At 45.6% G+C, this 72,089-nt stretch overlaps 1 protein-coding gene across 3 annotated transcripts; it reads right to left on the bottom strand.

The window, feature by feature from the left end:
• Window positions 1-20,967: 20,967 nt before the first annotated feature.
• Window positions 20,968-43,509, bottom strand: LOC119383657 (uncharacterized). 3 transcript variants are annotated; one of them, XM_049412605.1, is made up of 3 exons: window positions 42,293-43,509; window positions 25,995-26,157; window positions 20,968-21,805 (listed from the first exon to the last, which is right to left on the bottom strand). In XM_049412605.1, the coding sequence occupies exons 1-3, from the start codon at window positions 43,507-43,509 to the stop codon at window positions 21,491-21,493; spliced, it is 1,695 nt and encodes a 564-aa protein (XP_049268562.1). In that variant the 3' UTR covers window positions 20,968-21,490. The 3 variants fall into 3 exon arrangements, 2 of the variants coding, with proteins under 2 accessions (XP_049268562.1, XP_049268563.1); XM_049412606.1 differs by lacking the exon at window positions 25,995-26,157 and adding an exon at window positions 36,629-36,748 and having other exon boundaries at window positions 20,968-21,685; window positions 42,130-43,509; XR_007415151.1 differs by lacking the exon at window positions 25,995-26,157 and adding an exon at window positions 36,026-36,748 and having other exon boundaries at window positions 20,985-21,102; window positions 42,130-43,509.
• Between the last annotated feature and the right edge of the window lie 28,580 nt (window positions 43,510-72,089).

The following is a 72,089-nucleotide window of genomic DNA, read 5'->3' on the forward strand; positions in this document are numbered from 1 at the left end:
TTCGTAACTCGGTTTCGTGAGTGCACTTGCTCAGGACAAAGAGAGTCAGTAAACTAGTTTTAAAAAACGCAGAGAAAAAACAGACAAAATATTTGGGCATTGCGTTCGTCCTTAATTTTGGCTCCCGAAATCCCACGGCATCCAAAATTTTTTGCAACCAGAATCATGGTAATGGTGAAAAGGAAATAAAAAAAAATTAAGATAAGTTGTTTCGGTGAATTCTTTTCATTGTCAGCGTATTTTATTTTATTGCTTTTTCATCTATCATCTGCTTAGGAAGCAGAAGACGTGCGCAAACACCACGCGCGCGCTGGCACTGATGGAATATAAATATGGGTTCAAGTTTCAGTTTAGTGGAGAAGTCTATGAAAAAAAAAAATGAGCAAGGATGTGTAACATTTTTCCTCTCCATAACCGCGCACGTGCTGTATCACTGAGCGCAGCGACGCATGCAGGCGGGATATTAGGAGCGCATCACAAAACTCGTTGAATAAATGAATTGGGAATCCGAGAAAGACTACAGGCCAGCTCAGATGTTGAGCGCGGCATGCGAATGTTTCCACGTATAACGGAGGATACGTCTCCTAATGGTTCCGGCTGTAAGACCGAGGAAAGCATTCCTCGCAGATATGTTACTACGTATCTCCAAGTATATGTACAGTAACATACTTGCGCCGATCAGCTCATTTTCTTTATAAGTATCTTAAAGGAAAGCCCCTCCTCTATTCACATTGTAAGGCACAATGAAGGCATACAGAAAAAACAGGCTATTTTCGTTATACGAAATGACGGTTTTCTGAGGCCGTGCCGCTTTGAGACTGATGGATGTCTTCTGCGAGCGCTTACCGTCTCTCCTCGCTCAGTGGGACGTCAACGAAATATGTGCTTTCTGAGAACACATGGAGGCGAAGTGCTTATGCGTGAAGGAACTCTGTTTCCCGATGATAGAATGGCGTGCCAGGAATCTCCGCACGCTAATCTATCTCTGTATCTGATCTGTGCTTGTATGCTATTACTTCTTTAACTCTAACCTAAACCGGTCAATACGCTGCTGTATGAATACTCGGCCCGCGTACACAAAATTTCTATTCCTGCACCTGCTGCCTAGCCCTGTATTTGGCAAACCCTGTACAAGAACACCTCAAGTGAGCACGTATGTTATATGTGTACACAGCTCGTGTAAAACTCTTGACAATGCCTGAGGAAACGTTTGAGTAAGGGCCAGTCACAGATATAGTGGAGCATTCTAAAATGACGTGCAAAATGCCCTAACAATATGACTTGCGCTAGATATCATACTGAAATGTAGTTTATGCAGTTCGATATAAGCCCTTTGATTGAGCCTTTTTCGTTTGAAAAAATATGTACAGTTAATTTCACGTCTTTATTGTTTACTTCATTTGCTCACACAGTTGATATAACTTTATATTTTGGCTTTTTTTTCAACGTCGCAATAGTTTTGTAAGAAAACTACTCTCTGAATGCAGAAAATTTCTTTTACTACAATACGTATGTATTGCGTATTTTAAAATGAACGAACTTTATCGAACTAGATGCTGTATACACCAAGTATTACTATTCATCCACGCCGACATATTAAGATTTCATGTCTGTGCACTAGGTCTTTAGGCGAAAGACGTAGTGCATGCTTACTCTTAACTACTCACCTGTCTTGCTCGAACTTGTTTGCTTTCGTCAGTAAGCCTTGTCGCATTACGTATGAACGACGTAAGATAGCCGTAGCGTTTCCTTCCTGCGTAGGCTGCATGTTTTGCACCTGTGACAAGGAAAGCAAGGAGTATCCTACTGCTGTAATAAACTCGTCCTTCGCGTCTAAAATATGGAAGCTGACTTGCGTCTAAGAATAAAAAAAAAACAACTCATGAACATTTTAGTCGACTGTCGCATGGACAATGTATGAGACAGCGGACAGCCCTCTTTTCCAGACGATGCTGCTTACAGAGGCTGGCGAACAAAACCTCTGATTAATGCAGCCCTTTCTCCTCGGTTTCACCTGTGCACTACCTGAGTAGCTGAAGCAGGCGTAATGCATAATAAAGTATTTCATGTAAATCACCTTTATCTGCATTCGTTGGAGCTCGCGTTTGCTTTCCAGAATGCGGCCTCAAACGTGACCTGCTTTCTTCGTTATGGTCCTTTAATACTTCACCGCTGTTGATCCCCGGTGTGCCTGAACAGTACCATGTCATCCTCAAACCGTAGGCTGTGGAGACATTCGCCATTTACATTCGTTCCTTATCTTTTCCTGTCTACGATACCCTGAATACGTTTTTCATGCATGTAGGAATAACTTAAGAGCATTAGAAGAATTATGTGTTTTTGTCTGGTCGCTTTCTACAGTGGTGGAAACTTGAGGTATCGGTGAAACCTTCACACATAACTAGATATTCACGCAAGCTCTCGTGCTTGCTTAGAATGCAATGCCTCCGTGCCAACTTCTACTGGCTGAAATGCCATTTCACAGTCTATGAGAACTAATACGAGACGTGTGGCTACAGCCTCATTTCGCGACTACGTGAATGACGACGTGGATGGAATAGTACAATGTCTCTTCCTAAGACAACCCGTCCTATTGGTTTACTGAATATAGTGATTCTCTCAATCTATTAGAAGTTAATTTCATCAATGTTTTGCGCAACACTGGCAGCATGACAGCAAGCTTCAGTTGCTCAGGGCTTCAGTGTCTTTGTTATAATAGATTAGTAGTATTTCGGTATTCGTCCGTCCCTCTGGTAGACCTGTAACTTTGAGACATTGTCTATTGAGGTATATGTACCATGTTTTTTTCAATAAATCGGATTTTTATTTGCTTTATCATGCCGCTTTAGGTCACGTCTTTCAAAGCCATTTCGAGATATACGCTTATTACCCAACGGAGCTTCAGCATTCTGCTTGTGGCTGTTTGCAGTCAAGGTTGCAGGGATAATCTGAGAACCGTGTACTTCAGTATAAAATCCTCTTCTTCCATTAAAATGCCATTGCAAAATTGATGGCACTATTTTGTTTACCTTTCTCAGTACGCATCTTGCTGTTTTCAGTGTCAAACACTTCATCACAGATCTGTTGCTTCCGTTTTTAGATGCGAAGTATCTTAAGGCGGAGCTCAATCCGGTGGTGGTGGTGTGCGGCGTGACCATCCTTACTGCGCATGCGCATACCCTCTCCACTCACCCTCTCCCCTCTCCACTTTCCCTCTCCACTTTCCCTCTCCCTTCCCCCTTTCCACTCTTCCTTTGAAACGCGGGCTAGACATGCCGAAATTCTCTCCTGCGCAACGCCGCGATGAGCTCGAGTTCATGCACGTCCCCTCCGCTTCTCTCTCCTCTCCCTCGCCCTGTGAGAATTAACGGCCAGGCTAGATGGAAGATACGACGCGCGTAGCGTCCCTCTTCGCGTTCCACGACGCGAGGTCGGTAGCATGCCCAACGAACGCCAACGGAACGCGATCGTGCAAGTGCTCCGACTTCGCATCGCCTCATGGTCCCCTTTAGCGGGAGATAGTGTAATTTTTTTAAATGCTTTCTCAATCACTTTGAGGTTATATTTTCGAATGTCACTTACTTTCTTTTCGCTTATTAACTTTGTTAGCTTAGACAGCTTATAAAATTTTATCTGATATTTTGAGGTAGGTGCTCATTGGTCAATTACTCATTAAGGCAAAAGCCTTATATGTTTCATGCGAAGGTGAACTTCAAGGAAAAGCCGGCGTGAGCGCAAAAACCTATAAAAATCACGTGACCCCTCAATCGTGGCTCGAGCCTCGCGAGCTGCGCGTTCATTTCAACTTTTTCGAAACCGCGAAGCCGAGGCGATGAAGAACAAGATGGATAAGGCAATCTGCTGTTGTGCAGCAGACGTTATGGAGTGGTTCACAAGGGCCTCAGTGTAGAGTGGTCGAGATGAGGGGGTCGCGCTGCTTTGAAACTTCGCTCCCACTAACGCAGAACCTTGCCCGCGCCCATGCTATAACCGACACGAATTTTTATTTCGCTTTGATGCAGGTACATCGCAAGCACCTATCAGGTTGACTTCGAAAAGAAAAAAAAAAGTGCTTCGTCCCTGTTGTAGCCTATACGCTCGATCGTTAGCGGCCTTATCTGAGGGAGATGTGGCGAAAAAAGAAAAAAAAAAGGAGACGAAGTCTTTTCATGAAGGAACAACGCTGGAAAGTAGAACAGACCCAAAAGAACAAGAAAAAGCTCAAGAAATAGCGACAATAACTCGCCCCTCGAGCAAACAACCTGGCCGCATTTGTTAAAGGGCCCCTCACCAGGCCACATAGCAAATTTTAGTTAGACGCTGGAAGTTGTTGTGTGCCGAATGAAGAGCAGCATGCCGCAAGAATTTTTCAAATCGGTTCATTACGAGCTGAGAAAAAAAATAATTTGTAGCGGCGCGAAACCATGATGCGAGGAGGCGAGTTTCAAACCCTTGCCACTCGCCCCGTGTAGCCTTAGCAAGCCAAATCCCTTCCCTGTCCTCTTCACTTGACACGTACGCAAGAACACGTCATGCGCATGCATGGTCACGTGCGCATGACGTGCCCGAGCCAGCCCGTCCAGCCCGAGCACGCGAGGGGCGTTGCACGGCCGCTACCTTTTTTTTTTATGTAGCGGCCGTGGGCGTTTTGTCGGCGTTCTCTGTGGTGTACTGCCTGTTTCTGCGGGACGGGCATGAAAGTTGAGACATTTGTACGGGCACGAGAGTGGCGGTATCATGAGCCAGTGCCTCATTAACGTTTACTTGGACGCGGTGGAATAAACGAGCATAATGAGTGCTCGAACGCGCCAGAACATTACTTTCGTTTCCAGGGCTGGCGTCTGCTCGATGCGCTAACCGCGGGGACACGAACGCACGGGAAAGGGAGGCACATAAGCCCCGCATCTCGCTGCAATTCACTAAAAAAAATGAAAAAGACGCACACATTCCCTTTGTGTGTCTCATTATTTCTCTCAAGTTTTATTAATCTATTCAAGCAACAAATTACACAAACTACACATGTCGTGTCAAATAATCATCGCAGTGTCACGTGCTACTGTTGGCGACGTCAGAGCACAGTCGTCTACGTAGAGGAGCGACGTCACAGCACTACCATCTACGTAGGGCCATTTTCTCATGTACGTCATACCCTCATTCTCTAAAGCGCGCGCCCGCGAGAGGAAGGGCAATCAGCGTTCACCTTGAAATTTGACCCACTTCCGCGGCGCGTAGCGTTGCAAATTTTGGCAGACGTGATCGTGAACGCCCAGTGTATGCATTGCGCTCGTTAGCTCAAAATTGTCAAACCTGGTGAGGCGCCCTTTAAGCGCGGGTTGCGGTGCACTTGAATAGAGTTATGCCGCTGTGTCGTCGTCTCATTGCTCGCCAGAACAAAATCTTATAGGACCACATGTAATCACCTGATACTCGTACAGCTTTCCTGGCGCGATGTCGCAAGAATGCGTTGACCGTAAAAATAAATCACAATAAAAGGATGACAAAGCGCCGAAAAGAAGGACAGTGTATCCGTGAAGGAGGGAAGGAAGCACGGTATGTACACGACAACCTCTAACAAAAAAAAGTTGAAAAAACAACAACAACAACAACAACGACAATCGACCTTCCTAAATGGTTTTGTAGGTCACGCATATTCAATATAGGGATTACGTTAAGCGACAGAATATTAGGCGTTCATTCGCATCAGCAACTTCGTCTGTCGTTGTTGAGTCTCGTAGCGTGCACCACGCATGAAATTATGCTGAAGAACAGATGAGAGGAATTAGACTGCAAGTAAAAGAGCAAGGGTGCGTGTGAAGGCACGTTGTGCAATATGCAGAGAACGAGATAGTGAGGAAGGAGAGGGAGAGAGAAAGATAAAGAACGCCAATTACGATGTAATTAGCGAAGTCGTTAGCTGCATGAGCGCATCTTCGAACTGTTTATCGTGCAGCGCGCCCCTGTAATAAACGCCAGCCTCTCCGCTTCGCTCAGCCTGTTTATCTTTTGCAGCTCAAGCGACTCATTATCTGAGTTTCTCGTTGCTCTTCTGGTATTATCGCGTAAAACAAGAAAAAAAAAGCTTAGAAAACCTCAGTGAGCGCCTTCCAAACTTCCACCTCAGACGTCGTTGTGCGTCTCCCAACCTCTAACACGACCACCCATACAGCCAACTTTCCGTCCCTTCCCCAATTTCTTTCCTTCCACCCACAATGCAGGCCTAATCTAGAGCAATTTGATTGTTTTACCCTCTTAAAGGTTCACCGCGCGGGGGCTCTTGGCGTACGCGTAGCGCTGTTTACCGGGCAGCGGTTCTCAACGGGTGTCGCAATTTCGGAGACACGAAAATTGAAAATATAAAAGCATAAAAGTAAAGGAACATGATTATTTTCGACCGGCCACAGCGTGAACCCACGCTTACTGTAAGTGCTTTGTTGAAGCAGAAAGGCGTGGTCGAGATGCTAATTACTCGCCTCACAGCTTCCCGCGCCGGCGAAGCTTTCAGCTCACGCGTCTTTAGATGTTGCTCGGCAACGGCTTCACTTTTCGAACTTCCTGTCCTCGTGACAACCAAAAATCCGGAATAAGTGCGCTAATGATAATTACGCTATCATGAGTAAGAATGAGCTTAGTGTTTATAATAATAAAGGAAGGATTTTTTTGTTTACACAAAACAAGGTTCCCAGCGGAAACACGAAACACGCGTGGTCGACTGCTCCACAAAACTCAGCTGTGATGGGCCTAGAATAAAGCTTGGGAACCAGGGAGCGGAAAAGCTTAAAAAGCGTTCGGGCCACTCGTTGTACGACAACTAAACAGAAGGAAAGGACCACAGAGCCCGACATTAAAAGAATGAAAGATGAATCAAACTGAACGGGAGTAGTAAAAAAAAAAACAATAACAACTGGCTATGTGACTTCAGGCGAGGCTTTCGAAAGGAGGCGGACATTCTAGTGACGTAAACGAAAGAGCAAGAACCACCGCAAGCGCGGGTTGCGACCCGGGCTACAGGATAAAAGAAGAAAGAATACTTGAGTAAATGACAGTATGGGTGAGACCGGACAAATAATGGCGTGTCCGCCGGGAAGGCGCGGGTAGCTCCCTCTTGCGGTGAAGCGGATAGCCGACTCCACATCCGAGGTCGCGGGCACGGTGGGCGTACGAGGAAGCCGGGGCGGACAGCGACAGATAACCGGGCCGTTCGCGGTCAACAGAGCTTGCTCCGACCTCGCGCGGAGCGGCGACGGTTGCCGGCGGGAATCAAGCGGCCAGCTAGGCGACGCTTATAGCCAGCGGCTCCATCGCTGTTACCGCTGCGGTAAACTGAATTAGTCCTCGGCTAGAGCTTCCTCCATGGCTACAGCACTGCCGTTCCGTACATGACAGGCGGCCCACACCCGCCAGCCAATATACACGTGAAGAACGCGGCCACGACCTTGTTTTCTCTTCGACTGCAGTGAGTCTTCCTTGACGCTTGTGGATCGATGGAGCGTCGCTCGCTTCGGCTGTTGACCTAGCGGACACGGTAGCTGTCCTCTGAGACCCCCCGAATTAGTTCCGCGCGCATTGTGTTGGTCATTCGCCTAGCCCCTCGTTGAAGTCGCGATACGATGAAGTGCGAGTCGTGAAGTAGGTCATTGGGCGGGGTTACTAAGGAAGAAACTGTGTGGTTTGACGATGCGTGCTGGGACGCATAACTTTTACTTCAAACCACGCAAAAATTGTTGAGGATCACAGCGCTCCGTTATTCAGACACGATGTGCGGCTAAAAATTCTTTCTTTGTTTTTACCAATACATGAGGCGGTTCTTCTCCTTTATGTACTTTTAGAATTGGGCATATGATGTAGAGGTCGCATTTATCCCCTACTGAGCATCTCCATTTTTACGTAACGAATGTGCTAAATTACACAAATCTTGAAACTCGATTACTACACCATGTGACTAGAAGCATTACTGGTATCTGCGCATTTTGATATGTACGTGCCCTCGTCCCATTCAACACCTTTCCTGGTGAGATTATTACTATAATTCGCTCAAGTAGTCTCCCCGCACGGTCCATAAGAAGTGGAAGGCGAGGGGATAATGTGCAGTGACACATATAAAATGGCAAGAAAATGCATGAAAGAAGCTGGTATTTACAAATCACAGCACACTTACTTTTCAGCAAGAATGATTAGGATTTAACGTTAAGTTCAACAAAAATTCTGTCCGAGCCCTGTGAAGGCTGCTTTGCCACTAAAATATCCTTTGTGAGGTGAAGCCACTGCACTGCCCTGTGGAGTTTCGGGGATGGTAAAGCGCGTTCTACCACACAGCACATAGGGGCAAGTGGAAGCCACAGTGCTTCATGTTGCTTTGTTATGATTGAAAATTGCCGTATAAGCTTGTAAAAAACGAAAGCGCGATGCGGTAAAACTTAGCCTGTTTTATTTAATATAAGTTTGCGTGATGTAGAGGCAAAAGTACTTTTCCTAAAATATCCCTTCATGTAAAATCAGTCACACAATGGAAGCCCGAACCAATTAAAACTGATTACCTGTACTCTGGAGCATTAAGAACAGGAATCAATTAAGGTTTACCTAGTGCTTAGGAAGTTCTTTACGTGCACATTTTTGTCACTATAGGCGTTTACACCGGAAAGATGACGTCATCTTGAGCAGCGTGCCTAAACCTCCATGTCCGCACCAAACATTGCATGAGCGGTTTGCTCAACAGTTTCGGTGAGTAATCTGAGAAAAGTGTGATGCCTAACTAGCCTCACTGCTAGAGGAGAGTTCCTGCAAATGATAGATTAATTCTATGTAGCTCGCGTATCGATTAGTGCCACCAGTTAAAGAGTGCCAGCCATGTAACCATAGCGTAATTCGGAAGAGCGTTCTTATAACGTTCGCCAGGGAGAAAAATAATACGTCTTAACGCTGCGTTCGCTGCATGTAAGTGGCTTTGTGGCGCTAGCCGAGGATGCCTAGAGTTTTGAGGTGAATGAGTTTTATCACGTGTATATTCATAAGAAATAAAGTTTCGCATCTTCATCCGCCTCTGTGGTACAGTGGTTACGGTGCTCGGCTGCTGACTGGAAAGTCGCGGGTTCGACCCCGGCCGCTGCGGTCGGATTTACAAGGAGGCGAAATGCCAGAGGGTGTGGGTACTGGGCTTGCTGCGTCCCGTCCGCAGTCAAAGCAAGGAAGACGGAGGCTTCAACTCGCAACAAACAACAACAAATTTAACTCTACGCTGCATACGGCGGGGTCGATCCAGGCACACGAGACGACGAGGCGACGACCATGATCGGCGGGAGCAGCAATCGGCCAGCGCGGGTGGCCCCATCCGTCCTTCCTGGCGTCCCAGGCACGTCTCCCCTGGGCAGCGCGCAGGCTGCTTCTTTTAAGCCGCGCAGCTGGGCCACGCGCACCGCCTCTGCGCAGCACGTGGCGCTGTCTCGCGTTAGCCGGTGGGCGTGGTTCCCACAAGGGCTAGAGGCCCGTGTATTACGCGATGTCACTGCACGTGAAATAACACCAGATTGTTGCCGAAGCCCTTCGCTACGGCGTGACTTAAAATCATACCGTGCTTTTGGCACGTAAAACTTCAGATACCACGATAAGTTTTGCATGTTCGCTATAGGGGCGCTTTCGTTTTGTCCAGTTTGGTTTATTCTGGTCCGGTTGTACAGCCCACTGGGCGGAGTTGCAAGGGGGTGATTCCACGAGAGATCGAACATGCCTGTCCGGTCGCATTTTTTGTTTTGCCTGGGTTTTTTATATGTTGTGTGGGCACATTCAAAGTGCACGGAACTGAAAATTTTATTTCCAAGAAACGCTCCCAGCGCGCAAAAAAAATATTTGAAGGTGGCGGCGCGTGCCTCCTGTTTTTGCTCACTGCAATGTTTTCGGATTTCACGGCCGAATTTAGCGCGAACTATAAATGATGTGTCTAAAATTTCTTTTGCTGGTTTTAATACGCATTACTGTGAATTACATCCATGCTTTTTTTATGCCGTCCTCAAAAAGAAGAAAATGTGAAAAAATGGCAAACACGGCCGAAATCAAAAAAGGGTCCTAAGTTTGAGGCGCCTTGGCGCCTTTACTATTTCAAACAGAAACTTGAAAACAGTGTCACCTATAGAAAAGAGCCTCTGCAACATTTATACGGAAGATCATTTTCCTACAGGCAGCGCAAAAAAAGAAAAAAATAGTTAAAGAACCGAGTTTTTTAAAAAAAGTACATTTTCAAAAAATAAAATAAAAAAAACCCCGGTCTCAATTTGACGGCAATTTTTTATCGAAGAGCGCTTATGTCAATTAACACACGGTTTTAATATCATATGTCCTCATTTGCTTTGTTTACGAGATATACCTGGCCAAAATGACCCTTGCTGTGAGTGCTCACTTCAGTGCGACTGATGGTTGTTAATAGCTTGCATTGTGCGTAAATCGCAGTTTTATTTATTCTGCTGCAGCAAAACCTTGCTCTGGTGGCTTTTCGTCAAGAAAAATGTGTTCTCAGATTTTATTTGGTTCTACCGTGTGCGAAAGTGGGCTGCTGCCGCCCTAAAGCGTGATTCCACGAGAGATCGAACATGCCTGTCCGGTCGATATTTTTGTTTTGCCTGGGTTTTTTATATGTTATGTGGGCACATTCAAAGTGCACGGAACCCAAAATTATATTTCCAAGAAATGCTCCCAGCGTGCCAAAAAAGTATTTGAAGGTGGCGGCGCAGACCTCCTGTTTTTGTTCACTGCAATGTTTTGGGATTTCAAGGCCGAATTGAACGCGAACTATAAACGATGTGTCGAAAATTTTCTTGTTGGTTTTAATACGCATTACTGTGAATTACATCCATGCTTTTTTCCAAGTATTTCAAGGAGCCTTTGCAACATTTATGCGGAAGATCGTTTTACTACAGGCAGCGCGAAATAAGAAGAAAATAGTTAAAGAAGCGAGTTTTTTTCAAAAAAGTACATTTTCAAAAAATAAAACAACTCAGGCCTCAATTTTGACATCTTTTTGTCGAAAAGTGCTTATGTCAGTGAAAACACCGTGTTAATATGTATGTCCTCATTTGCTTTGTTCACGAGATTTAACGGGCCAAAATTACCCTTGCTGTGTGTGCTCACTTCAGTGCGATCGATAGTTGTCATCAGCTTGCATTGCACTTAAGTCTAGTTTTAAATACTTTGCTGCAGTAAACCCTTGCTCTGGTGTGTTGTCGTCAAGAAAAATGCCTTCTCAAACTTTAATAGTGTCTAGCGTGTGTGGGGGTGGGCTGCTGTCGCTCTCTAAATGCCGAACGCGTACGCAGTTTGCAGCTTACAACCTCAACTTACCCCGCCAGTATTCGTTAATCAGAAGCACGCGAGACACCGCGAACACGTGGTTTAGGTCACTTTGTCAAAACTCTCCTTGCACACAGAATAAAGCATCTGTATGCAGCGAAGGCCAACTTAATCTGTAACTAAATGCCACAATCAGCAGGCGCTCTGTTATGCAGTTGTTTTCTCACTGCCTGCTTGCTTCCCTTCCATTACATGCATTGTACGCTCTAACCATCTTCCCCATTCGACGCACACTGTGCCAAAACAACATTTGTAAAAAAGTTAGCTTAATGATTTCCGAGCCGTTTATTTCACTTCCCGCTATCACATGTTTTCGGCGTCGCAGATAATGTCTTCCTGTATCATCTCGACCTTTACCTCAGCGTTTCAGCAGCCAGAAAACGTGCGGTGCGGCATGATTAAGCCATGAGAGTCCGAAGCTGCCCAATTTATGATGTTTTGTTGCCACTTTACTAAAGTGCTTTCCCACGTCGAGGACAGCAGATGTCATTGGTGGCACCAGACGGACATTACCCTTAATTTTGACAAGGAGTGCGGCCTACAAATTAAATATTACAGCCCAAAGCGCTTAGAAACCCTTAGTCATAAAATTTTAAACCGTAAGCAGTTCTGGAAAGGCATTCATGACAGCTGCGCAGGTGTGAGATAATTTGTGCGGCGCCGTTCAGTATAAACGTTTCGGCTTGCTCTAGGTCTAGCTGTTCACTATACGCGATGCGCGCGGCCCATGGCTACGTCCAATTGTTCTGTGCCGATTATTTACGCGTTCACAAAAAGAAGATTGCTGAGGAAAACGTTTTCGTTGCACAAATTTTTCTTCTGTGCTCTTTTTGTTGTTGCCTACCTCTAGAAGCTACTGTCATAGGCTGAGGATCTTCGCGACACCTGCGAGGTCTGCTTGCATTGCTTTAGGCTCCTTAAGGAAAACCTGTCTACATCTAACCGCGATGAGGTAGACCAGGCATTCCTTCAGGAAGAAGAAGCGGTTGATATCTTGAACAGGCGCGCCCATCTTTCCTCTGATGATTGTAGGCGAGGTTGTAGGCTGCAAACTGTTTACACGTGAGCCATTTAGAGGGCGGCAGCCGCCCACTTTTTCGCACGCTAGACACAAATAAAATCTGAGAACACATTTTTCTTGACGAAAAGCCACCAAAGCAAGGTTTTGCTGCAGCAGAATAAATAAAACTGCGATTTACGCACAAAGCAAGCTATTAACAACCATCAGTCGCACTGAAGTGAGCACTCACAGCAAGGGTCATTTTGGCCAGTTATATCTCGTAAACAAAGCAAATGAGGACATATGATATTAAAACCGTGTGTTCATTGACATAAGCGGTCTTCGATAAAAAATTGCCGTCAAAATTGAGACCGGAGTTTTTTTATTTTGTTTTTTGAAAATGTACTTTTTTGAAAAAACTCGGTTCTTTAACTATTTTTTTCTTTTTTCGCGCTGCCTGTAGGAAAATGATCTTCCGTATAAATGTTGCAAAGGCTCTTTTCTATAGGTGACACTGTTTTCAAGTTTCTGTTTGAAATAGTAAAGGCGCCAAGGCGCCTCAAACTTAGGACCCTTTTCTGATTTCGGCCGTGTTTGCCATTTTTTCATATTTTCTTCTTTTTGAGGACGGCATAAAAAAGCATGGATGTAATTCACAGTAATGCGTATTAAAACCAACAAAAGAAATTTTCGACACATCATTTATAGTTCGCGCTAAATTCGGCCGTGAAATCCGAAAACATTGCAGTGAGCAAAAACAGGAGGCACGCGCCGCCACCTTCAAATATTTTTTTGGCGCGCTGGGAGCGTTTCTTGGAAATAAAATTTTCAGTTCCGTGCACTTTGAATGTGCCCACACAACATATAAAAAACCCAGGCAAAACAAAAAATGCGACCGGACAGGCATGTTCGATCTCTCGTGGAATCACCCAAGGGACAGTAATCTTTCGCGCAGTCGGCAGCAAAACCTCCTGTTGCTCAAGGGCGCTGCCGACTTCAATCGCCTCTCTCTATATACATTACTTGGACTACGGTCATGACTTTGCTTTGTTGTTGTTGTTGTTGTATTTTGTCGCGTGCTGTCGACACAGCTCTTCCTCTTCTTCTTATTTTTTATTCTTTTACACCCCCTTTCCCCTTCCCACGTGCAGGGTAGCAAACCGGAGAATTCTTCTCGTTAACCTCCCTGTGTTTCCTTTCTCACTGTTCTCTCTCTCTCTCCCCCTTTCCTTCAAATATTCCCGTGTTTTGCCGAGTGCACAGAAAGGGTCTTATCTTCAATTTATGTGATCTATAAACGCGTGGAGGAACGCGCACGGGATTGCGCGCTGTGTTGAGAAAGTGCTTACGTCGATACTACTGAGCCGGCCCACGTGGCTTGGCTCTCGATAATTTAAGCTGGTCGTTTCGAAGGCTCACGAGATGCGCGAGATTTATGAATTGGCCCGCCTATATGGGAAGCTCAAACTGCGGAGCAGTGTCATAGTTCATAGTTATGCGCTTCGAAGTGTTTTTTTTCCTCTCAACAAAGCATGAAACGACATGACGCAGTGCGGGACCGTAGTAATGGCGCTTATTGGACACAGTGGCGTAAGGGCACAGTGTCCTGGAGGCAGCGAAATGGGATATGTAGGGAAAAAAAATTGAAAAATATCAGTGAAAGTTGCTAGTCCAGAAGCGTGGAAAGAAAGAAACGGGAAGAAAAGGGAATGTTCTTAAAAAAAGTTTTGAAACCTCAACCTCAAAGGCTAATCACTGTCACAGCAAGCTTTCTTCTACTGCCTATTTAAATACAGATTGCCGACATCATGGAATAGTCAATATTTTAAATAAATGTGGCGGACTGCAGCTGACTCAAAAGAACAAAAAAAAAAGCTACACCAGCGTGTTTTTTTTTCTTTCTTCGTTTGGCTAAGTGAAGGTCGCCACAGTTTTTAGATTGGCCTTTCCCGTTTGTTTAAGGGCGTGCCATTTAACGGTTGTAGCAGTGTAAATGACGGGGTGGTGGTGGTGGTGGTAGAAAACATTTTTATTTCAGAAAATTAGCCAAAGAGTAGCTCTGTAATACACACGCATGCATTCTTGAGTGGCAAGATCCTATTGCGGGACGCCAATGGAGCTGGCCGCTGCCCGTGCGCACGTCACCAAGGGGGCATCCAAGGTAGGGCAGCTAAGCAGGTTTAGTCTCTTTCAAAAAATAAATCAGTTGTGAGTAAGCGCTTGTTTGTACCTTCTTTCTGTGTCCTCGTCTTTTGTGCGCGCTAAAAAAATTTCAAACATGAATTCATACCAACTCGCCTAACTATCAGTTTTACTACTTTTACTCCTCCTAAGCCTGTCTAGTTGGGAAGGGGGATGAAAAAGGAAAGGGAAAACTGAACGCGAGAGCTCGCGAGCTCCATACCACTCCTTGAGAAACAAGAAGACGCTAATATGTGAAAGCAGAAAACAAGGAAAAGCAAACGCGTCAAACCCCTAACGATCTTCACAAAGAACTCAGTGAAACAGGGAAAGACCACATCCTCTTTATATTCATTCCTGCTTACTTCAAAATGATTCCGTAGAAATCGGGAAAGAGATAAATGCAAGAGGTACCAAGGTTAAATGAAGAGGCGCACAGTGAGGCAGAATGGGAGATTCAATATCTGGCAGCGCGGCGTGATGGCGAGAATGTTAGCAGAGTGCAGTGCACGCAATGAGCAGGGTTAGCTGTAATGCAGCGTGGCTTTAGATGACTCATCCCCTGGTCCGAGATAAGGACCGACCGATTATTCTTCTGTGTAGTCACGCAAGAAAGTGCTCGGACAGGCTGGCTACAGCCATGGCTTGTCTGTCAGCAGGAATGATAAGCGGCTGCTTTCAAGGAGTCGGCGCTGGTGTTTTCGAGACTACTATCAAGGGTGCGTCTGGTCTAGACGAATAGATTGATGGAAAGACTTTATGCCTTCGATTTTAAGAAAAGCTTTCAGGTTGTAGTTGAGGCGCTTTATAGGGTTAGGTTATTAACCTAAAGGGATGAGGACAGGTTATTTTCTGCCTACATGCGTTCCTCATTAATCTTGAGCCCCTGGAGTTCTTTGACGTGCACCGATATCATTGCGATAGCAGTTATATGAGCACTCTAGGCGGGTTTTCGCTGTCACCGTCATGTCCCGTATATGTAGATTCATGTATATATAAGCCAAAAATAAAAAGAAAAAAAGAATAAAAAAATATATGTTTCACATGTTCTCTTTTTAAAAGTGACCTTTTTGGCCTGGGGCGGTGCCGCCGTCTTGGAGAGGTGAAATTAAGTACTCCATCATTACCATGGCCTCCGCGATCGGCAGTGGCAGCGCGCCTCGCTGTCGGCGCCGATTGCGGAGGCCATGGTCATGACATTAGCAAGCGCCGACAGGACGCGCTTCAGTAGTCTCAGCTCTTGGGCGCATCGACGCCAGCCTTCCATCGAAGCACCCTACTCAGCGCAGCGGAGGCTGGTCTTCCATATTTCTACTGTATTTCATTCGAATACAGTTTGAGCGAGTACTTTGTTGGAGTGAGACGCGCCAGTGGCAGTAGGACACATTCGCGCGTTCAAGGCTCAAACTACGAGCTCTGCCTCTCGCATTTCTGTAGCGCTATCCAATAAGCAGGCTACCCAATCACTGGAGAGCGCACACCTTGCCGTTCCTCTCCTCAAATCGCGACACTTTCCATGAGTGCAAATCGAGTACTAGTGATTATGCGCTTGTTCCTGCCATCTATATAAATGCGGGTTTCACCGTACGATGTGGCCGTGTTTATGTTACCTACTTCAGCTACCACAAAGTTTTAATCTCAATCATTAACGCTAGTCGTCGTGATGGAGATATGCCACCAGGCGTCAACGTAGGTGCGTCCACATCAAACGGTGCTACAGCCGTGAAACACCGACAGTCTTTGTGAAATCTCTCATTGATCAATGTACAATTACCATTGGCCCACTTTTATAAAGACAAGTTTCACTTTCGTGTTGTACCGATTCCTATGACGGAAGGAGCAACCATGTTTTTTTTTTATTTTGTGGTGCGCCCGCGGCGCGTAGCGCTGCCGCGATTGGCACTGTTGGTCGTGGCGGCATTCTGCGTGTGTGTACTTCAAACGTTAACAAAACTTCGGAGGTGGTCTAAGGCTGTTTAAGTCGGAGTAAAACGTTTTTTGAATCAAACAACACCTGTGGACCAAATGAATACTTAACAAGGTTGTGTAATAAAAAGACTAACAATCTATAGGAAAGCGATGTCATATTAGGACGTCAGCAAAGTTAGAAATTGGGCTAGTTGGTTGTGCATGTTGGGAGGGAATTGCGCTACAGTTAACTGGGACTTAACAAAGCTAGAGGACGGACGAACGGAATGGACACGACAAGCGCAATCGATTGCGCTTGTCGTGTCCATTCAATCCGTCTCTCTCTCTGTCTATACTTATGCTCCTATGACATATATATCTTATTCAACCCCTAACTCTCCCTTTTTTACGGCAATTTATTTTTGTTTAGGGTATTTTCGAACTTACGCACAAACCGACTCCGTGGTGAGTCAGGTGTGCTCCTCAAAGAACTTAATGTCGCAAGGTGCTAGCGCCAGGAAATGAGGAAGGTATTTCTCACGCACAAGTCCGACAATTCGTAACCTGCACTGCTTGCAACAAACATCATCACGGCATGTGACAATGCCTAAGCGGATGTGTAACGCGCAGCGTCATTACTGGAACTGCGCCGCGAATCAACACATCCGAAACTGACACAAAAAAATTCAGGAGCCCTTCCCCAGTGAGGGAGACGGGGGCAAGCGAAGCTTGGCGTTGGCGTGCCCGATGTATATTGCCTTTCTTTCTTTCTTTCTTTCTTTCTTTCTTTCTTTCTTTCTTTCTTTCTTTCTTTCTTTCTTTCTTTCTTTCTTTCTTTCTTTCTTTCTTTCTTTCTTTCTTTCTTTCTTTCTTTCTTTCTTTCTTTCTTTCTTTCTTTCTTTCTTTCTTTCTTTCTTTCTTTCTTTCTTTCTTTCTTTCTTTCTTTCTTTGTAGGTAGCGGCCGTCCCCGGAACGCAGTTTTAGGCGGAATCGGTGTGGTTTCTTTCATGTTCTGTCCAGCGTTCGTCAGTCTGTAGAGTGCTTAGGCGTACTCCTCTGCGCCTTTAGCTGTTCCCGTTTCTGACGTAGTCAGTGCTCCCGCTGCCTTGTAGTGTTCCTACACCACCGGTATTCAATTATGGGAAGCTTTCGCTCGGTTGGAATTGTGGTAAAGCAGGCACATGTTCACTCTTTGTTTTATATGCTGCGTTGTCTCAGCGAGCCTCTCCGTCAAGTGAACAGATGAACTTGCCACGTGTACACCGCCTTCAACATGTCAATTAGATCAGAGGTGTACGTACACTTCCAGCATGCATGTTCAGCCAAGATATTCGGCTTCCTAACGTGAGGTCGCAGGTTCGAAACTCACCAAGGTTTTTTTTTTTTAAATGTCTGATTGCTTATAAAGCGCATCGTGTTATGTGTTACGGACAAGTTTCCTGAGTGACCCGTCTAAGACCCGTATTCACAAACGTTCCTCGACTCGAAATACGACTTCAAGGGTTCCTTGAAGACTGTTTCGCGTTGCATAAATCGTCCTCGACTCGAAACGCTCCTCGAATGGAGAGGATCCTCGGTGTGCTTCTCGAGAATCTCGAGGTAGCCGAGACGCTCTCTCGAGTACTCCTCTAAATTTTTGTTGTATAGATTAACGAGGCGAACGTAGCATCATAAATCTTTTTTTCTTTTTTTGAGCCACACTCGTTCATACCCTTCATTGTAGCATTTTCTAATTGCGGCGCATTTTTACTGCGCATGGAAATTGTAAACAGTGACTGGAGACAAGATGTGTCGCATATTAGTGAGCGAATCTCGCGGCTGGTAGAAAGCTCCCTTTCCCTGCTGTAGTGAGGGCTCATTTAACTGTCGCAAAATATTCTTCAAAGTACAGTGATGTGATAAGAACATGCGCATTGGGTTTGTACAAAATAATCGACAAGTGAGCCATAACACTAATAAGTATAACATGAAAGAAAGCTGAGCCAGTTGGTTGAGATTTATTATTAAAAAAGGTAGGGCGTGCGAACACAGACACAAGAGAATAGACCGAAGCAACACAAACGCTGACTATTAAAAAACAACCGGAAATATCACATGTTGTAACTGAAGGCCATGAGAGAGGCGGTGGTCTCGCATGCAAAACACTGTCACATGCGCCCAAAAACTGAGTGAAATGTTTTACAGCTGTTCTAAGAACGAGATGAGCAATCAATTTCAGGTGATCGGCAAAACTGCACGTTAAACGTTTACGGTCGAAGGACTACCGTGCGAGAAAGCTACCTTGTGATGCAACGGCTTAAAAATGGTATACTGCGCACAAGTGGCCTTGCTTATTTATGTCTTAACGATTCCTTTCCCCAGATTGCTTCTTTTGTGCCGCTCGAAGCCTACTAACAATTTGAGGATACTTACAAGCACCTCTGAAGTGGGATACACTAGGCACAGTGAGTGCCACACTGAAACATACAAAGATTCCCAGCTAACTATAGCCAAAGTTTAAAAATATGCCAATGCACTTTGTGACGACGCGACCAAATGTATGTTGCTCACTAATGCATGCAGTGCGTCACGCTATCTTTTTGCGTTCTGCTTAACTGCTTTATTGGGTAAGATTTATTATTTAACTCCTAAGGCAACGAACAGTGCAAGAAGTTTCAATTGTAAAGTTGTTTATCGCTTTGCAAAACGCCCGGTTTGTCAGTTTCTAACTTTTTATCTATGCAGTATTCGTGTATTTCCACTTACTTCAAATGCCCGCAAAATACAAAAAGATAATGCGTGACACGGCCGCTTAGGCACTATATTGCAGTGCCCTCTAACCTTCCGCACGCAAGCAATATGCTTTGCTCGCCGTAGTTCGTGACAGCGAAAATCAGACGCAGCGGTTATCGCTTGTGCTGCCGCTAGCTACAGGTTCGTCATTGCACAGGCATCGCCGCTGTCCTGTCGCACTTTAAAGGGCCCCTCACCAGCCTCTGAAAATGCGAAAAAGGAGCGCAATAATCTCTCCTGGCGTTTCTCGTCTTTCTAGCGCACTTCGTGACGCAGAACAGTGATTCCCGTGACGTCTATATAGTACATATTCTCAATTGGTTCATATACGCGAAATATCAGATGTGAATGGTCTCCTGTACTGCTTCGCCATGCAGCCGCCCATCCGTTCTTCCTTGCCTCGCATGACTATCGTGCGCGATGAACTGATTTCACTTCATTTTCTGTGTTTGCGACTTCGCAGAGATAACACCGAGTAGCCGACAAGAGCGAAATCTTGATAGGGTCAGCACTTAGTGCTGACATGGTGCACGTACTTTTAAGAAATCAATGGCGAGAGGGAGATATGGCCTGTATGAAGAGTATAGTGAAGGCAAGGAGGAACCCACTCCCTCGTCTTTGAACGCTGGGTGGCGAGGGGCCCTTTAAGCCCCAGCACGCGTGGCCGAATGCTGTGGTCGTCTGCAGGCGGAACGGATGGAGCATTGCAATTACGGCACGCAAAGGGTACGTCACGTGGCATTTATTATTTTTTTTTAATTCGCGGGCATCTATAGTAAGCAGAAAAACACTAACACTTAATAGATAGAAAGTCAGACACTGCCAAATCGGACGTTTTGGAAGCCGGCCTCAGACATTCTAATAGGCTTTTTTCGACCGGCTTCGTTGCTTTAACGTACTCTACGCAATAGTCAGCAACATGCATTTGATCACGCCGTTGTAAAGTGCGCCGGCATACCTTTAAACTCTCTCGAAAGTTAGCTGGGGCACCCTCTAAACGCGCAATCACGCATAAATGTGCTTGACCAAAGATTCATATTCAATTGTTACATTCACGGGAACAGTAAAATATATACTAAACTCTATTATGGAAGTGGTTGTAATATCTACATATCTAATCTAAAAAGAACTTCACGTTTGTAGAATTCTCTTGAAAGTAATTGACCCTATCTACTGTCCGACTGCGCAGTCAGTATTTGAATTTTTGTGGCAATGAACACATAGATCCGTGCAATACGCGAATTTTATTGTAAACCATTATTCGTTCGTGGTCGCGTAATGTAGGCTCACTAAGAACAAGCAGTAAGGCTGATCGGTAACTTCATTCATACGCTTTATTCAGAGGTAAGTGAATGTTAAAGACACAACACGTCAGGCAAAAAGCACTTCTTCACGTCATCGTGCAGTTGCTCGATGTGACTACTCTGCCCTCGTAATATACTAAAATTTTTCAGGCGTGGTGGAGAAATAAATACGTGCCGTCGTCAATGTTGCCAGCTGGTTTGAACAATAGTGAAAAACAAAAAGGAAATGAGTGGCATGCCAATATAAATCGTCAGAGTCGTGAATCCATTATCATGATAAAGTCTGTTTGACAAGCTAAGGTAAAAGGTGTGCAACAACGATACAAAGTGGTTCCGCAGTTGTTCGGGAGCTGTTCGATACAAAGTCGTTCGGGAGCTGTTCTAGAGCGGGGCCTCACGACAGATCAGGGTCCGCGTCGCATGTCACGCTGCGGTTTGGAGGACACTCATGCATAGATGGCTGTAACTGCCTCTGTCGTGGGCACAGGGGTAATTACACAATGAAACGGCGAAGGAGGACATGAGCGTAAATAGGGCCTAAAGTAACACTAGAAGTCGTGGGTGTGGCATGGGCTGCCACAGGTCCCTTTCCTGCATCTCTACCTTACAAACAGCGTAAGCACAGACACCTACACAAAATCACAACAAATCACAAGGGAAAGAAGACAACCGCGGCTCCGCAGGTTCTGCAGATTTCGCACAAAGTGCAACTGGGGTAAGATTTTGCAACAGCAATCCGCACAAGAAGTTTTACTGGACCTTGAATGTTTGTCGACTCAGATATCATGTTAGTGCGGAGATATTTGTGCTAGCAGCACTACGTCAATTTATAAAGAGTCCCAGCTGATTGGTTCATTATCGTCACAGGCTAAAATGCTATACTAAAACACAATGCTTTTGAAAAGTTTCAATGACAGCACGACACAGTACCCTTCATAAGCCAAACGCAAGAAGCTTGGAATTCTAGAGCTGATCGCATAAATGGCGTGCACTACGGGGCAACATTGATTTCAGTGGTTGGTGGCTTCGCGAGGCCTATGAACGTTGCTGTGGAGCATAGAACGCAAGGCTGGTCCCGAAGCACATGTCCATGTCCTCTTTCCAGGCGTGGCCAGCTGGCGTTTCTCATCCACGTGACCCGTTGCTGGGCGCCTTCTGGTGGCCGGCGGTAGTGGACGTGCGCTACCTTAAGGTTCCGCATGACGATGTCCAAGCCGTGCAGGAAGCTATTTACAAACTCATCCGATGCATAGGCGCCCGTCAAAAGGCACACGTATTGAAGGCTCTGCAGGCAGGTCAGGTTAGTCTGTAATGGAAAGAATGCGTCTCATTCAGTTAACGCAGCCAGTCTCTTAAAGAAGCAATCAGCGCGAACCATTTGCTCAGACTGGGAAAGTATAGGTCAAGTAAACAAAGAAACTAAAGTGCTTGTTCTGTTCCGCGTAAGCTTTCAGCCGTTCTAGTCTAATATATGTAAAAGCTAGAGTACAGTCCAATCTCTGTAGACATCCGAGTGCAGTTGATGAAAGCTGGGTGAGTTCTTTGTGCGAAACGTTGTTTACAGCGCTAAGGAAAACGCAACGCAAATGCGAACTGCCTGAGAAAAATGCCAAAGGCGTATGTCACTGCTAGCTATGGCTTGTATACCACTTCAAGAAACCACTCACTATAAACTAAAATTGATAAAAAAACGAGTAAATGAATGTTACTTAGTTCGCATGAGCGTGAAATGCAGCGAAAGAGCATGAATTATGAGCGCGGTTAAAAAGCTGTTTACTAAGGGATATGTATTCAATAAAAATTGGAGTAAAAATGCGTAGGCCATTGTTATGCTATCACCAATTGCCGTGTTTGTGAAACTCTGTAAACGAAAAAGACACTTTAATTTGCATTTGGGTTCAAGTTTGTTATCGCCGTAAATATAGACTTCACAACTATGGTTAAGAAATGTAGCTAAAAAATAAGCAGCCATTGTTTATAAAGGTAACATTGCAATCATTTTCCTTTAGGTTGTGGTAAAAGTTATATACTAAGCTTATATGACTGACACTAGCGACGTGACTACAGCATTCAGCCTGTAGTGTGATTTTTCTTGAAAATCATGTAATACTACTCTACTACATTAATTCGGCGAGCTCAAAATAGGCGACGTGCCGATGGCATCCCTCGTCTGAATGTATTCTGGAAGAACAGAAATAGAATTTCGCGTCTGAATGCATTCTGGAAGAACAGTAATAGAATGTCTGTGCATGTACACTATTATCTGTACATAGCATGCCAGAGTTCTGGATATCTAACCCCCTTCACGAAACACCAAGATCGCTGACATTTAAGGGCGCGAAGTTTTTCAAGGGCCGCGATTAAGCTAAACTTATGTTCTAAATTGGTTTCAGTAACTTACGAACTTGTGCTTAACCGCTGTTACATGTAGGTCAGGTAGATGTATGCAGACTTCTAAAGCTGCATGGCATACTAGGCAGAAATCTGTCGTAAAAGAGTGGCCAAACCGGGTCCGAAAAAAATTCAAGAGCTGCTGTAAATTTCAATATATGCATCACAAAAAACGCCAGGCCTGTGCGGAAAGCGCAGCACAGTCACAGCGAAAGCTGGAAGAGCGGCATTTCTAGAGCCCGTTATAAACTCTCTTAGGGCTACTAATACAAGTACACTAGCAAGGTGCCCACCACGCCATAAATCATAATTTTTGTGAAGTTGGGAAGCACCCACCACGACATTATTCTTCATTCTGCGGAGAAGCGATGTACCATCTGTAAGCCAGTATGTATACTTTGTTGATGCGACGGTTGATAATGAAGAATTACGGCTGAGCCGTTTGTAAGGGGTTGGAAGCTTTAAACGACCCACTAGTTAGGTAATTCGCATTGTGTCACGCCCGGTCGTTATTTCACTCTCCGACCACGCTTTGTAACATACGGTAACGTGAGAAAGAGAGAGAGGGAAATAACTTTATTGTGACCCCGAGGAAATGGATCATGGGGGCCTTATGGGCTTCCTTGGCAACCAATAGAAGTGCACTTGCGACGAACCCACTACGCCATAAATCATCATAATTTTTGTGAAGTAGGGAAGCAGTCACTATACCATTTTCCGTCATTCTGCGGAGAACTGTGGTGCCCGCTAAACATCTGTAAGGTATTTTGTGCACTTTGTTGATGCTGTTGCTGATGACGATGAAGAATTATGGCAGAGCCCTTAGTAATGGGTTGGAAGCATTCAACAGCCCACGCTTTGCGCAATTCGCCTTGTGTGACGTCTGGTTACAGAATTCGCTTTGTGTGACGCCTGGTTGTCATTTTACTCTTCCACCACACTACATTACATATGTTAATGTGGTTCCTTCTCGGTGTGACAACTGTATAGGGTTTTTATGCAAAGCAGTTTCAAGCACCGGCATGGCTCAGAGGTCGAATACTGGGCTCCACGCAGAGGGCCCAGGTTCGAACCTCGTTCCATCCTGGATATTTTTTTTCTAATTTTGTTTTTTTTCCTCATTTCGTGCGATAGTGGTTAGGGACACCGGCGGCGGCGGACAACTACGGCGCCAAAAACGCCCCTTGTTGTAATCTCGCAAGAGCTTTCGCTGTAAAACGGAAGCAGAAGCAGTACGCGCAAGCGCGAAAGAATGAAATTGGCACACTTGAATTCTTATCGCAATATTATGCAACTTAACCCAGGAGCTTAGGGCGGCTAACGCGTAGCGATAGCAAGTTGCAATCCGCTCCTCCGGTCACAAGCCACAGCGGTCGCATTTCTCTGTAGGCGCAATGCAGAAACACCCGAGTACTTCCTCCCTAAGTTGAAATTGAAGGACGCGTGATACTTCAAATAAATCCGGAGACACAGTACGACGTGGCTTATATTCATATAGCGATTTCAACTCGTAACACAAGAGCTGCAGTAAATTGGCGCCGTAAACATGTTGCGCATCTGTACTGCGGCTATGACGCGCCCAAGAACGGTAAACTGGCTTAGTGGTGACGTCTCTATTGTAAGAACGTAGCGAAAAAAATACACGGAAAAGAAAACTCGAGCGCTGGCTCAGCGCTAAATACTAAATACAAGGTCAAAGTTGTTCAAGGATAAAATCGCTCGAAGAAAATAAAACCCCGAGAAAGTTACGTACACGTCTGACAGATTATGTACCAGTAATTAAGAATGACCAAACTTATATATTATAGGTAAAGCTGTTTAAGGTTGTCCTAGAGAAGTGTTCTTGGTTGCAGGCGCGGCTCATTTACAGAAAAAGCGATCAACTCACACTTGAAAACGAAGCTCCACTTTCGAAACTTGAACGACGCGCGCAAGCTAAGCCACAGCTGCATTGTGGAAACAAGTCATTTCACTGTTCCGTAACTTGAACACCTTTTTGTTTAGATGTGGGCTCCTCTAAATGACACTAAAATAAACGTCATGTTGATCCCACGTGCTAAGCGAAAATACCGTACACTGCTTAGAGGCCAGAGAGTACGTACTTACAACCATACGTCGTTTGCCTGGGCGAGCGTGCCACCTGTGGCATACGATCATTTTAAGAGACATTTCAAGGCGTTTAAGGCGAGCTCTTAGTACATGACAGCTTCAGTAACGAAAATGACCGATAACTCCGGCCTTACCACGCTTTTAACACTGTCACGTAATCTTCGTTTTAGTATGTTCTTTCTATTCCTTTCTAAACTTACAAAATTATTGTCGCAGACGCTAACTCACTAATTACGTTGAGCACAAGAACAACCAGCGCATGATGAAAAAGAATCTCGAAATACTGCGCAGGCTACACGGCGCACCATTATGCATGTTGAATTTGAAATTTTAGCGATTCGCAATTTTGGGCCAGTCACTGAGTGTATAAGTTGTGTGGCTAACACGATAGTGCACGAAGACGTCATGCAATAGTATGATTTTATCATGTTGCCCGCACGTCCTAAAATTGACAGCTAAGAACATGTATTGCCCGAAGTGAGGGGGGGGGGACATAACATCACAATTTCACCGAAGACGCGAAAACATTTGGCCCCTTACCACATGAGAAGATTACCGGTCATATTAGTATAAGTAATAATCAGAACTGCTGGGGTTGGGGGGGATACATGAGAAAACAAAGATATGGTTATCAGGAACCCCGGGTACTCTTTGCATTTCGCCGCTATTCAAACCCTTGAGCTAGAGATTCGCAGTGCGACAACCTACGCGCTAATCTGCATCGGCGGGAATAGTTCACATAAGTAGACGTAAAGGCTTAAATTTTTACACGAAGAGTAGGCACTGTATACTCAGCGCATGAGCATGATCTTCCCTGTCTCTGTCTTTTTAGCTGAGCATGCAAAAACAACGTTTCCTAAGTCATGTGTTGTCAGCAAGCTGTTCGATAGTACAGGGTGGTTGATCCACACAATTTCCCTCCAGCAATAGGAGCCCTTCCACAGTGAGCCCCGACGACACACACTTGATTCAAAGGTACTGAAAAGAAAACTTACTATGATGGACTGATCGCAGAGTGGCAACCATTCCTGCTGGAGCTGGAGGCACCGGAGATTATTGTTGCCAGCAAGCAGCACTCCCAGCGACGCATACTCTTCGCGGACCGTCTCGGGGCAGTTGAAGAGCCGCAGCTCTGTCACACTGCAGCGTTGAAGAAACCTCAAAGACTCCAGTCTAGGCAAGTCGCATAGGGTGAGCCGGAACTGCTTGCTAGGGGAGTTGCCGTTCAGCAAGGCCACGTCGTCGGCGTGCAGGGCAAACGGGCTTTCGCAAACAACGCAGCGGACCAAGCTACCTCGGTGGTACACACGCACGTCCAGTTCCTCGAGTGCCGGGCAGCTGCTGATAAGACGCTGAAGCGCGGACGGATGGCAAAGTCCGCAAGGCGAAGCGGAGAGCGCCTTCAGAGTGTTCGTACTGGCGTCTCGTATGAGCTTTGTAAGGTCAAGGTCTCGACCGAAGTGGAAGGAGTTGACGTTCAGCTCTAGCAGGTTGCTCACAGCGGTAGTGAAGAATTCGCGAAGACAGGGAACGAACTCGACACCCACTGCCGGATAGTCGGTGCCCTCAGGCTCTTGCGGAACTAGGACGAGACAGAGACGACTCACCGATGTCCAGCGGCGTATGCGGCAGGCGAGGTGGATGCGTTGGGCCAGGAGCTCGGGTACGTAAACGGCTAGCAATACAAGCTGCGGTGGCATGTCAGCACTGCCGTCTCCGGACGCAAGGTGATTGAGTTGAGCGCAACTGTAGTCACGGAAGCGCGACTTGACATAAACAACGTTTGAGCATATTTGTAAGCAAGTCTTCATGTCCAACGCCGCGGGTATTTCCAGCTGTAGACAGGCCTGAACATCTGAAGAGAAGGTGAAATTTTTAACCGTTGAGAGGGCGTCGATGATTTCCTCGCAGTACAGAACCGCGTACGACAACTGCCCGCGCATGAAGTGCACATGCAGATCGGACAGATTCGGGCAGCAAGACACGAAAGCCTCGAGAAGTGCGAAATTGCTGTCGTCCCTCACCTCGGCATACATGCTGCGAAGACTGGAAGTGCCACCCTGTTGCACTGGAAGCTGTGTGACCCTGCGCGTATTGCGCGAGAATGCTGGTCATATCACCGGCTATATCGTGCTCCGCTACAAGGGAGAAGTGCAGACTCGTTAGGAATGGCAACTGAAGCAGCAAAGACAACATATCGCTCGCCTTGAACGGGCACGCAACGCAGTGTAGCTTGCGTAACATAGTGCACCGTCGTAGACATTGAAGCAATCGGTCCGGATTGGCTACGATGCAGCAAGAGACGTCCAGTTCCCACACGGCTAGTGACTTGTCTTCTTCTTCAACTAATGTCAATAAAGTCTCCTCAGTCTGATTGGCAAGCAAGTGAAACGACATCGTGAAGGTCCTCCGGTGTATCGGCAATACCTGTCAGTGTTGTAGATACAGCGATGCAATGAGCGGTTTGTTCCTTAAAAGTAAGGCAGGGTGGCTGTTACACCAGGACTTTACTCTAGACACATCACCAGAGCATGTCTTCTTAATACGAAGGTTACTAGATTAAAATGCGCATCACGGGGTGTACTACGTGATAATAAGTAAGTTATCAGTGCGGATGATGTACAAGGGGCGTACTGGGACAGCAGTTAGGTACATACACAAAGGTCTTTGCTACAGCGGATTAGAACCTTCCATGACGGAATATCCCGCTGGCTGTTTGACGTAGATGCGCAAGAATTTTACAGCGAAAGCTGTTATGAGATCATTTCACCGGCCGCTTTTGGTGCCGTAGTTGTCCGCCGCCGCCGCCGCCGCCGGTCTCCGTAACCAGTATCGCTCGAAATAAGAAAAAAAACTAAATAAGAAAAAATTCCAGGATGGAACGAGGTTCGAACCTGGGCCCTCTGCGTGGGAGCCCAGTATTCAACCTCTGAGCCATGCCGGTGCTTGAAACTGCTTTGTAAAAAGGTCCTATACAGGCTTCATGTCGGGAAGGAACCACATTAGCATATGCAATATAGCGTGGTAAAAGAGTAGAATAAGCACCAAGCGTCGCACAACGCGAATTCTGTAACCAGGCATCACACAATGCGAATTGCGCAACGAGTAGGTTGTTGAATGCTTCCAACCCATTACAAAGAGCTCTTCCATAATTCTTCATCGTCATCACGCACAGCATCAACAAAGTGCGCATAATGCCTTACATGCGTTTAGCAGGTACCACGGCTGTCTGTAGAATGACGAAAAATGGCACAGTGCCTACTGCCCTACTTCTCAAAAATTACAATGATTTATAGCGTAGTGGGTTCCTCGCAAGTGCACTTCTGTTGGTTGCCAAGGAAGCCCATAAGGCTCCCATGATCCATTTCCTCAGGGTCTCAATAAAGTCAATTCTCTCTCTCTCTCTCTCTCTCTCGTTCTACGTTTCTCTGGTTAAAGTGTGTTATAAAGCGTGGTGGGACAGTTAAATAACGACCGGGCGTCACACAATATGCATTACGTAACTAGTGGGTCGTTTAAAGCTTCCAACCCATTACAAAGGGCGCAACCATAATTATTCATCGTCATCAACCGCCGCATCAACAAACTGCACATAATCGCTTACATATGGTACCTCGCTTCTCCGCAGAACAACGAATAATGTCGTGCTGGGTGCTTCCCAACTTCTCAAAAATTACGCTTTGTTGCGTAGTGGGTACGTTGCTAATGTACCTGTATTAGTAGCCACAGGAGAGTTTATAACAGGCTCTAGAAATGCCGCTCTTCCAGCTTTCGCTGTGACTGTGCTGCGCTTTTCGCGCAGGCCTGGCGTTTTTTGAGCGCAGCTCTTAAGAGACGCCTGTTCGTGCGTTTTGCGTTGTCGCTACAACTGCACAAACAATGTTCACGCGGAACGTTGAAAGAGCCAATGCGGAGGCGCAGCCTAGTATGAGTGACGGTGTGATAGTGACGGCGAAGAGAGTGAGATAAGAGAAGCGAAGGAAGGTATAATCGAAGCATGAGCAGGAACGGGACGAAATGGGTTTGCAGCCGAGAAAACTTAGCGCTACAAAATCGGTCGCTCGTCTGCTTCTGTTAGGAGGTGACGTCGCGTTAGCGCATCATCGTTAGTTCACCGATGATTTGATCAGGATTGTGGGAGGTGAGCGCGTCCGCCGTTGTCGTACTTGGAAACAGTGGTTCATGAGCCGAGGTCTGCCTGTGGCGACTACTGTCGAACGCACCCATGAATCGATGTGGTGCGCCGCCAATATATTGTTCGCGCCAGGCAGACTGTTCATAGCAACCTCTTAACCGTAATACAAAGCAGCATCAGTCAGTTATTCCTGGACGAACAGCGTAGTAACTACTGGTATTCCAACTGCCACCTCTGCTAAATGAACTCCCTGAGCTGAGCGATACCAACACCGGAGTCCAGGGCTTCCCGCCGCCCAAGCTGTACCTGCACAGTGAGGAATTCATAGATCGCGCCATCAATGAAAAAAAAAAAAAGATGAAGCAGCTTCGCTGAATTAACGTCGTGAAGACTCGCTGAAGAGCGGAGCTGATGGAACGATATTGCTATTTCATGGCTTGAATTGCTCTAGAGTAGTATTGACACTATATGCACCGTTTAACAACTTTCGCTATCGTGCCCTTCCATTCCTTTCAATGCAGGTAATAACCATCACACTACATTTAAAAACAACAAATAATGTCCCTTATGCTTTCCTTGGCTTCATTGTCTGTTCGTTTTATTGGCTTTGTCTAACAAAGAAACGAGCCCCTGGAACAAATCTTTTTGTCCGCTTGGCACATACGCGCTAGGCTTGTTGTAGACAGCTTCTTAATTTTTATTGCACCGGAGCGGCTTTCCCAGTTTTATTGGCCCATACCCACTGGAGCTGCGTTACGCTCTGCAGGGATTAACTTCGACGTTAAACTGCTTAGCTGTTAAATCTCGATGCTGCCTTAGCTATAAACAGACGTTTCTGTCTAAAATTACTTTCCACTTATATCGTATAATCGGGACACTCGCTCAAACTCCCTGCCAAGGATTATCTTCGTCATCGGTGAAATTTTTCTATTGGCATGGCCGCGACTCAAACCAATAGACCGACCGATATGGGTCCGCTCGATACTCGCCAACCCAGTAGTCACACGCAATGCTTTGTGCCCTTGCGTTTTTGGACGGGTTGTCAGGAGGAGGCGTTCGTGGTCCTAATGTGTCATACGAGCAGATTACGCCCTGTGGAAATTAATGCGGGAATATACCTGGGTAGTCTAGATGCACAGGCGTCATGTGCCCGCGTGTCAAAGAATAACGGCTATGTCTATCAAAAAACTTTCTAAAGGAAATAATATTGTTAACGGGAACGGCTGCGTTCAAAGATAACATTAGTTCATTGAAGCCTAAAATAGTGCAGCGCAAGACGGAGAGAGAGAGAGAGATAATAAAACGAGAGAAAGGCAGGGAGGTTAACCAGAATTGTAGCATCCGGTTTGCTACCCTACAATAAGGGGAGGGGGAAAGGGAAAGAAAGATGGAAAGGACAGCGGATACAAGAGCAGGCGCGCGATAAAAGAAAAGATATAAACAAAAGGAAGCTCTAGAGCGGGAGTACTAAAGCCTATTCAATAGGCCACTGGCACGCAAAAAAATCACAGCATATCCACGGAGTGAATGATGATGAGTGGGCGAAGCTGCGGAGGTTCATCGGTAAACCGTGAATCTTCCTTGAATTCTGCCCAGTACATCATCACCGACGTGAGATCGGGCGCGTTTATACTAAAGGTTCGATGAGAGTTATGACGACTTGCAGCCCACTTTAATTTTACATGTACGCTGTGAATTTTCATTGTTTAGAAAACCATTGCTTTAGAAAACACCTGGCGTCTTTCGTTAAGCAGCTGGCGTCTTTTCGTTTTGCTTTTAGAAAACATGTGGCGTCTCTCGTTGGTTTATTTCATCAATCAACGGCGTTTTGAACAAAATTTTCATTGTTTAATCACGCACAGGAGAAATCTCACCAGGCACTACCTTGGAGGTAAACAATGGCTGCTAATGGGAATGAGAGACAGAAGAAGTCGGCTTTTAGCTAACACTTACACTTCTACTTCTACTAACGTTTCCTACTGGAACATGCCAATGGCTGCTAAAGGGGAATGAGAGACAGAAGAATTCGGCTTTTAGTTAACGCGCACGCTGCGAATTTTTTATTGTTCAACAACGCACAGGAGAAATCTCCCACCGGCACCACCTTGGAGGTCAAGATCTGGTACTAGCGTTAAGACTGGTTGCGCACTACGAGGGACGCACGGGTGCCGCTTTAAGGAGCTTCGCCCCTAAAAGTTGAGGCCTTAAAGGATTTTCGCTGTGCAGACAGTTCGGGTCGGCATTCCAGCACTGACTGTTCCGACAGGGGTCTGTCGTCAAGGCGGGCTAACACAGCAGCTAGCGACAGTCTGTGCGAGCTGTAGCGAGGGCAGCAACAAAGAACGTGGTCTATCGTTTCTTCGCTGTCACACTGGCTGCAAGCAGCAGTCTCTGCCATGCCGACTCGGAAGGCAAACGATTTGGTGAAAGCAACACCAAGCCACAGTCGTCAAAGCACCGTTGCCTCGAGTCGAGAGAGTAAATGTAAAAAAAAAAAATGAAACGTGATGGAGCTGGTACATGGCCTGCTTGGCTGTTTCTTTCCTTTCCTTAGTGCGATGTATAAGTTGAAGGATGACAAACCAACCAGCCCAATCCACGTAATAACTGGACATTATTTTGGTAACCAATGATATTACTTTTGATAGCAATGCTAATGCAGTGCAGTAAGGTAGCAGCTCAAATTGCCGAAAGTTGCCACGATTCTCGCGCATAAGCGATATGTCTCAAGAATAATTGTTAAAATACAGCGCAACCAATTTCGTCCTGCATGCTACCACGCCACGACGAACGCATGCGCTTCTGCTAGGTCTTTCGTCAGCTGAGGCTTGGGCTTGGGCAGTTCGAAGCCGTCATGACATTACCGTGCAACTCATTTCCTGGCACGCCTTCTCAGTCATAATTAATATTAAAAAAAAAGTCTGGTTTAGCGCTCGACTTCTTAGCTGGATGGGATGTGTTGAAGGGAACTTGTGTTGTTTGTTCTTTTGCCCCGCCATTTCTCTCTCCTCATGAAAGATGTTGGGTTGATGTCCTTTCGAGTCGACGATTGTTAGGGTAACCTAGCCTAAATTAGCTACACCACGAACATTAAGCCAGAAGAGAACGAAGCCTCTCGCAGCTCAGGATGTATCTGCCAGGCTTGTGCGAACACGTCATCATTAGCATTGTATACATATTGTGCACCGTCGTCAGCCGATGGCAATTGCGCAATTTAGTCGAGAATGCGGCTACAGGTAAGCCGAAGAAGGAGAGTGCGCCAAAATATTTAACAGGAGTATTTCAAGCACTCGTATACGCGAGCAGGTCAATCATTTGCGGAGATTGCCCACTTTTATGCAAGTTGTATACTAATGCATTATTTTCTTGCCTTGTTCACATGTCCCTCTGCTCCCGTAGCATTAGTCACCTTGAAATGCTCTGCAATCGGTATTTCCCTGAATGTTGTTTTATAGATCAAAGCAACTTGGCCAGACGCCTTCACGAGTGCAACGCGATACCGTTATGACGTCCTGTTCGGATCGCCTCCTCATACGCTTGCCACGCTTCACTTCTCACTAATCACTTCAACGGGAGTTATACTGCCGGAGTCTTTCGCCGGAGTTATACACGCCTCCGCCCGGCGCCGTTCTTTGACCTACAGGGCGTTGCCGCCTGGGCTTGGGGCGCTTATAGATATCTTCAAGGGGGTCTTGATAGCTGGCTCATAACTTTGTACGTGCTGTGCCTTCATCGCAAAGTTTGCGTTGAAACCATAGCCCTGTGCTTGCTGCGGCTACCTTATCCCCGCAAACTTCTTAATTTCATCTACCCTCCCCCTCCTCACCGTCTCGCACGTTTGCCTCTTCTTGAAACTCAGTGTGTTACAGGAGGATCGAAAGGTGGGCCAGTTGGTAATTCATTTTCTTCGTTCAGCGAACTGGGAGCGCGGAAAAAACACAAAGGACGAAGCGAGGAACCACATAAGACGAGCGCTTAATGACCAGTGGTTATCTTGCCTTCGTGCTGCATGCCCGGCCCACGCCCATTTCTTCTTGATTTCTACTAAGATGACTTTAAAACCCGTGCGTACTGACCCGCTCTGCCCAAGTCTTTTTGTCCCTTGAGAATAAACCCAGAATTTTTCTTTCCGTGGCTCGCTGCGTCGCCCTCAGTTTAAGTCAGGTGTCTGAAACACTCGGCCCGCTTGCTCTATTTCTGCTTACTGCAAATGCCCGTGAAATACAAAAAGGTAACACGTGACTACCACTTGCGCGACCATATTGCGGTGCTTCCTAACATTCCGTGTACAAACGATATGCTTCTCTCGCCGCCGTTCATGGTTCATGACAGCGAGAAGCAGACGCAGCGGTTATCGCTTGTGCTGCCGCTAGCTACAGTTTCGTCATCGCACAGCCGCCGCCATCGTCGCTATTCTGTCACCTTTTAAGCCGCAGCACACATGGCCGAACGCTATTGTAGTCTGTGCAGGTGGAACGTACCTAGAAACTGATACTGCCGCGCGCAAACGGGCATGCCACTTGGCATTTTTTTTTCAAACAGCGAAGCTATTCTTAGTCGAGGCTTTCATGTCCGGGGTCGTGGTAGCGGTTATGACGTCGCCTTGCAGAGTGTCGAGTGAGGCTCGGTAGCAAGGGGTGGGCTGCGCTTGCTGCGAGAGGCGAGGGTGTGCTCCGAAAGGCGAGGGCAGAGGATGTTGAGGGGTGAACCTTGGAGAAACTCGCCAAGGTGGGGTGATGGCGAGGCGCTGTGGAGTGTAAAATAGCGCGTCAGTATCAGTGTTCAAGAGTGTGCGCTTTCGAGATGGCGAACATTTCTCATTCTCGCGATGAAGAAGCCCCCCGACTTAAGCGTCATCGAGAGCTGACGCGAGAACGGGCATGTCGTCGCCGAGCCAACCGCGATGTTCGCGCAAGAAAGGCCGAAGCTATATCGTACTTCTATGTTCAAAAAAATACAAGTACGATATAGCCTGATGAAGGACGTGCATAAGCTTCGCTGATTCGACAGTGTTCGCGAAGTAGAGTTGGCTGGATTTTTCTTGTATTTCGCGGAAATCTTTAGCAAACAGAAAAAATACTAATACTTAATAGATAGAAAGTCAGAAACTGTATAATCGGACGTTTTGCAAGCCAATCTGCAACTTTCTAATTGGAATTTTTTGCCGGGATTCTTTACTTTAGAAGTTAAATAATCAATCCTAAATAATTAAGCCGAACACAAAAATTGTGCGACGTACTCCACACAATTTTAGCAAAACGCATTTGGTTGGACCGTCATCAAGTGCGTTGGCATATTTTTTAACTCTGGCTTGAGTTCCCTGTGTCACCCTGTACACGAGCAACCACACAAAAATGTGCTTGATTGATGCATTATATTCAATCGATACATTCAAGGCAAGAATGAAATGAACACTAAACTCTATTATGCAAGTGGTTGTAATATCTACATATAAAGTTCAAAAAAGATCTTCACGTGTGTAGAATTTTCTGGAAAGTAATTGACCATATCTATTTTCCGTCTGCGCAGTTAGTTCGAATTCGAATTCTTGTGGCAATGTACACTTTTTTTATTGGCGCCAGTATGCCCTACGGCATAAGTTAAATAAAAAGGCAATGTACGCATAGACCCGTGCAATACGCGAATTTTAATGTGAGCGTTTATATCTCCATGGCCGCGTATTGTAGGGTCACTAAAAACAAAGAGTAAGGCTGATTGGTAACTTCATTCATTCTCCTTATTCAGAAGTACATGAATATTCGAGGCACAACACACGTCAGGCAAAAAGCACTTCTTCAGGATATCATGCAGTTGCTCGAATGTGGCTACCCTGCCCTTGTAATATGGTAAAATTTTTCAGGCGTGGTGGAGAAATAAACACGTGCCATCGTCGATGCTGTGAGCTGGTTTGAAAAATAATTAAAAACAAAAAGGAAATGAGTGGCATGTCAATATAAATGGACATAGTCGTTACTCCAGTTTCAGGATAACGCCCTTTTTGTAAGCCTAGGCAGAAGGTGCGCGACTGCTCCAGTTGAGGATAGAACAATCTGAGAAAGGTGTGCACTTGTAGAAATGTAATTGCATGATTTTAGCTCTTGAGGAAATATTATGGAACTTCCTTTTACCTGGATACATATGCTAAAGAATGATTCCGCTGTAGCGCGGCATGCCTATATTTATACAACACCGGGAAGAATTATTGCAAATATTATAATTCAAATAGCAACATTGCTCTATTTAAGAAAATTCAAATACCTTTGACATAAAGCGTGTAATCATCGAACAATATTTTACTTTACCTCACATGCCGTCATTGAGAGGCTAGCCCAATGCGACATCGACATTGTAGTACATTGTGAGCGTGTTTTTTGTAGTTAACTCCGACAAAACCAGATGCTAATGATTGCGCTTCGAACGTGCTATTGGGAGTACTTAATGTACACACGTGGCGCTTTAGCCAGATATCACAATTAGGGAGTCGAAGACATTGATTTAATGTTTACATGCGTACTATGTGCGATGGTATAAGGCCTTTACAAAAAAAAAAATAAAATAACGACACGACCAGAACGTCTGCTAGTGTGGTCATATAACACTCGGCGTCGGTATGTTTGCTAATATTATCGCCAGCAACCTCACAGTGGGCGTGTTCGCCATACAAAGTCGTTCTGTAGTTGTTTTAACATCGGAACTGTTCTAGGGCGGGGCCTCACGACAGATGAGGGTGTGCGTCGCATGTCACGCTGCGGTTCCAAGTTATACTCATAGATGCGGGCGAAGGGGTAATTTGACAGTTAAACGAATAAGGGGGGCTCTAGCGTGAATAGGGCCTTGAACGAGGGGCGTGTGTGGCAGGGGCTGCGACACGTCCTCTTTCTGCATCTGTACCTTAGAAACACCGTAAGCACAGACACCCACACAAAATCACAAAGCATCACAGAAAATCGTAGATAAACACAAGGCAAACACAGGAGAAGCACAGCACGGCTGTTTCTGAGGATTTCACGCAGGGTTGAACTGTGGTAAGTTTTTGCAACAGCAATCCGCACAAGAAGTTTTACTGGACCTTGAATGTTTGTCGACTCAGATGTCATGTTAGTGTGGAGATATTTGTGCTAGCAGCACTACGTCAATTTATAAAGAGCCCCAGCTGACTGGTTCATTATCGTCACAGGCTAAAATGCTATACTTAAACAATACTTTTGAAATGTTTCAATGACAGCACAAAATAGTAGGCTTCATAATCTAAATGCTAGAAACTTGCAATTCTAGAGCTGATCGCACAAATGGCCTACGCTACGGGGCGAGATTAATTTGAGTGGTTGGTGGCTTCGCGAGGCCTATGAACGTTGCTGTGGAGCACAGAACGCAAGGCCGGTCTCGAAGAACAGGACCGCGTCCTCTTTCCAGGCGTGGCCAGCTTGCGTTTCTCATCCACGTGACCCGTTGCTCGGCGCCTTCTGGTGGCCGGCGGTAGTGTACGTGCGCTACCTTCAGGTTCCGCATGAGGATGTCCAAGCCGTGCAGGAAGCTATCTACAAACTCATCCGATGCAAAGACGCCCGTCAAAAAGCACACGTATTCAAGGCTCTGCAGGCAGGTCAGGTTAGTCTGTAATGGAAGAATGCGTCTCATTCAGTTAACGCAGCCAGTATTTTAAAGAAGCAATCAGCGCGAACCATTTGCTCAGACTGGGAAAGTATAGGTGAAGTAAACAAAGAAACTAAAGCGATTCCTCTATTCGGTGTCAGCTTTCAGCCGTACTAGTTTAGTATCTATAAAACATAGAGTGCAGTACAATCTCTGCAGGCGTCAGAGTACAGTTGATGAAAGGTCGGTGAATGATTTGTGCGAACCTTTTTTTATAGCGCTAAGAAAGAGGAAACGCAAAGGTGAATTGCATAAGGGACAAAGGCGTATATCGCTGGTAACGATGGCTTGCATGCATCCAAGCAAGCGCTCATTATAAAACTGCAAATTTATGGAGGAAGACAGAAAATATAAATATATTGCTTAGTTGGCATGTGCGTGAAGTGCGACAACAGACCACTCAATATGACCGCGGTTAAAAGTTTTTCACTAGAGGAAAACACACCGGAGAAATGGAGCTTAAAAAGCGTAGGCTGTTTTCATGCTGTCACCCATTGCCGTGTTTATTACACTCTCTAATAAAAAATGAAGACACTGAGTTTTTAAATTGAGTTTCAGTTTCAAGTACGCTTCACAGCTAGTCAAGGAATAAAATATCGCTAAAATAACTAGTTATTGTGTATACAGGTAACCTCTCATTCATTTAAAGAGTCAGGGCGTGCAAACACTGGCACAAGAAAGGAGTCGCGACACCAAAAACGCCGACTAACAACTGAAGAGACACACAACGGCTGAAAAGAAAGAAGGCACGAACGATTATCTGCCAATGCATATGCCATATATTGGCGAACCTATCAATCCGACATGCGTGGGGGTCGTGGTGAAAGATAACTGTTATGGCATTTGATTTCAACTTTATGCAAGTTAATCGACGGTTGGCTCCCGCATGCGCTACCACTATTCTAGATATGCCATGCTTCAATCATCAGGCGCGTTTCCTCATTTCTCTGCCGGTACAACACTGCGCATTCATCTAATTTTGGCGTGCATTTACACTCTCGACAATGTAAAGCTAGATTAGAAGGTGAGCCTTCTGCTAGAGAACTCTTATGTTCCAACAATCTCTTGTTAATGCAGCGGCCCGTCTGTCCTACGTAGAAGCGGCTACAGCTGAAAGGGACCTTATACATCACACTCGTACGGCAATCAGTGAATTTGTTGGTGTGTTTTACGAAACAAATATTGGTCCACTTGTTTTTTACTCGCTCATTCTTCCTCTGCACAGCGGCACAAATCTTACCTAGCTTATTAGCAGCCGTGAAAACAACATTAACGCCGTCTCTACTTCCAACTTTCTTTAGCTTGTGAGATACGCAATGAATGTACGTTATACCTACAATACGTTTCTTCCTATCGCTTTCTGCAACCATGCTCGGACTTAACACAATAGACTTCTTTAAACGTTCAGCGACCGTGGCCACTGCATCACGAGGATACCCTACATCTAAAACACGCGTAACCTGTGCGTTAAAGCTCTCACTCATTTCGTGCGCACAGGACTTGGTGAGGGCTGATTTAAGGCAAGACATGGCGATACCGTTTTTTACAACCTTAGAGCGATTCCACGAAAAATTTAACAGTGGTTTTGAAGATCTAGGAGAATACTGCCAGCATACGTGGTTCTCCTGATATGTTAAGGAAATGTCTAGAAATTGTATTCCATTACACTGAGGCAATCCTTTTGTAAAGTTCACTAAGTAGGTAAAGTTCTTTCGCGAGCTGCCCGGACATGACTGTGAGTCCGAACACACACACACACACACACACACACACACACACACACACACACACACACACACACACACACACACACACACACACACACACACACACACACTTAATAAGTATATTCATGTGTTACAGGCACAGAGCTGGTCCCAAGCATTTTTTTTTTCATGAGGCACACCATGAGGTCACTATGCTTTGAAATGTATCTGTGGAACAAAAACTATTTCAGAATCAGCGTCAGATTTCAGTCATTCTGGAGATCGCTATCGACATGTTTTACGCATCCTGACGTCAAATATCCTTCCGAAATGACCCATATATGACATATAGGAAAGGTCTTCTTTCAAACCGCATTTTATTCGAACTCCCCGCCACGATCTTCTTCACTGTCCCGGCCTTTGCGGGCCCTAAATTTCGTGACTGCGGCCCACTAGGTGAGACGAGCTTGAGACCCCTGTTCTAGTGGGAGAATACCAGATCTAAGTTGGACAAAAATAAACAACTCGAAGAGAAGAAAGCCTCGGTGAAGTTACGTCTGACAGATTGTTTACCGGTAATTAAGAATGATCAAGCATATATATGAGGCAAGACTGTTTGACGTTGGCCTACAGGCCTCGTGCGCTGCTCTTTCAAATCTGGCATGCAGCACCACTGCGGCTGCTGCTGGCAAAATGTCCATGTTCCCTCCGCACTGCCGCGCTTGGCCGCAGCAGGTTGGCAATGGCCCCTAGCAGCGCAAGCGTGTGTACACGGCGAAAAAAGTCGACTTCTATCTGCTCTTGCGAGATTGAATGCCATAACAGCTAACAGATACATACATATCGTCACGTCTTGACCCATCAGTATAAAGTTTTTATTCCTTTCTGCCGTACTAACGTTTTTTTCAGACTCCTTTCTGCCAAAGACCAGTGCAGAGTGGAACCACCTTCCCCCCTCCATCGCCTCCATTGAGGACGTGTCATCCTTCAAGACTGCACTAAGCGATCATATCTTAAGCCTCTAATAACCGAGTATTGTTTGGACATGTATTCTAATTAATTTGTTGTATTATTGTGTTCTGTTTTTACTGCATTTTTTGTTTTGTTACCCACCCCCTCTGTAACGCCTTTATGTGCCTTGAAGGTAATGTAAATAAATAAATAAATAGAACACGGCCGGGAAACTGTCGAATTTGCAGTTTTATCGTTTTCCATGGATGTCGTACGAGGCTGATCAGCGAAAACGTTGGAACGAAGCCGTTCGGCGCGCCCGATAAGCAAACGCGTCCTGTCTTTGCACGCTTTCTTTCGCTTTCTATCCAAGTCACTGGCGTAACAAGGGGAATTAAAATCCCCCCCCCCCCCCCCCCCCCGGTGTTCACCGCACACAGCACGAGTGAACACATATAAAGTATAGTTGTACACCCACGGTAACAAAAATTTTCTGGATACCCTACTGCTTCAGGTAATATTGATACATTGTTGTTTCCCTTGTTCCTTTTATTATTGTTAGCCCGAACGGATATTTGTGGCAACCATTGCGACGCAAAAGAGCATCCTCTGCAGTGCCCACTTTGTCGGCTGTGCACGACTGTCAGGCTGAGGGGCCTCTAGATCGGCTTTATGATCGGAGGACCTAGACGAAAAACACAGTTGCACATGTTCCAAAACATAATTTAGGAAAGTGTCCGACGTACTAACAGCGCTGGAAAACTAAGAGACGGCACTTCATGCGGTCTCTATCTTTTTATCTTTGCTAACATGTCATTTCAACTATCCCAGCTTTCTGCTAATGCGCGCCGGTCATAAGACAAGCGACGCGCTAGGCTGCCGATAAGAAGTATGTTCTATCGTATGCCAAGAAAAAATGTTTACTCGCTTCTAAACGCACGTCGTACTCCACGCTCTTTATTTGTGCGACGCATTTGCTAAATATTTCCGACGGACCGACGGCACTGTGCAGTTATTATCTCACGCACTAAACGTGATTAGCGGCATACAAGTCGCCACGCCGAAGCGAACTACTTCGTTTGAAGTATTTCTGAACGTTTGCTATTCGTCCGTAGCCAGAGAAAAAGCAAGCGGGGCTCGTTTTGCGTTGCCATTTTCACGCATCCACGTTCACCGCACACAGCTTCAATCTGCGCACCGGGAAGGGAACAGGGACAAAATGCGCTAAGTGGCCGCATTGACTCCATAAACTGAACGCACGAGGTCTATACAATTGTTCTTGGTTGCAGAACGGCTCACTTAAAGACAAAGTGGTGAGCGCACATGTGAAAACAAAGCTGCACTGACGAAACTTGAAATGAATGACGCGTGCAAGGTCAGCCACAGATGCACTGTGCAAACAGGTCATTTCACTGTTGCGTAACTTGAAGACCTTTCAGTTGTTTAGATGCGAGCTGCTCTGAATGACAGTAAAAGAAACGTCATGTTCACCTCACTTGCTAAGCAAGCATGCCGTTGACTGCGTATAGGCCAGGTGGTACGTAAAAATATAAGTCGTTTGCCTGGGCGAGTGTGCCACCTGCGGCATACGATAATGGCTTCAGTAAAGAAAATGCCCAGCAACTCCGGGCTTGCCACACTTTTAACATTGTCGCGTAATGCTTGGTTTTGAATGTTTATCGTATTCATTTACTAGCTTACCAAATTAGTACCACTAACGCCAACGGACTAATTACATGGAGCGCAAGAAAAACAGCAAGCGAATGATGAAAGATAATCTTGAATTACCGCGCAGGCTACACAGCGCACCAGTTAAGCATGTTCAGTTTGAAATTTCAGCGATTCGAAATTTTCGGCCAGTCATTGAGTTGATAAGTTGTACGAAAAGAACAGATAAACGCAACGAAAATGAACGCGGGCTTGTTTTACAATAGTTGCATTAACAGCGACGACCCGGCAAATTGGAATAAACTGAACGCCTGAGTTTTCAACCAAAGAAGTGACCCTAAGTCCGCTATCACCTCGTGTCGCTAACAGGTACAGTTTAATCATGTTCAGACGCCCTATAACTGACTGCTAAGAACATGTATTGCCCAAATTGATGGTGGGCCACATTTCATTGCAACTTTACCGAAAACGCGATAACACTTTGGCCCCTTAGCATGGTAACGATATTCGCCATGTTTGTATAAGTAATAATAATTTCTGCGGTTTTACATGACAAAACCAAGATAAGGTTATGAGGCCCGCCGTAGTTTAGGACTATACGGATTAAAATCGACCACCTGTGGTAGTTTAACGTGCATCTAATTCCAAGCATACGAAGTATTCTTTGCAGTTCCCCGCAATCGAAACGTGGACGCGAGTCGAGCCCGGGACCTCGAGTTTGGCGGTGCGACACCTTAAGTGCTAATCTGGCAGGGCGGGAATATTTGAAATAAGTAGACGTCCTTGCTCACAAGTATACATGACGAATAGGTGCCATATACTCGATGCACGCACTCCCTTGTCTCGGACCTTATACTTGAACATGGAAACAACGTTCCCGAAGTGTTGTGTAGTAAACGAGCTGCCCTATAGTACAGCGGGATTGAATCACACAATTTTCCTTCAGCATTGCGAGCATTTCCATGGTGAGCCGCAGCAACATAGGATAGATTCAAGGCGACAGGAAAGAAGACTTACTATGAAGGACTCATCGCAGAGTGGCAACCATTCCTGCTGGAGCTGGAGATACCGGAGGTTATTGTTGTGAGGAAGCATCATTGCCAGAGACGCATAATCTTCACGCACCGTCTCGGGGCAGTTTAAGAGCCGCAGATCTGTCACACTGCAGCGGTGAAGAAACCTCAAAGACTCCAGTCTCGGCAAGTCGCATAGGGTGATCCGGAACTGCTTGCGAGGAGAGTCGCTGTTCAGGAAGGCCACGTCGTCGGCGTGCAGGGCAAACGGGCTTTCGCAAACAACGCAGCGGACTAAGCTAGCTCGGTGGTACACGCGCACGTCCAGTTCCTCGAGTGCCGGGCAGCTGTGGACGAGGCGCTGAAGCACGGACGGATGGCGTAGCCCGCAAGGCGGAGCGGAGATCGCCCTGAGAGTTTTCATATTGGCATTTAGCATCAGTGTTGTGAGGTCGAGGTCGAGACCGAAGTGGAAGGAGTTGACGTTGAGCTCCAGCAAGTTGCTCACTGCAGTAACGAAGAACTCGCGAAGACAGGGAAGGAATTCGACGCCGACCGTCGGGTAGTCCGTACACTCCGGCTCTTGCGGAACTAGGACGAGACAGAGACGACTCACCGATGTCCAGCGGAGCATTCGGCAGGCCGTGCGGATACGTTGAGCCAGGAGCTCGGGTTTGTAAATGGCTAGGATTACAAGCTGCGGCGGCAAGTCAGCGTGACTGTTACCGGATGCAAGATCGGCGAGTTGCGCGCAATTGTAGTTACGGCAGCGCAACTTGCCATAAACCACGTTTGAGCATATCTGTAAGCAAGTCTTCAGGTCCAACGCCGCGGGTATTTCCAGCTGTAGGCACGCCGGAACATCCGAGGAGAAGGTGAAATTCTTAACCGTTGAGAGAGCTTCGATGATTTCCTCGCAGTATAGAACCGCGTGCGACAACTGCCCGCGCATGAAGTGCACATGCAGATCGGACAGATTCGGGCAGCAAGACACGAAAGCCTCGAGAAGTGCGAAGTTGCTGTCGTCCCTCACCTCGGCATATATGTTGCGGAGACTGGAAGCTGTGTGACCCTGCGCGTATTGCGCGAGAATGCTGGTCATATCACCGGCCAGATCGTGCTCCGCTACGAGGGAGAAATGCAGACGCGTTAGAAATGGCAGTTGGAGCAGCAGTGACAACATATCGCTCGCCTTGAACGGGCACGCAACGCAGTACAGCTTGCGTAACATAGTGCACCGTCGTATGCACTGAAGCAGTGTGTCGGGATTGGCGACGATGCAGTAGGAGACGTCCATTTCCCGCACGGCTAGTGACTTGTCTTCTTTTTCCAGGAATGTCACGAAGGTCTCCTCAGTCTGATTGGCAAGCATGCGAAACCACATCGTGGAGGTCCTCCGCTGTATCGGCAAAATGTGTAAGTATTGTAGATACAGCGATGCAGTCACAGGAACGAGCGATTCGTTCCTTAAAACGAAGGCAGGGTGGCTGCAACACCACGTCTTTTCTTTACTCTGGACACATCAGCAGTGCATGGCTACTTAATACGAAGGTTGCTAGATGAAAATGAGCACGACACGAGTGCGCTACTCGAGAATAGGTACGTTATCAGTGCGGATGTTGCACGAGGGGCATATCGGGACGGTGGGTAGGTAGTCGAGTGCGATACAAGGTTGTCACGTGAGCGTCGACCAAGAACTACAACAGCGCCAAGCCCAGAATTCTCTTTTGAGGAGAGGAAGGTATCAAGAAAGCTTCCCTCACTCTTTTTGCTATTCCTTAAGCTGCGATCACTCCCGTCTGAGGAAGGCACATTTTCCTTTCTGTTTTGTACGACAACGCGATATATTTGTTCAGCTTAGCAAGTCGTTCAAACGAAGCAGTGCCAAGCACCAGCTTTACCAGATCTTTCCCAGGAATTTAGTTATCGTCCGCAGAGATAAGAACCAAGGAAGACTACACTTGGTCGCAACGAATGGAAAGCTCAAAACAGAGAGAAAGTGTGTAGAGTTCGTCGTAGGGGCGATTGTTGTAGGATAGAACAGCCAATGAGGGCGATAAGAATGCGCAGTCTTGATTTTCACTGTTCCCAAACCTGCCGCTAGGCCCCTGGGACGCTGGGCCGGTCGATGCTCGCGCGATAACCTTCATATCGGGCTCGACTGTACACATGAAAAGTGCGTTGCTGCAGCGGGTCGAAACCTTACACGACGAAATATTCCACTGGCTGTTTGACGTCGATGCGCCAATATACTAGAGCGCGGCTGTTAAAAAGCCCCTGTTTGTGCGGGTCGCGTTGTCGCGATAACCGAGCAAAAGTTTTGCACACGGGACGATCAAAGGGCGAATGCGGAAGCGCAGCGTATTATGGTTGACGTTTTGACAGTGACAGCGAACGGAGTGAGATGATGGAAGGGTATAACGGAAGCATGAGCAGGAAAGGGGCGCGAAAGACTTGCTACCGAGAAACCGCATCGCTGCAAAGCAGTGGTCCGTCTGCGGCTGCTGAGACGTGACACCAGATTAGCGCATCATTGGCCCTTCGCCGATGATTTCTTGAGGAATCGGGGCGGTGAGCGCGTCCGCCAGGATCTCACTTCGAAACAAAGTGGTGCATGAGCCGAGGTCTGCCCGCGACGACTGCTGTGGAACGCGCACTCGAATGGATGCAGTGCGCCGTCTAATACATTGTCCGCGCCAGGCAGGCAGCTCGCAGCGTCCCCCTAATCGTAGTGCAAAACAGCATCAGTCAATTATTCCTGCACAAGCAGTGTCGTAACTAGAGGTATTCCTTCATATGTAACCGCTGTTAAACGAACTGCCTGAGATCAGCGATACCGACGCCGGAATCCAGTGGTTGCCGCCGCCGAAGTTGTACCTAAGCACTGGGGAATCGGGGATCGTGGCGTCAAAGCTAAAAATACGAAGCGGCTTCCTTGACTTAGCCTCGCAGTCTGGTGAAACGGTGAAGCTGGTGGGATCATACAGCTATTTCATTGCTTGATTTTGGTGTATGTGAGTTTTGGCACAATCTGCACTGTTTAAGTCAAATAACAATTTATGTCAAAGCGAAAGCTCAATGTATGACAACTTCTAAAACGGCAATATTATCAACAGCAGTGCCCTACTTACCGAGAAATCAAGCTAAATGTATCACATGATGAGCGCCACGAGTGGGACATTTTCGAAGTGATCCCGATGACGTATGAGAGTCTGCCTACAATAAATCACTAGTAATCAAACTAGCAGCAATAAAAAAAAGAACCTACCGTGCATCAAAATACGTAATAAAATGCTGTTTGTTCGTTTTCGTTTGATTCATAGAAAAAAGAACCTCTGTGGCGTTGCCATGGGGAACGGCGCGCGTGGTTCAAAGGTTCCGTTTTCGCCGAACTGCGCTTCACCCGGCGGCGTGTATCCGAAACATATCTCCTAGGATGGCTGGGGCCCATACTTCGCCGCTATTGGCTGGAGGTGGTCACGTGACCTACGTGCGCTTTCGGTATTTTTGTTTGTTTTTGTTTGTTTTCAATCAACATGGCGGCGCCCACGTTCGCGTTTTGTTTTGCGCTGAAGCCGTGCCCGCCGTAGAGATGACGCTGAAATGTTTGAGCCTTTTGCTGACAAACGCCCATACGCCGATCGTTTTACGATGGATGAAGTGGTAATCAACATTAATCCGGGAGCGTGTACACGGCGTCGCCCCCTTTGGCGTGCTTTATAACGCGATCGTGTGGTATTTCTCGTGGGGTTGTCCCTCATGTGCTACTGGACCTACTGGATACCTACGCATGTGTGTATTGATGACAATGAAGACGCCGATCACCTAGCTTCAAGTTGTGCCCACAACGAATGTGACTGCCGAGAAATTTCATGCCTGTTTGACAACGCTCGTCTGTTCATCCGCTGACATCTTCTGAAGCAGCACCCTGACCAGCGTGTAGCAAGCGGATTGTTCCCTCCCCGTATTCGTGGTCGTGGATTGCCTCGTCGTGACAGAGCCCTCTTATATAAGTTGGCTCTGTATGAGTGCGTGGGATATTATTCCGTCAAGAACGTGTAGACAGTCCGTCATGTGGGTCATGTGAGACACTAAGCACAATTTTTAGTGTCCCGCATTCGTTATGCAGCGAGCACGTGCTAATTTGTGTTACGTCTGTGTTATTTGTTTTTTTCTCCTCTTTCTTTCCCCCCTATCTTCATTTCCTCTGTTCCCCCTGCCCGTTCAAGGAGCAGGCAGGCATTGTGCCCCTTTAGGTGGCAGTTGTCAGCCTGTACCCTCTCTGTTTCCTCTGTGCCTTCGTGTTCTCTATGTATTAAAACCTAATAATAATAACAATAACAATTGACACGACGCAAGAAACCCTATAACTTAATTTTGCTGGCGTATGAGTGCATTATTATTCAGCTACGGTGAAAAAAAAGAGAAAGAAAAGACAGGAGGCACTTTGTGGATATTTGTTCATTCTTCACAACACAGCTCGATGCCGTTAAAATTAAAATTTAGCGCACGCAAATGTAAAAAAAAACATGCTTCGGGAATTGCGTTTTCTAAATGATAAACTTCCAAGCTTCTGGTAAGTGTAGTACCTCATTTTGAAAAAGGCAGGGAGCAAAGCATACTCTTTTATGTGAACTAATGTAATTTTAATGGGTGCTCTGCTGCATTGAACTACTACTTCAACATGTAATGGGACATGTTATGTACATGTCAGCATGCAATGCATCCATCACAGTGAATTGGACATGCAGAACCAAGTAGTAATGCCAATTGATTGCCCATCAGGGCCTAAATATCGAAACCAAAACAGGACATACATTGAAATGAAGGACGGTTAACAAACTTAACGACATGATCAGAAAAAAAAGAGCACGAACAGAAGAAAGCAGAAGTCGATTCAAGAAATGATGTACTTGGAGAATATATACCTATATTTTGCAAACTCTCAACGTGGTACATTATAGTAGGAACATGTTTACTGTAAGAAATATGCAAAGACAAAATATACAGCACCCCTAGAACTACCCCCCACCCCCTGCCCTCCAGTAATTGGATGCACATACCACTTGAATATGAAGTACAGAAATAACGACATATGTCGTGAAATTGGAGCACAGACTCTTCTTTATTAATGTGATGTTCAAGGTTCACTAATGACATTAAAATAGCAAGCAAAATCCCATCCCATCCTTAAAAAGTGTTTGTTTTCCCTTTCCGCCTGTCTAACAGAACAGTGCACTGTTTATTCTGATGTATACATCATTACCTGCCCAACAGCACATATATTTCTTAACGAGAAACCAAATGCCAGCTGGAACCTCTTCAACTTGTAAACCATGCTGCTGTTTTTCTGCTGTGAGCCAGCCGTCAGTTAACGCGCATAAAGAAATTAAATGCCTGAACGGTTATCTCTCACGTGTACCACCACGTGTGCGGACTGATAGGTATCACATCTTGCCTGGGCATGCGCAGATAAGTTTCGTGTCTAGGTACTTTCTTTTCGGCCACTGTGTGCCTTTTCAGTTGTTAGGCGGTGATTGCAATGTCTTCTCTCGTGTGTCTATGTTTGCACGTCACGTCTTTCAACTAGAGCACTACTTTGTGGTAGAGGTTCCAATCTGCACATCTTCAGTTCGATTCAAGCACTTTGTTATATCTGCATTAGTTCATTGCAAAAATACTGTTAAAGTCCTTTTTTCTCATGACATATGGAAGCATCTCTTATGAAACATTTGCAGAGAATTACAAGGAATCCAAGACTTTCTACCTTTCTTGGGAGCCCTTACCATGTGAAATGTAAAGCATTATACTAAGCATATTTTAATAAAGGAACAAAGCTCCCATAAGCCTCATTTGTATTTGTACTGCTAGATTCACATACAGAATGAATTTACTCAAGGAATCTTGTAACTAAGTTGTCCCATGTCTCATTTTAGATTGGGCCACAGACACTACTTACTTTTCAGTGACTCCAAGGTCAGATAGTGTATTTTCAATTGCAGACCCATGTACTGTGTCCTTTCGTAAACCCTGTGCTCTAATTACAAAAGTATATCTCCTGTGGTTGCTAAATAGCTATGACATTTTCATGGGTGGGACCAGTCCATCTGGTAGTTAGTATCCTGGCTGTGAATAATGGTGGGTGTTGGGGAAGCAACATAAATGAGTCACAAAACAAATTAGACTTTGAAGAAGTTTATTTGCTGTAAGCGCACGACAACTGCATTTATTCTAGTAGAGTGTGTGTGATCTCATCATTTATTGCAATAGTGGGAACAATGTCAGAAAATACTCGGGGGCCTTGGGGTCACATCACTGCATGTTCTGCAATATGGTGTTGAATGGAGTTTCCAGTGCAGTCTTCTGGCTCTCTGCTGAAAGTAAAAATAGGAGCAAGACAAAGGCAATTAAAAAAAACTGCGTACAGCAGACTGCAGGGTCGTTCTATGCTTTCCCAGTACCAAAAACTTTCTAAGGTCTTCCTCTTCAAACATTTTTACACAAAAGCAAAATTATTAGGTCGTGAGAGCAATTGTTGAGCACTGTAAATAGACGGGATCATGGTGGCCGGCAATGCTTATTCAACCTGTACACATCCCAGTGACGGCAACAGCTCCACCATCGGTGACGTGTGCGGCTTTAGTTATAGCAGACATGAGTACTTTTTGAGTCGGCGACAGAGAGAGCACTCATTATGGACACCTGAGCTCCAGTATCGACTAATGCCGTGAAAGAAATACGGACAACATGCACTTCTATTAGGTTCTTGTTCGTAGGGAGTGTCAACAGAGGATTGGGATCAGCCGAAAATGATGCAGCACTACCTCTAGGAGCTGCATGATCTCGTTTTCCGTCCGAGATGATACTTAGTTGGTCAGCATGGAATAGCGGCGTGGTTGGGGTGACGGTGAACAAGCAGTAGGGCGGCTGTTAGCAAAGTACGTACGGCTGGGCGAACACCAACGAGGGTCTGCATATGTATTAAATTGAGTTAATGGTGATGAGCAAGTAAATTGCAGCAATAATGTTCATACCTACCCGTCATTAGTGCTACAACTTTGCCCATTGTGACGACCTTGAGCAGCAAAGACATGAACACAGTGCTTGCCGCCATCTCATGCAACCTGGAAGGTTGTATGAGAGTTTGTTGTACTGACCCAGACCGCAACACTGGGAAGGGGGAGGTGGAAGCTGAAGTTGCTATGTATCATGAGTAAGCAGTGTAGAAATTTGGGCTAGTTGGTGAGCGTTCATCTTGGTTGAATTGACTGTTGGGGCAGGAGACTAAGAAGGAAGTGACACAAACAAGCACAGACTTACAAGTTTTTGTGTGACTCGTCTTTTATGTGAGGACTGACTGTATTAACTACAGTAAGAAGTATGCACATGTCATTAAAACATGGTGTTCGAGTTCGGTAATTTTAGAAAAAATTTGATTTTGATTGCTATTTCTTCTGACTTCTAACGGATTTATGCAGGTCACAATGGACAGAATTTATAAACAATGTCAGCCCACTGCAGTGGGCGGCGGGATTTTGCTGGGATAGCACGGTGAAATACAATACAAATACTTTTCAGCAAAAGTGCAAGTTAAGAAAACCCGTTTAAATAAAATGCGAAACCTTTCATTCTAGCAAATTTCATGTTGCTCATTGTTTGAATTTACAATATACCAATTATTTATTAACTGCAAAAGAACCAAAAGCCTAACGAGTCTGGCCATAAAGTGCGACAGCATGTACTTCCCCACTTAACTCGAATGTCTAGGCTGCATTGAAAGCACAGGCGTCATCACAAGGCTGGTTCTTTCTGATAGTAAACAGTATATGAGTGGTAAACTTATGAACCTTGAAGCATCAGGGAAAGCCTTACTAATTAGCAAATGAGATGTGTATCACAAGGAAATGTCGGGCAGCCTGATGTCATGGATATATAGAAATCTAGGGCTGTCAGCAGAAAGTTGAGACGCTGTGGGTTAATTTCACCTTTTGGGACATCATAGACAAGTATACATGCATGTGTGCATACATTTATTTTGTTAAACATGGTAAACTACTCGTGTTTAGCGACAAAATGTATGTTAGAAAATGCGTGACTGGCAACTGCTCCGAAAGGCTGCTTTCCTGCTCGAAAGTGAGGTTTTAGTTGCTCCAGAAGCTGCGGAAAATTGGTTACAATTGATCACATCCCAAAGTACACATTAGACCACGCCATTTGAAAGGACCTCGTGCTGGGCATGTCCCTGTTGGTAGTTTCATTTTTAATGACAAGCAGTAAAAAGAATTATATTATACTGCAGATCCTGCCTAATCTTTTTGAAATTTTAGTCCCTAGCCTACTGAAATCCAGAGTTATAATGGTTGACATAGATAGTAGGAATAGATCAACAGAACTAGGAGCAGATAAGAAACAGTGCTTTCCAACAGTACAGAAGTGGCAAACGTGGGCCTTTCATCCAATGAAGGTCAGCGAATATCGGCACAAAACATGTTCATTCGCAGTAGTACCCATATTTCAAAGGATCTGCCTGCCGAGGTGTCTCAATGCCGAATTAGTTGGTTTTTCTTGAGTGCATTCGATTGTTCCCGTTAATAGTTTTCGCGGCCTTCCTTACACTTGTCATACACCTTTGATATGCGGTAATTCTTTTTTGTTTGTTTTAAGTAGCTGTGTTTTTTTACTCCTTACTTGTCACACGCGACGACATTAAGATGCTGTGTATGTGATTTTTTCAGATACAATCTCGTACTGCTCGCTGTGATTTCTCCTCTCATATCTCTTTTTCTTGTTTCTGATCAACTAGGTGTGTAATAGTATTCTTTGCTTGCTTTTGATAAACTAGCTATGCCATTTAACATTTACTTTGTCGTGTGCAGTGCCGAGTGCTGTCACATGCAGCAGTAAGGTTCCGTACACGACAATTTCTCTTATGTATTCTCATGTTGTTTCATTTATTCTTGCATCGTTTTATATTCACTCCTGCCCAAGACCGACAGTACGTACGAGATAACTAAAACAAACAAACAAATAAATCAATAAATAAATCAGATTTTCAGGTTCAAATCTGTGCTTACCAAGCTGTATTGTATGCCTAGTGCTACTTCCAAGGCAAGACTGATGTTCAAAAACATTTTCTTGGGGGAGTTGATGCTTGCTGAACAACATGATACCACGCAGAAAATTACTAGAACGATTAAGACTAACTCTAAGCTGCAGACAGACCATAAAGAAAGCTACATCGGGTGGACCATGCATTTGCATCAACCGGACGAGGGAACACACTATTTAAGAAAAGGGTAAGAGCACATGTCTTTCTGTGAATGGTGTTCTGGTGCAATTTTATGGCATCTCTTCAAGGTATTAGAACACACAGTTTGTTCCAAAATTCAACACCACTTCACGTATTGTGGTGTTCTAATCCTGCTTCAAGTAAAAAATCTTCAGCTTTGTCGTCTAACATAGTATTTTAAATAGGGTCCCGGAAGTGTCCTTTCAATGTGGTCATGACATTATGTCTTGGATAACATGCACTGTGAAGTACTTTTCTCTCACAGTCATTTCTTTCAAAACATGTCACAGTCTAGGAAAGCTTCCTGCAGTTAATGCTTGTTTGTGGGATGGTTGGTTTTGAAGCACAGCGAAATGATAAACGGCGCGAAATGGCACAGACAGAAGGAGACAGACGTGTGCACTGACTCGCAAATTATTTCATTTTCAGAAGTGCATGAAATATAGAGCGTTTCTTTTTTTTTTATGAGTGCACATGTCTGTCTCCTTTTGTCTTTTCATACTGTCTGTCATTTCACTATGCTTCCTCGCAGTTCTTTTTTTCATGTAAAACATATTTGCAGTTCATTTCTCATATCTGTATCAGCAGCACTCATGTGTAATATGTTCAGTGACAGTAATAAAAGGAATGTGTACAATATTTCTAATAACTGTGTCTGCAAATATCATGCGTGTCTGTACTGTCCAATTATGCTTTTGAATTCAATAACCAACTTTTGTTTCACAATAATACACTTTTTTTTTCTCAATATTCATGTTGCATGGGCAACAGTGGACACTACTACTTGCACTGCATGTCTGATTCAACATGACAGAGATACGCATTGAAGCTGGCATGTACCGTTTACTGCTTCTTATTTCAATTTTTCAAAACAGCACAAAACGTTTTTGGACGTTAGTTTAACCATCAGTCTATGAGAAGAACTGCGCTCCCTACTTTTAGTGTGATAGAGTGATCAAAGGCTTTGAAATTTTACGGATTGGCGAAGAGATAATCGGACAGGCTAAGTTACTATTTTCGAAAGACGATTTATCTTCACCGTGTATTTTTTGCTGCTAAATGTTGACAGCACCCACTAGTCTGTGTTAAAAAAAGGGGAGGGGGGAGCACCCGCTATGCGCATTTCAGTGTCCTTCCTAAATGAGTATACTTGTATCTAGAGAACGCCAAGGCTCCAACCGCTACTATGCGTTTCATAAGCAGTGGTACTATACAGCGCGAAAGCTGGAAGGCGGTGCATCGCGTCATAAGAAAAATATGACAAAGGACTCTTGGGTGAACGTGCGGTATAGCAAGAAGCAGCACCCCGTCACAAAAGACTGCAACTTTGAAACACATGTAGATTACGCGCGGAACAGAAGACCGCAGCGTAAATACCACAGGTAAGACAACTACTTACCTTAAAACAGCTAACATCCGAAGGCGTACAAGTGCCGCGTCTTCCACGCCCGCCGACAGCGGACATAAACGCCGCCGTCCCAAAAGCCCAAACATATTGGCGTCATCTCTACAGCGGGCGCGGCTTCGCTTATGGACACCGCCATGTTGGCGTAAAACAAACAAACAAAAAAAATCCCGGAAGTGCGTGTAGGTCACGTGACCATCTCCGGCCAATAGCGGCGCAGTATGGGCCCCAGCCATCCTAGGGGATATGTTTCGGATACACGCCACCCGGCGCCCTGCTTCGCTCACGCGGTCGCGTCTCAGTGGTAGTTTCGGGATCGCGTACTGCCGCGTGTGTTTTGCGCGCTCGTGAAAGTCGCTCTGACAGAAAGTTCGACAAAATGCCGCATGCAACGACGCCAGCACTACGAGCCCTCAGCGGCATACCGCGTTCATTGGGGCTCTCGTCGCTGAATTGGAGTCCAGCGTCGCGAGCCAATGTCTCGTTGTCAAGTTCTCCGTCCACATCCATTGCGGCGATTGCGGCAAGCTTCGATGGCTTCGACGGCCGTTGTTGCTGCTGTGGGTCCCGCTACTTTCGCTCTGCTGCTGCTAGTGTTGGCGGTCGCGCAGTAAAGGCGGGCAACGTTGGGCACGGCAGCAGTGACGTATGAAAGTCTGATTTCAAGCGGGTGATTTGAAGTGCGCTAACGCGATGCGGACCACTAAAACGTGATTTTATTTCAAAATAAGCACTTCCTTGGCATAAAAGTAGCACTACGAGGTTTCTGGACCGCTATTTCAACAATCAACGTCAACTTAATATTTGCCTTTAGTGTTCCTTTAAGTCCGTGAGGCTGCTTTAAATTTGAAATTCATAACGTTCGGTGGCCCGGAGGTGAGTAGGCGGGCTTACGTAACTGCTGTAACACGTAACCTCTGGGCACAACCAATATAACCAATACAGTAATAATAATATCTGGGGTTTAACGTCCCACAACCACGACATGATTATGAGACGCCTATAACCAATATATAAAGCCAAGGGAAGCATTGAGGGGCATTATTTTTCGTTTTTGACTGTAGTTTCAATATTATGACATAACTTCAAAGCAATCAAAAGGAACAAAAAAGCACCCCTTCTGTTGGTGGGATCCGAACCCACAATCTTCGGTCTTATTGTGTCGCGCGAACAGATTACGCCATATGAAACACTAATCTTGTACGGGCAGATACCTGGCGGTGTAGATGCGCAGGCGTCATGTACCCACGTGTCGAAGAATAACGGCTATTTATATCGCAAAAATTTAGGAAATAATATTCGTCACGGGAACGGATGCGTCGAAAAATGTATTTATTTCACTGATGCGTGAATTGATACAGCGCAAGAACGAAGATGAAAAAAACAACAACAACAAAAACAGTGAAGCCACCTGCTGGCGTGCTTGGCTGTTTGTTCCATTTCCTTGTTGCGATGCACAAGTTTAAGGAAGACTAACTAACTCGCTCAATCCTGAATGTCAGTGGGCATTATTTTGCAACCAGTGGTTTTACCTTTGGTAGCATTGCGAATGCTTTCTTTTCAAGGTAGCAGTTTAAACTCTCAAAAGCTGCCGCGATTTTCGCTCTTACGCGATACATCTCAAGAAACACAGCCCAACCAACTTTTCCTATCATGTTACCACGCCACGACAGCGTATGTACATGCTTCTGGTAGCTCTATTTCTTAGGTGACACTTGAGCTTGGGAAGTTAGAAGCCATCAAAGCATTATCGCGCTTGTAACTCGATGGCACACCTTTCCCGACAAATTTAGTATTCGAAGAAATCGCCGTGTTTGGCACTTCTCAGGGGGCTGGAAAATGCTTCGGGGCTTTCGGCTCTTTATTATTACTTTTTTCGCTGTCATTTATCTCTCCTCTTGAAGTATATGGGGTTATGTTCCTTCGAGGCGACGATCGTTAGTTCCCTAATCTAACTTAACTACATCACGAACATTTAACCAAAAAACAGGGAAGGCTCTCACATCTTCGAATGTTTCTCTTACGCCTATGCGACCACGTCATCACTAAGATTGTATACATGTCGCCCACTGTCCTTAGCTGATCTCGTGTGCTGTCATTTGTCCCGCTTGGTCCAATACTCAGCACTCGCATACTTTATTTCAGAGCCAATACTTGAACCCTTGCGAGTAATGCCAATGCATTCATCTAAAAGGAAGTTCATACTGTTGAAAGCTATACGGAGATTAGCGCACTTAAGAAACGTATCTCAACAATAATTCCCCAAATAGAGTCCGACAAATGTCTGAGCTGATGTCACTGAGTTACGACGGACACAGATGCAACTCTCGCTTTACGTGTCACCTGAGTTTGATTAATCATTCAGTCATAACAATTGGTAATTTAGGTTAACTCATTGCACATTTAATCAGTAGGCACCGAAGCCTCTCACAGCTCAGAATGTTTTTGTCACGTGTATACGACCTCGTCATCCTTCAGTGTATCGTAATCGTGCGCTGTACCGTTGAAGCTAAGACAGTTTAGTCAAGAATGAAGGTAATGCATTGCAATATGTCGCGCAACCCGAGCGCAAGTCAATACTTAATAAATCTATTTCAAGCGCTACCTGTATACGCATGCCGGTCAATCACTTGCGAAGCTTGTCCAGATTTGCGTAAATTATATATGAATACAATCTGCTATTGTCTTATTCACAAGCCTCTCTGCTCACTCAGCATTAATGCCCTTGAAACAAGCTTCAATAGGTATTTCGCTGAATCATAGTTACAGATAAAAGTAATTTGGCCACTCGGTGGGAACGATTAGGGGTAAGTAAGCTTAGCCTTCAAGATGGCAACGCGATATGAGGCCCCGCTCGCATCGCCTTCTCATTTGCTCGCCATGCTTCGATTATCGATGAACGCAGCCATGCTGTGAAGGTAAAAACGTTATAAAATTTCACCGATGATTACGATACTACCTAATGCGAATTCCGAGCGCAGCTTCGTGTTGGGGCAATGGCAACTGTGTTTGAAGCTTTGGCTTTCCGCAGTCGTAGCCGTGTAACAATTTTTACATATTGCCACAGAAACTTCCAGCGCTCGAGTGCTACGCGTTCTCTCTCTTTCGTCCTCGTTTGCTCTATCGGTTACGCCGACGCCTACGGCGACGCTGCTCGACGCAGGAACGGGCGCCTAAGAGCTGCGCTTTAAAGCGCCAGGCATGCGCGGACCGCGCAGGACAGTCCCAACGAAAGCTGCAAGAGCAGCCTTCCTAGAAGCCGTTCTAAACACTCATGGGGCAACTAATACAAGTACACATGCAAGGTATCCACTGCGCCATAAGTAATAATTTCTATGAAGTAGGACAGCACCCACTACGCCATTATTCGTCTTTCTACGGTTAAGTGAGGTACCTGCTCCACAACTGTAAGGTATTAGTGAAGGAAAGGAGATGACTAATAAGGGCTCGTTTTTCTTTGTTAGACACAATATTAAAGGAAACTAACAGACAATAACGCCAAGGAAAGTATAGGGGGTGTTATCTGTGGTATTTAGAATATAAATGGGAAGAAAGTAAAGTGGACGAAAACATAACTTGCCGCCGGCAGGGACCGAACCTGTGACCTTCGAATAACGCGTCCGATGCTCTACCACTGAGCTACGGCGGCGGTCATCCTCCCGTCCACTTTATGGGGTATATATATGTGATTTACACCTAGGAGTGTTCGTCAGCGCCAATCGCAGCCATGGCGGCGAATGTGGAACACTTTTTTCTGCCTGTAATCGTCACGTAGCACGTGATCTTTTTGGTTATTGTCTGTTAGTTGCCATAAGGTTATTGTCTGTTAGTTCCCATTAATACTGTGTCTAACAAAGAAAAACGAGCCCTTAAGAGTCATCTCCTTTCCTTCATTCATGGCAAGGGTCTCGTTCTGGCAGACTTGATGCCTCGAGGTAGTATGCGAGGGATTATTGGTCAGCTTCCAGCTCGCAAAAAGATCACGTTCTACGTGGCACCTACAGGAAGAAAAAAGAGTGTTCCACACTCGCCGCCATGACTGCGATTGGCGCTGACTAACACTCCTATGTTAAAATCACATATATACACCCCAAAAAGTGGACGGAGGATGACCGCCGCCGTAGCTCAGTGGTAGAGCATCGGACGCGTTATTCGAAGGTCGCAGGTTCGGTCCCTGCCGGCGGCAAGTTATCTTTTCGTTCACTTTACTTTCTTCACATTTATATTCTAAATACCACAAATAACACCCCCTACACTTTCCTTAGCGTTATTGTCTGTTAGTTCCCATTAATATTGTAAGGTATTAGAGATTTTGAGAATTGGGGATGCAAGACACTGGCTCACTAATCTGTGTTGGGTAAACTGCTCTTGCGTTCGGAGGATCAGCAGAGTTTGAGAATTGGGTCAAACACAAGCTGCGTTGGGTGCAACGCCATGGGCGCCACATGTGGATGGGCGGATGGATGAATAAACTTTATTTCGGTCCCTCGGAACGCGCCCTAGCACGTTGCGGGCTGCTCCCACGTAACACCACGCCACATGTGGACAAATTAAAATCATTCGAGATGCGGGCCATACTGCATCGTGACGATGATGATGGTTTCCTTTATGAATGGCTCACACCCACTCTGGGGAATTGGCCGTGGCCCGCGCTACGTATGCGTCGTCTCGCTGTCGACCCAAGACGCCTTGGCGACCCACGCTAGCTTTTGATTCTTGCGTCTTGGGTCAACGCGAGCGCAAGAGCCCAAGAGTGACTTAGGTTCTGCGCATGCGCCCTGCGGCTCGCAAGCTTCTTGGTTCCCCAAGCTCCACGGGGCCCCAATTCTCAAACTCTCTATTATGTGCATTTTGTAGATGCTGCATGTGGCTGATATCGATGAAGAATTATGGCTTAGCACTCTGCAGTAGGTGGGAAGCATTAAACCACACACTCGTTGCGCAGTTAGCATTGTGTGATGACTGGTTGTTGGTTTACTCTTCTGCGAAGCTCTATTGCATAGGTTAACGCGATTCCTTGCCCGACATGACATCTGTATAGGGTCTTTTTGCAAATGAGTTTCAAGAACCAGCGTGGCTCTGTGGTAGAATACCCGACTGGCACGCAGTGTTCCCGGGTTCAAATCCCAATCGATCGTGGGTATTTTAACAGCGAAACTGTTCTTAGTCGATGTTTTCATGTCCGGGGTCGGCGTAGAACTGATCACGTGGCCTTTCAATGTGGCGAGAGTCAGGTTCGCTAGGAAGGGGAGGGCTGCGCCGTGCTGCAAATGGGTAGAATTATTCCGTAGTAGACCGCAATCGGAGTCCACCGCATTAAAAAGACTGCAAATGGGCAGAATTAACCAGGAGTCCACCGCAATGGCGTGTGCAGTATTAACTCAGTTATTTCGGCACATAAAACACTATATTATTTCCACCTGAAGTTAATTGCGGATTGTTACTACCCTGAAGACATGTTCAAGAAAGGTCATCAACTGCGCCACTTTTAACATATCTAGTGCAGTAACCTGCAGGAGAAAATCCCAGCAAAAAGACTAGGTTTTCCCACTCACTTTAATCCAAGTGCCAGCTAAAACAATCCGCACGCCACTGAAATAATCTGAGCACCATACTATTTAATCCATGTGCCAAACATTTAATCCTAGCGCCAACATATTTAATCCAAGCGCCAGCACGATTACGCCGCGTGCCAGTGAGTTTAATCCAAGTGCCACCATGTTTAATCCAAGCGCCAACAACTTTAATTCAAGTGCCAGTCACTTTAATCTATACACAATGAACAGTAATACGGGCCATGGAAACGGCAGTGCAGTTGAAATACAGTTGCTACAATATGAAATACGATAGCCGGAAAGCAGAAGACTGCACTAATATTTGCATTCGGTGCTATTATTCACAGGAAGAAAAAACTGCCATAGTTTGCTTGAGCTGTGTTTGGAGGGCTTATACATCAGTTTGTGGGGCAATGTTTGGCACGGGTGCGATCATATTAACGGGAACGAAAGAAAGGCATCTGCGTGCCGCTCATTACAAACATGTTAACGAATATTTTGTAGTTCAGCAAAATTAAGTTTTACTCACTAGAGCTCATAATTTGATTTTGGTTTTGGCACACAAAAGAGCAGCAGCTACAGGACAGGTCGCGTATTGCGAAGGAAAAACAATCTACGCTCAAAGTGACGCAATGGCTACCAAGATGTGGAATACCTAGGCGAGGGCGGAAATGGGTCAAATGGAGTACGGAATTAAGAAATTATCAGGCTCGCGCAGGGCAGGGCGAATTGGAGGTAATTCGAAGAACTTTTCGTTCTGCAGTGTACTAAAACATAGACTGCTGATTACGATATGTGGAAAACGGATGTTATATGTTATATTCATGGTGGTTTTTATCTTTGTCTTAAAACAAAATGTGTCCGGTGATTTGAACAGTATTAACTGTTGGCCTAGTTCGCACGGTGACATATTTAACGCATTGCGAGAAAACATAAGGCACAAGCACGAGCGGTGGTCCTTGGTCCTTCTCTTTACTTTATACTCGTTTTTCCGCGCTGCATTATGCATCTCACCGGGCATTTGAATCTTACGGATGTCAACGAAATGATAAATTTGTTGGATCAATTTTCTATATCTAACGTGTACACACACAAACATATATATGTATATATAATTTAGTCAATGAGAGGGGGCAAAATGGGATTATAGGTAAAACGAAAGAAAATATTTTTGCACACTCCAGATCACTCGAGAAATGCAACATAAGCATAGGTTATAATAAGTATTTATTAGTGTAGCGCTGTCTCCTAGGGCTTGGAAACGGACGTTCACAAATCATCTTCATGCAATGCTGCAGGCGCAAAAAAAAAATTGTGCCGGTCAAAGGCCGCGCAGTCCGCGCGCTGTATCTGCTGCATGGAGTGCCGAGCTGCGTCCAGCAGCAAAGAACGCCTGTGCTCCTTCTTCGTCATACCTTGCGGTGTCGCCATCACTAAATCAGGGCGTTCGCTTAGGTAGGCCTTCACGTGCGACTTGAATTTCGAGGACACTTCTTCTATTGGGTTGAATAAGGGACTGTACGCTGGCAGGCGCTTGATAGAATGCATTAAGTTAGCCAAAGCTGCCTGTTCTGCCCGAGCATGAGCAGGTGCGCCATCAAAAATGAACACAGCTTCTGTGTTTGGCTCCTCGCTTTCCACACGGGCCGAAACATCGCTGTGGAAATCGTTGAAAACAGCCCAATGAACTCTGTCCACTGCAGTCCAGTGAATAACGCCATTTGCTGACATACATGCCATGATGTTCAAATTGGCTCCTTTTGTCGTCGTGGTCGTGCGAACAGCTGGTTGCCCTTTAGCTGCCCTGCCAAAATTCCTGGAACACCAGATATTGTAGTTTGTCACGTCCAAGTAGAACCGGCACAGACGTGGTCCATCGGACTGCAGCCACTGGGCGTACAGCTTACGGCTGTGCTTGACGTCGTCACGGTTGTGGTCTGCGGGCTTCTGCGTCACCAGCTTCACCGAGTAGCTGTGGGCGTCCAGTAAGCGATCAACTGTGCTTGTGCTGATCGTCACTCCAGGCATTTCTTCCTCCAGGGCCGCCTTTATCTGTCTTAGAGTAAATGTACAGTTTTCGTCGACAATTCGCCTCAAAGTACTGACGACGTCGTCTCCAAACTTTTTTTTAGAACCGCCACCCCGCAATGATGTTTGTCTGTCGGTAGCTGCAATCGATCTTGCTGTTTTTATGTTGATACCCAGGGCCTCCGCCAGTTCCTTTAGGTCGCCACCATGCCTGTAGGCGTCCACAATCCTCGCTGTGTCGAGCACCGACACCCTGCTGTTTTTTCGACGAGGTTCATCTGGATCATTGAAACGTGGCCCTCGCTTGCGTCCAGCCATGACTTCAAGCAAAGCTTGCTTCTCGTCTGGAAATATTTTCCTCCGAAAACACGTGTGTTACAGGCGGCAACGCTTCAGGAACACATCGTCGTCTGTTACATGAACATGGCCATCTCCTTTGACGCTTTTACATAAAACTTAATTGCATATAAACCCAAATAAATGCACGGTTACTTGTTTTAAATGGTTATTCTTTGATTTCAGGAATGGGTGAATATCGTCTGTAAGTCATCGCTCTCATTGAGCCGAGCAGACGACTGCGAACGCTTTTGCGGAAACGTAGCCTTAGTGCCGTCTGCTAGCAACGTGAATCTCTCTCAGATGCGATCAACGGAGTACGTGATTACCCAAAATTCTGCAGTAGCAGTGAAGCATAAACTGTCTCGATGCTTAAACTTTTACCACGTGCTTATAATGGGCGTATACATTTAGTATCCGAACATATTTAAACCGCACTGCTTTTTGAATTCTAAGATAAATGACACCAAAACGTTCGGGCAAAATACCGTAGTACCTTACTTCCTAAGCGCGACCACGCATTGGCAAAAAATAAATATTCCTCTCGCTTCATGTTTACCTTGTTCCGACATTTAGACTATATAAAGTGGCAAACCGTCTGTTTCTTGTGTATGGATTAAACTGACTGGCACTTGAATTAAAGTTGCTGGCGATTGGATTAAACATGGCGGCACTTGGATTAAACTCACTGGCACGCGGCCTATTTGTGGTGGCGCTTGGATTAAATATGTTGGCGCTGGGATTAAATGTTTGGCACATGGATTAAATGGTGTGGCACTCAGAATATTTCTGTGGCGTGCGGATTATTTTAGCTGGCGCTCGGATTAAAGTGAGCGGGAAAACCTGTAGTCCTCACTCAGTAGAAAAAATGTAGTCCTTCCTCAGAAAACTTCCAGGAGGACATAAAGTGGACAAGGAACAACTATGCGAAAAAAAATAAAAGCCAGATGATGTTACGTATTTGTCAGACAGATCAACTATTTATTTATTTATTTTTTTATTGCGCACATGCGTTGCCCCGAAGGCATTATCGCAGAGGAGACAGTTTCAGTACGATTTGTTGCATTTTTATAGAAATAAGCAATAAGATGCATAACACAAAGTTGACATCAAGATATCGACTAGGATCTAGAAATGACAAATTTTTAGTGATAAAATACACGTACTTATTTAAATATATTGAAGGTTGGCCAAGAAATGCATTTCAGTTTACGGAGCCATTTCTTGCTAGCCAACTCTATCAGCGCACACGTGAAATGAAGCGACATTTTGAAGAATCGAAATGTAAGACATGCGCGCGTCACACTGCGTTATCCAAGTTCATTGTTTAAAGAAGTCATTTCACCCTGAAAGACCACATTACACAGTAGCAGAAAGTCATTTTCAATCAATCAGCTAATTCAGCATACCGGCCACTGCGTTGGCCAGACCACGTGGACAAGCATACGTCATTGACCTGGCCGAGTTTACGACTTCACGCAGACGTTCATATAATAAGCCTTTTTATGGTAGTTCAGATCAGCACTTCGAATAAACCGACCTAATTTATTGCGAGTGTTTTACATTGTCACATGATATTCGCTTTAAAATGTCTCTTTCTGTTCTTTTGCTGGGTGTCACAAAATTGCAGGCATGAACGGTAACGCACAAATAACGTTGGACGCATCACGAACGACAACAGAACGAAGACGACAAAACATCAGGAAAAACTACTCAGGCTACACCATTCACCGCATGTCACTTCTTCAGGGTGAATTCAAGATTTCCACGATTCACAATACTGGACTTTGTTCGATGAGTGGATCAAGACTACAAAAGAAGCAGATAAACAAAACCGACGTGCGCTCCGAAGAAAGTGATTGAAGGATGCCGGTAAAAACTGTATAGCCTGGCAACACCAGTTTCGATACCTGTTTTGCAATCGTCACGAAGACATCGACAGCCTGGCAACTTCAAACACTCTGAAAGCCTTAGTTCTCGACGCAAATGTATAGCACCAGGGGCATACGACCTGATGTGGCGGATGACCTATTGCATGTACAGCCGCGGCCACGTCTGTGTAGAGAGCACGAGCAGCCGGTTTTTGCTAAAGTCATTAAAACAATTTCAGAGTGTCGCATCTGTTTTCCGCGCGCTGCCGCCGACGCGATTGGCTTACTTCTATCACGTGACCTCTCGCCGCCATATCCCTTCCAAGCGCTTTGGGTGCAGGCGCGTTGAAAGCACAGCGCGGGCGGACATTTAGCAGTACCACGGTCCCTAGAAGTACTTCGTCGCTTTTTAAAACGCGTCATGCAGATGCCAGAGAGTAGCTCACCAGTAACCGAACGTTGCTGGTGAGCTACTCCGGGAATTTCGTATATTCTTTGCATTCCGTGTGGGAAACAATAACGTCAAGAGCGTCGTTGTACGTGGCTGCATAGTTGGCCGCGGAATGAGTTCGCCCCGCTCGAAGAACACTCCTTTCTGGAGTGAACTACAGAAAACTTTGCTGGAAAAGCTCTCATGCAACAGGAACTTCACCTTTTCGGTTCGTTATGTTCAGCAATATTGAAAACTACATACTACGTACCTTTCTATTTGCTCGGCTGTTCATATCTCGATCTGCTGAAGAGATTGCGCATGCATTTCGAGTTATAAGCGTGTCACGCACGAGAGCGAAATCGAATACTTAATAAAATATTAACTGTTTACTGTATACCTTGAAGGCAATTGTCGCATGATCATTTGCCAGTGCGCAAAGCTGAAGCGTGGAACTCTGTTGATAAACTTGGTATAGGGCAATGTTGTTAAGCGTATTTAATTTTTTTTTCAAAAAAAGAAATGTTGCTAATGCTGCATTGCGCCGAGCGTACCCTTACAATTCTGTTTAGTGAGTGAGAAATGGTCAAAGGAAAAAAAACAAAGAAAAAACTGGGAGACGCTTAAGCTTTGCCTTTAAGAGTTGAACGCGATAGCGATATCCTGCCCCTAGTGCGTACTTCGACCACTACGAGTGTTTAACAGAATGCGCGCACTAAGGTGTGTGCCTTATGTAATGGGTAGCATGCTTTAAACTAGGAGCAATTATGCGCGAGAAACTTTTTCGAAGTTGCAATGCACCCACTACGTGGTCTTAAGGGAATACGCCCAGTAATGTGTGTGCCTTTTGTAATGGGTGGCTGTCTATAAACCACCAAGTCGTTATGATATTGACATGGTGTGAGGCCCGATGGCAATGTACGCTTGAACCACGTAATATTACTGCAATATTACATCTCGTACTGTGACACCTGTATAGAGGACGCGTATTTTTGGGAAGCATGAAAGTTACTTTCAGTGCAGCTCCAAGCACAGGCGTGGCTGTGTGGTAGAACACCTGCTTGCCACGCAGGCGGCCTGGGTTCGATTCTCGCTCGGACCCAACATTTTTATTATTTATTTTGTTTGCAGCTTTTCGAGTTTTCGGTCACGGACAAGATGACAATTTTTCGCTCACAACCAACGGCGCCGACACCGACGCCGACGGTGGAATTTCTGCGATTCGAGCTCTTTAACGCTATCGCGTTAATATTTGCAAATGCACTGCAACGTTGATAATATTAAGGAGACAAATAATAGTAAATGAAACAACTGAGTAGTGACGTCAATGATTTTTGATGGCCTATTTTCTACGTATCTGTTAGGAATTGACAACGTATTCGCAAAATAAGATGCACCTTACCTACCGCACGCCGATTCGCCCGTGCGTTCGGCTGCTGGCGTTCCGAACCGAGACAAATACTTCACGCACAACTTCCACTTACTGTGCACACACCACTTCTATTACAGATAACACCCAGCTGAACAGCAAGCATGGTGCGCAAGTAAGGTATGAGTCAGCTATCAGTCGAAGGAAGCAATGCTGAATGTTGTCGATGTTCGATAATGTTCTCGAATGCGCTATATGGTGAACCTGAACACCGACTGCAAAGCTAGCGCAAACAGTCAACATCCACCAAGTGTCGAAGTACAGGGCATCTCGTATGGTGATTACGCTAATGCAACTATACAGCTCCGGACCTTGCAAACACATCCGGCCGTGAAACGAAAAGAGACCGATGAAGCCACGAAGAGAGTTCGCGAGCACATGACAACATTCTCCGCACGTTTCATTAGCTACACCGCTTACCGCGCAGTCGATTCATGACTGTCGATGACTCGAAATCACTTCTGATATCCTTTTGAAAAAACACACACACACATATTGCGGTTACGCCGAGCATAACACGGCATCCAGGCGAAAAGATCGGTCACATCTCAACACACGCTACCAACGCGCCGGACGGTCCGGAAGGGAAACGGCCGGCCGCCGCCCAATGTTGCCCGCGTGCAGCCTACCTTTGCGGTACTCTGAAATTTTCCAGTGACTTTAGTTTTTGCTTTGATGGGGCGACATCTTAAGGCAGTGTCGGGCTCTGACGTGGTCAGCCTGACTACTAGGCCGCGCATGCTCCTGACGCACCATGTCAGAGTCCGAAACTATCTCAAGGTGTCGCCCCGCAGAGCAAAAACCTAACAAAAACCGACTGCTCGCGCGCTCTACACAGACGAAGCCGCGGCTGTACACCTCCTGAATTTTATAGTTTTTATATTTCGCCTACACACCCAACTGTTTGCTGCGGCCGCGGTTACGGTAGCCCCCGCATTTCGTGGGCTCTAATCCACCGACTTCACGGCAAAACATTAGTCCCTGGCCATACTAGATTAATACGGATTACAATTCACACCAACAGACGACTAGGCTGCACTTCTAAATCAAGAGTTTGCCCCATATACTAAAAGCATGAGCATCCTTACCTCCTTTTCTGGTGTAACGCATCAACTTGCGAAAACACGCCCTAAGGGGTATGCACTTAACAAGTTCCTGTGTAGTACAGCGTGATGGAACCACAAAATGAGCCTTGAAGGAACAAGCGATTTCATTTTCGAGCCTGGAAAGGCTTATATACAATGTCAAAAAGACGGAAGGAGGAAAACTTGGCAGCGCGTTGTAAGATGACGCCATACCAACGAAACCCCGAAGCGGATGTATGAATCAGTGTGGGTTGTGCTGATTGCATGGCGCCTCGTACAAACATGGTGCATGCGATGTGAAGGTTTCGGTTGTATGAATGAAGGCAATTGGGCGCACCGTCATCTGCAATGAAGCTATTGTTCAGGATTGGTAGGATGCAGTTTCTCATGTCCATTACTTGCACGCCATCGTCTTCCAGGTACTGCACCGAACCCTCCACTGCCTGATTTGCGAGCAAACGCAAGATCATCACGAAGGAGCTCCGCAGTGGCGGTAATACGCGTACGTTGTAGATGCATGGAATCAAATGCATGGAATCGGAATCGCTGTTCGTGCATGATACGTTGTAGATGTATGAGCCATCATTGATATTCGTGTGGTGTCGGCTCACCAAGAGTAAAGAAGACGGCTGATTCAAAACTTGATTCATTGTCTTTATTCGGTAGAACATCATTGTTCATGGCACAACATTGCATGCAAAACAGTTCTTTTATGGCGTGGCGCTGTTGTTTTATGTGGCTACTGTATCTTTGGGATAAAATATCATAATTTGTCAGGCGTGGTCGAGAAATAAATACATGCCGTCGTCACTATTGTAAACTTGTGGACTTGTGCGAAAAATACCTGAAATCAACGAAAACGTCAGCTGGATGTTAATGGGAATAGGGAGAATGAAGACTCAAATTTCGTGATAAGGCTTCTTTGATAAGTTTAGGAGGCAGTCTGTTAAATGTTCACTTTTAGGATAGAGCAATAGGGTGAATGTGGGTGCGTATAGAAATGTAACGGCATAACTTTTGTTGCTGAGAAAATATTAGGCATGTTTCTCATACTTCGAGGTATTTCAGCAAAAATTTCACTGTAGAGCGTCATGGCTTACAACACCGGAATGAATCAATTGAAAGAGTAGCATTGAAACCGCAACGTTGTTATGTTCAAGAAGATTGATATACCCTTAACATAAAGCATGTATTCATCGGGCCTTACTTCAGCTTGATTCACATGCCTTCTTGCACAGGCCAGCCCATTTTTTCGGTGACGTCCTAATTCTGAAATCGTCTGTCGTAGTTAGTCACAAAAGCACTTGCCAGTGGCTGAACTTTTAAAGTGATACCTTCACAACATAAAGCAAACGCGCAGCGCTTATGCTAGATATTACAATTACGTAGTCCTAGACAATTATTTGATGTGTACATGCGTGCGATTTGTCACGTTGTGACAGTGTTACAGGCGCACGCACGCACGCACGCACGCACGCACGCACGCACGCACGCACGCACGCACGCACGCACGCACACACACACACACACACACACACACACACACACACACACACACACACACACACACACACACACACACACACACACACACACACACACACACACACACACACACACACACACACACACACACACACACACACACACACACACACACACACACACACACACACACACACACACACACAAAGAAGCTTGCCGAGATGCTTTGTAGTTGGGTCACAGACACTCAGTACGCTTAAGCTCGCTAATATTATCACTATCACTATCAACATCACAGCGGGCGTTTTCGCGATAGAGTTCTTCGGCCATTTGTTTTTGCAACAGTAACCTGCACGAAAAGTTTGTCAGCACTGAAGCCATATTCCTGAGGTCGATTTTGCGCGCGTAGCGCGACGTCATCTTATAAAGCTGCCCAGTTTAGGGGGGGGGGGGGGAGTTAGTGCAACAGTCTAAAATGTATACAACAAGGACTATCTTGAAATATTTGGATAAACACGTTTTGTAATACTAAATGAATACTAGTTCTAAATGAATACTAGTAATACTAAATGAATACTAGTTCACATAAGTCCAGGATGAATTTTTCGGCGACTAAGAAGCTTTCTTTCTGACAAATCCGTATAGATTTCCTTGTGGCTTCGCGCTACAAGCGGGCGGTTGTCAATCTTTCTTTCTTAACCCCTCCGCCACCTTGCGGGATTCAACAGAACTGATTTTCAGTAAGTAATAGTAATAACTGATGGGGATATACATACCGAAGCCAAGATATTATTATGAGAGATGCCACAGTGGGAGGCTGAATTATTCTCAACAACCTGGGGTTAATTCACGTGCACCCGAATTTAAGCACACGGGTGTTCCTTGCACTTCGCCCCCATTGAAACGTAGCCGTCGCGGCCGGTATCCAACCCATGACCACAAGCTCAGCAGCGCGACACTGTGTGTTTAGTTACCACGACGGGTACAGGTCACATAAGACGATGTCCAGGCTCACTATTCCAAATGAAGAGCCGGTGCCATATACTGAACCCATCAACGTGAACTTCCTTATCTCCGACCTTAAGCCTGTACGTACAAAAGCAACGTGAAAGAAGTCGTATATACTAGTATGTGTAAATAAATACATGACCAATAAGAGGAGACCAAGTGAAAGAAGAATCATTGGTAAAAAAAAAGGGTTAAAAGAACAAAGAGGGCCCTGTGTAAAATAGGGATGCTTACGAATTCCGCACTGAAAGCGTGCAAAACTTTCTAGCAGGAAATTTTCAAAGAAAATATATACGAAGAAGATTGAATAATGTTTTTATTTTCATTGAAATGATTTACAAAAATTGCTGCGAGAACATCCGGATCCGTAGCCGATATGGCTAGTTAAGGATCCGTTACAGACATTGCATATTGTGGTTTATTTAGCGAGTACAATGTTGATATATAAGATTCAATCAGAAATCACATTTTAAAATACGATCGTGCAAAAAAAAAATAAAATGAACAGAATCAATCTGCATGTACATATAGTTATTAGTTCGATATCAATATGTTGACTGGTAACTCCCCGATAGGACGAGTTTCCTGAGCGCTTGCGTCATATTTGGCAGGCATTTAATTAGGGTAGGGATACTGTTCCAGACTTTTGCACCAACAAAGGGCACTGTTAGACGGCCATAAACATTGTGGACTATCGGCAGGTTAAGATTTAGTTGTTCCGCCTGTCGAGTGTGACCTCTAGGTTTTATTAAGACTGGTGAGTGAAGGGGCACGTTTTTATTCATTATTTCGTGTACTAATGTAGCGCTTTTGTATTGCCTAGCCATATTAAAAGGCATTATGTTGAGATTTCTGAAACTTTCAGTCGATGGTGCATTCTTGGGTGCTGATGCAATGGTTCGTACGGCTCTCTTTTGCAAAATGTTAACGACGGTGCAATATGAAGCATTTGTGTAGCTCCATGAATCGATGCAATAGGTTAGGTGAGAGTGAAAAACGTTAAAGTATAATACACGGAGTGTGTGTGTATGAAAGCAGTTCCTAGCTTTAAACAATGTAAAGCATCCAAAGCTTAGTTTTGTACACAAATTGTCTATATGTGATGTCCGGTGGAATGAAGGGTCTAGAGTCAGGCCAAGGTAAGTACATGCGGTTACCTTGTCAATGCGAGTTTCCCCAATGTACAGACCAAATGTTTCAGGTATCACTTTTCGGTTACAGGCGAAAACAACTTACTTGTTTCTTTTTTGTATTTAATAATAAATTGTTTCGTTTAAACCACTAAGAAGTTGCTTGCAGGTGTTTATTGGCGAGTGATTCGGCTTCCTGAAGGGAGTGACGTGCTATAAGTAAGGCGGTATCATCTGCATATAGAGCTGCTTGCCTATGGGTTAAGGATAGAGGGTAATAATTAATGAAGAGGGAGAACAAAGTCGGTCCAAATACTGAACCTTGCGGCACACCTGTTTCAACGAGTTTCCTGCTTGACTTGTTACCGAATATTTGTACATACTCAGTCCGTTGCGACAAATAACTGCGAAAGAACTTTGAAGATGTTCCTCTAAATCCATAGCATTCGAGTTTGTTTAGCAATATACTGTGGTCCACTGAATCAAAAGCTTTTTTTATATATCTAGGAAGACACCTATGACGAACTGGTTATCGTTTAATGCTCAGTTTACTGTTTCTGCCACAAAGCTTATCGCAATAGCCGTACTGTGTTCTTTTCTAAAGCCATGTTGATTCGGAGTTAGGATACCGTATTTTGTAATAAAGTCCATCATTCTTTTGGCAACAAGCTTCTCAAAAAGAGTGTTCACGCTGGAAAGAATTGTTATGGAGCGGTAATTTGCTATGTCGTCAGGGCATTCGCCTTTGTGGATTGGTGTCACCCTCCCTATCTTACGCTGCCCAGGGTATGCGCCTGTCGTGAAGGACTGGTTGGAAATAACAGCCAGAGGTACGGATAAGGTTTCAATGTTGTCCTTCGATATTTTAACTGGTATTTCATCATGTCCCTTGGCTTTGTCTGATGACATCTGACGTATGCGTCACCTACCGTGACGCGGCCGGTGTTGAGGCTGTCGGCCTCGGCGATTAGCAACGGCGAGTTTAGACAACGTGCCGTTGCCGTATCTAATCGCGGAGGCCGCGTCCGATAGCCTCAACACCCCCCGCGTCACGGTAGGTGACGCAGAAATGAAGTTTTCCGTCACTCCACCACGCGCTGCAGATCCCGCAAACTTTTGCGGCCGACAGTACAACTGCAATAATTTCAGCTTCAGTAATTTCTCGGAAAAAAGAAAGTATTCTTGTGAACACTAGGGAATGGTGAGTTATATCTTGCGTTTTTACAGGTTGCCGACTGCTTTCCTATGGTTACGAAGTAATCATTAAATAGTTCTGCTAGTTCCATTCCATTGCAACCTACCATATTTAAGTTTGGTAAAGCAGGTTGTTGGGGCTCTGGATTTACAACTGCCATTATTATACAACATATTTCCTTGGCGTTACCGTTAGATTTCGTGATAAGGTTACTGTAATATTCCTTTTTTCGTTTTCTTGTCATCGACAACGACAGATTGCGCGTGTTTCTGTATAATTCTTTATAATAACCATCATCTCTATCTTGCTTCATTTTGGTCATACGACCAATACGAATATACGATAGCCCTCGGGGTAGCTCTCTGTTTCAAGCCAGTACGGGAGTATGACAGACGAGCGAAGTACGAAAGGATAGACACACTATGCGGTGCGTGTGGCCAGGAGGAGGAAACGACGGAACATCTGATACTTTGCTGTAAAAGGCTTCAACCTTCATTTCAAGGCAATGGGGCTGAACTTCAAAGGGTTGGTGTTTGCGGACAGTCAAGGGAAAATAGGCTTTAAGCAGGTACAAATAAAGAGGAGGTGCCGAGAGGAAGCTACCTGATTGATGGCTAGAATCAAGGCACGATGGAAATTTAGCCTTTCACTACACGGAGTTAGTACCTCATATATATGAGTAACGGCAAGGTGACGATATCCCCGGACCGATCAAAAGGTTATAGCCCCGTCCATCCATCGATCTATGATCCATTCATCCTAGCCAACAAGCTCTTGTATAGTACAGCAGTGGTGCATTCACACAATAGGCCTTTAACATTACGAGCGCTTCCATAGTGAGCTACAACAACATATACTACAATGAAATCCGCTGAAATGACAACGTACTATGAATGACTTATCGCAGAAAACCAGCCAGTCCTGCTGAAGCAGTAGGTAGCAGAGTTTGTCGTTGCGAGAATGCAGCGTTCCCAGCCGCGTGTACTCTTCACGCACCGCCTCGGGGTAGTTGAAGAGCCGCAAATCTGTGACGTTGCAGCGCAGAAGAAACTTCAAGGACTCCAGATTTGGCAAGTCACTCAGGGTGAGCTGACAACGCGTATGACCAGCGTTGCCGTTGAGCAGTGCCACGTCGTCTGCGTGCAGGACAAACGGGATTTCGCAAGCGGCGCAATGGACTAAGCAGCCTCGGTGATACACGCGCATGTCCAGATCCTCGAGAGCCGGGCAGCTGTTGACAAGACGCTGAATCGCGGACGGGTGCACTCTAAAAAAAAAAGAGTCAAAAGAGGGTCACGGTCGCGTGACTCTCTTCGGGTGTTCTTTTGACCTCTTTCGGGAAGTAGATGAAGAGAAAGAGAGTTAGCATTTCGAGCTTGAGTCACGGGACTCTCCTGAAGCGCGTTTCGGTTGTCTTCCGTGATGAAGGCGACGTCGTATACCCATACATATCGCGCATTTGCCATTCGGCGCCGTTCTGTCGCGTATCGCCTCGCTCGCCGACGGAGCCAGCCGGGCTGGCGCCGCGCGTCGGCCTTCTCTCGCAGTGCTCGGTCTTTTGGAATGCGTCGCGTTGGTTGCGCGGGTTGGGTCAGTTGCCTGTCGTGCAATATTATGTTCGAACGCAAATGCGCATCTTCGGTGGCGTTGACGCCATGCTCCGTGCTCGATGTCACGCTGGAGGGCGGAATATTCATGGAGCTGCGGATACGGACATC

This window comes from Rhipicephalus sanguineus, chromosome 2, assembly GCF_013339695.2.
Source record: "Rhipicephalus sanguineus isolate Rsan-2018 chromosome 2, BIME_Rsan_1.4, whole genome shotgun sequence".
Classification (NCBI taxonomy): Eukaryota; Metazoa; Arthropoda; class Arachnida; order Ixodida; family Ixodidae; genus Rhipicephalus; species Rhipicephalus sanguineus.

Bases quoted from the DNA above. Each gene is read 5' to 3' on its own strand.
- LOC119383657 (XM_049412605.1), bottom strand. From the start codon at position 43,509: ATGTGGTTTCGCATGCTTGCCAATCAGACTGAGGAGACCTTCGTGACA. The intron at 26,158-42,292 runs GTTTCTTCACCG...GGAGTCTTTGAG, and splicing joins CCGAGACTGGAGTCTTTGAG to GTTTCTTCAACGCTGCAGTG. The intron at 21,806-25,994 runs GTAAGTTTTCTT...TTTCCATTACAG, and splicing joins TCTGCGATCAGTCCATCATA to ACTAACCTGACCTGCCTGCA.